At 41.2% G+C, this 70544-nt stretch overlaps 9 protein-coding genes and 2 pseudogenes across 10 annotated transcripts; 4 read left to right on the forward strand and 7 right to left on the reverse strand.

The window, feature by feature from the left end:
- Positions 1-1449: 1449 nt before the first annotated feature.
- Positions 1450-7864, reverse strand: LOC117259352 (uncharacterized). 2 transcript variants are annotated; one of them, XR_013491044.1, is made up of 6 exons: positions 3555-3770; positions 3382-3473; positions 3153-3257; positions 2766-3045; positions 2424-2590; positions 1450-2320 (listed from the first exon to the last, which is right to left on the reverse strand). XR_013491044.1 is itself a non-coding variant. In XM_078167531.1 (6 exons), exons 1-4 carry the CDS (start codon positions 7860-7862, stop codon positions 3042-3044), a joined length of 372 nt encoding a protein of 123 aa, XP_078023657.1. In that variant the 5' UTR covers positions 7863-7864; the 3' UTR covers positions 1450-2320; positions 2424-2590; positions 2766-3041. The 2 variants fall into 2 exon arrangements, 1 of the variants encoding a protein (XP_078023657.1); XM_078167531.1 differs by lacking the exons at positions 3153-3257; positions 3382-3473; positions 3555-3770 and adding exons at positions 6472-6546; positions 6635-6733; positions 7669-7864.
- A 1058-nt stretch (positions 7865-8922) lies between these two features.
- On the forward strand, positions 8923-9891 carry LOC144462691 (olfactory receptor 10J4-like). The gene has a single exon (XM_078166809.1). It carries the CDS (start codon positions 8923-8925, stop codon positions 9889-9891), a length of 969 nt encoding a protein of 322 aa, XP_078022935.1.
- Positions 9892-16304: 6413 nt separating this feature from the next.
- On the forward strand, positions 16305-17273 carry LOC117259254 (olfactory receptor 4B13-like). The gene has a single exon (XM_033630499.2). The coding sequence runs from the start codon at positions 16305-16307 to the stop codon at positions 17271-17273; it is 969 nt and encodes a 322-aa protein (XP_033486390.2).
- A 6344-nt stretch (positions 17274-23617) lies between these two features.
- LOC117259253 (olfactory receptor 10J4-like) lies at positions 23618-25590 on the forward strand (annotated as a pseudogene).
- An 8163-nt stretch (positions 25591-33753) lies between these two features.
- Positions 33754-34913, reverse strand: LOC144462692 (uncharacterized; annotated as a pseudogene).
- A 733-nt stretch (positions 34914-35646) lies between these two features.
- LOC117259355 (olfactory receptor 4B13-like) lies at positions 35647-37014 on the reverse strand. Its single transcript, XM_033630637.2, has 2 exons — positions 36114-37014; positions 35647-35702 (listed from the first exon to the last, which is right to left on the reverse strand). The coding sequence occupies exons 1-2, from the start codon at positions 37012-37014 to the stop codon at positions 35647-35649; spliced, it is 957 nt and encodes a 318-aa protein (XP_033486528.2).
- Positions 37015-41823: 4809 nt separating this feature from the next.
- LOC144462880 (olfactory receptor 6E1-like) lies at positions 41824-42750 on the reverse strand. The gene has a single exon (XM_078167532.1). It carries the CDS (start codon positions 42748-42750, stop codon positions 41824-41826), a length of 927 nt encoding a protein of 308 aa, XP_078023658.1.
- A 4800-nt stretch (positions 42751-47550) lies between these two features.
- LOC117259354 (olfactory receptor 52E4-like) lies at positions 47551-48483 on the reverse strand. The gene has a single exon (XM_033630636.2). The coding sequence runs from the start codon at positions 48469-48471 to the stop codon at positions 47551-47553; it is 921 nt and encodes a 306-aa protein (XP_033486527.2). The 5' UTR covers positions 48472-48483.
- Positions 48484-53319: 4836 nt separating this feature from the next.
- On the reverse strand, positions 53320-54543 carry LOC117259351 (olfactory receptor 6E1-like). The gene has a single exon (XM_033630632.2). It carries the CDS (start codon positions 54342-54344, stop codon positions 53418-53420), a length of 927 nt encoding a protein of 308 aa, XP_033486523.2. The 5' UTR covers positions 54345-54543; the 3' UTR covers positions 53320-53417.
- Positions 54544-59671: 5128 nt separating this feature from the next.
- LOC117259252 (olfactory receptor OR9H1-like) lies at positions 59672-60598 on the reverse strand. Its single transcript, XM_033630497.2, has one exon. It carries the CDS (start codon positions 60596-60598, stop codon positions 59672-59674), a length of 927 nt encoding a protein of 308 aa, XP_033486388.2.
- Positions 60599-69066: 8468 nt separating this feature from the next.
- On the forward strand, positions 69067-69993 carry LOC117259350 (olfactory receptor 11A1-like). Its single transcript, XM_033630631.1, has one exon. It carries the CDS (start codon positions 69067-69069, stop codon positions 69991-69993), a length of 927 nt encoding a protein of 308 aa, XP_033486522.1.
- The last annotated feature ends 551 nt before the right edge of the window (positions 69994-70544 follow it).

A 70544-nucleotide genomic window follows, 5' to 3' on the forward strand; every position in this document is an offset into this window, starting at 1 on the left:
TTAAAGCAGTACTTGAACTACATTTCTGTTTCCAGTGGCTGTGTGAAGGATGAATAGCGATGAGGTAATGAATCTAATTGTGACTAAACAATATCATATGACGATGTTGAAAATAAGAAACGTTTAACTTTGGTTTTGTACCGTATTCCCCCACCGCCCCCCCTCACCCAACTCGTTAGCGCGAGTTTAGAGCCTTGAAACAGATAAATAAAACGTTATGTTGGATAATTTCACAGTAAACACACATACAGATCCCGGCAGGAAGGTGCCGCATTGCCTCAATATCAACCCTGCACAATTTGCACGAATATACAGTTCAGTCTCTCAGGGAAAGTACTACTGTTCATTCTAAACAGTTTCTTCACACTGTATTGTTTCCTCGACTGTTATGATTCTATTATTAGGATTCTATATGGAGAATTATACATACATTTATTACTAAAATTACTCCATGCGAGTCTGTTATTGTCACTGTCATTTTTGAATTACTAAAAGCCAAGACGAATTCCTGTATGTCCTTGGCAATAAAGTTCAATATGATTCTGATGCTTATTGAACATCAAACATTTTTACATTTGTAACATAACATTTCTGTCTGTTGTTTTATCAGGAATTTGCTGTCCCGGACACTACCTCCACCTCTTCTGAGTTTGAGCCCCCACACACTAGTGCTGGCAGAGGCAGGGGCAGAGGGGGGAGGGGAGTAGGTGCAGACAGAGGGACAGGGAGAGGGAGGGGAAGAAGTAGGACACCAGAGGACTTGAACCCCGAGACCCAGCAGAGGGTTCAGGATCTGCACGAACGCAGAAACGCAGAGATGCAGGCCAGAATACAAACATTGGACCATAATCAAAGGGATGAGCTCCTACAAATGGTTCTTACAAGACTACCTGGCCTGATGTTTGACATTTTGGACCTGCTGGAGGACCCTGATCGTCAGAGAGTCCCAGGTGGAGGGGACCTACATGGTGCTCCTGCACAAACTGTAAGGAAATGAACACTGACCTGGAGAGACTCTGCTGTGGGCAAACCCCTGAGAACTGTGTCAGCAACATGGCCCACATGGAGCTATACATACTGGATGAAGGGGTGTTGTGAATGGCAAGGGCTGCCTGGAATGACATCTTTGCAATAGAAGATGAACAAGAGCCTGGAGTGGAGCAAAGACAAAACAGGCATACAGCCTATCACCAGTTTGTGCTCTGGCAGCATGGCCGCCTGGGCGTAGGAAATAGGGTAGTAATACCGAGTTATTGTGTCTGGAAAATAAGGGACACTTTTCCAGACCCAAGGGGACAGTACAGTGGTTTCCAGGTCCGCAGACTAATGTAGTATGTCATTGTTTGAGTGTACTGTAAATAGTTTTGACAGTTTGTTATTTTGTTCAGAATTTACCTATCACTTGTTCACTTGTTTGTGTGTGTTTGAAAATAAATACATTTGTGCAAAACAAGACAAACTTTTATTTATACACCCTCTTTCACAGTTTTCAAAATTCAAGTACTTTGTCACATTCAACACATTCAAATTGTTTTTTTGCCACTTGTCCCTTCACAGTAAAGGAAGTAACGAATAAAACATAGGACCTAGAGAAAAAAGAAAAACATTTCCAGGCACATGCAGTGTTACGCAAGAAATATCATGAAAGAAAAGAGTGGCATAAATGCAATGTGCATTTTTGCAACGACGGGATATGTGTATGATTTGAATAAATAAATAGCACAACAACACTGTATTACAGTAGTAGTAAATGAACGACAATGACAGTTGAAAAAAATTACTGTGAATAAAAAACAAAACAAAAGGGGAGTGTGATGCATGTACATGGATAAATAGAGCAGGATAAAAATAAACTATGACAGTTAAAATAAGAAACACTGAATAATCTGTGTGACAATGTTAGAAGTTACTGAGAATAATTACAATGAGTGCAGTAGCAGCAGACAGTGTGGGTGGGGGTCCAGGTAAAGCTGTGATTATGTGTCTGTAGTTAGCCAGTCAGAGTGATATGATGTATGCATGTGCATTTATGTAAACATACAAGGCAGGATCCTCAGCGTTCACTTTGGGGAACACCTTCACCACGTTTCACATGCGTCCTAACTAGCTCAGCTGTTGGGGGCGGCTGTACTGAAGCCAGAACCCCTAAATTCCGGGGGTCATCTGTCCTAAGGGTCTGTTTCTTGGGAAGGCCACCTCCACTTTGCAGGCTCTTCCTAAGAATGCCTCTCTGCAGGTCTGGAATGTAGGAGTAATCCTTCTTTTCCTTCACTGTGTAGACACTCCAGGATTTGGACTTCCATTGTAGTATCGCCTGTAACTGAAAGGAAGCACAAATACTAGAACACTCTTGTTTTACAACTATCAGGCAAACACTATGAGATTCCATTCAGGAGTTGTCCTTAGATATGCTAACAGCTTACATCTTGTGTCCATCTTGGTTTCGTGCTGGGGCGCGGCCATTGTGACAGTTGTAGTCTATCGCAGCAAGTACAGTCCGCGTGCGATACACTGCTGGAGTGTAGTAGAACCGCTTCCCTGCATACATGAATATGTGATTCTGGAAGTTTTCCAGATCCGATGTCGTCCTCTAGAGTATGAGAACAAACATATACAAATCATTGTATACAGACCAGAGTACAATTTATTAGATAGATATTGACATTTGATATAAAAGCAAAAGTTATACCAGCTTTAGCATTTTCATTATAATGTTTTTAGTCAAACACACTGACATTAGTGTTGATAAAAGGAAAAGTGCATACCTGAAGTTGATGAATTTCCTTACATTCTTCAACCATCGCTTGTCGAGGACGATGGCTACAAGAGCCTGGTGAGCTGCTGAACCTGTAATCACACATCTAATTGTGAGATGGATAAAATTCCATGCAAAGCAACATAAACACCCCCTGAAAATAGATTAGAATTATCTTGTTTTATCCATGGTTTTTCCTGGGTATCATCACCCAGTGGCTCATGCTCACAAGATCCAGTGGCCCATGTGTGCTGGTTCCGAACGTGATGTATTACAGCATGCCACTTCATCTACAGAATTAGGAATCATGTGTGAAGTTGTGTGATCTCACTTGCCTTCTCTTTACAATGAAAACATGTTTTGGTTTACATCATAAATTTTCTTCCTACAGACATACCTTGAACTGCTCTACAGAGGATGCTTGCTTAGCACAGTACCAGAAATGGTTAACACTGTCTCTGATCCAAGGCAAGATTTCAGACTGGTCTTTCACTGTACCAGCCTGAAACAAGGATGTGCTATTGTTAGAAAGTCACCATAAAAATGCTGCTGCTTTTCTGCAAGGTATGAAAATGTAGAAATCATGTCACTAAACAAATAATTCATAATGCAATAAAAATGCTTACCCGTCTGAGCTTCTTCCCCAGATTTTTAGCGTTGTGCCAAATATCAACAGAATGTTGTAGATGCCATGCCTTGTATTTCCCATGTTCCAGATCTGTGGAAAAATAAGCTTTTAGAGTAACAAATACATCCATCTGAACATCCAGAATATAAATATTACAGCCATTTTCCTTACCCAGTAAAGCTGTAATTTGTGGGTGGGCATCGGTGACCACTTCTGTTATATGCATCTCCAGCAGAAGTGCATCCATTGTTCGGATGAAACACTCCTTCTCCATGATCACAGAGTTCCTGTTTGTTTCACGTTTATCCACAGAGACAGTGTGCACGATGTCTCTAGATTCCTGTTCTATTGTTGTGTAGGTGCAATACTGTGCACAGTGGCCTGCAGAATGCAAATCATAGTGGTCAATATGTGAACTGTGCAAATCAAAATCTCCCACTCACACACATATACAGTACAGGCCAAAAGTTTGGACACACCTTCTCATTCAATGCGTTTTCTTTATTTTCATGACTATTTACATTGTAGATTCTCACTGAAGGCATCAAAACTATGAATGAACACATGTGGAGTTATGTACTTAACAAAAAAAGGTGAAATAACTGAAAACATGTTTTATATTCTAGTTTCTTCAAAATAGCCACCCTTTGCTCTGATTACTGCTTTGCACACTCTTGGCATTCTCTCCATGAGCTTCAAGAGGTAGTCACCTGAAATGGTTTTCCAACAGTCTTGAAGGAGTTCCCAGAGGTGTTTAGCACTTGTTGGCCCCTTTGCCTTCACTCTGCGGTCCAGCTCACCCCAAACCATCTCGATTGGGTTCAGGTCCGGTGACTGTGGAGGCCAGGTCATCTGCCGCAGCACTCCATCACTCTCCTTCTTGGTCAAATAGCCCTTACACAGCCTGGAGGTGTGTTTGGGGTCATTGTCCTGTTGAAAAATAAATGATCGTCCAACTAAACGCAAACCGGATGGGATGGCATGTCGCTGCAGGATGCTGTGGTAGCCATGCTGGTTCAGTGTGCCTTCAATTTTGAATAAATCCCCAACAGTGTCACCAGCAAAACACCCCCACACCATCACACCTCCTCCTCCATGCTTCACAGTGGGAACCAGGCATGTGGAATCCATCCGTTCACCTTTTCTGCGTCTCACAAAGACACGGCGGTTGGAACCAAAGATCTCAAATTTGGACTCATCAGACCAAAGCACAGATTTCCACTGGTCTAATGTCCATTCCTTGTGTTTCTTGGCCCAAACAAATCTCTTCTGCTTGTTGCCTCTCCTTAGCAGTGGTTTCCTAGCAGCTATTTGACCATGAAGGCCTGATTGGCGCAGTCTCCTCTTAACAGTTGTTCTAGAGATGGGTCTGCTGCTAGAACTCTGTGTGGCATTCATCTGGTCTCTGATCTGAGCTGCTGTTAACTTGCCATTTCTGAGGCTGGTGACTCGGATGAACTTATCCTCAGAAGCAGAGGTGACTCTTGGTCTTCCTTTCCTGGGTCGGTCCTCATGTGTGCCAGTTTGGTTGTAGCGCTTGATGGTTTTTGCGACTCCACTTGGGGACACATTTAAAGTTTTTGCAATTTTCCGGACTGACTGACCTTCATTTCTTAAAGTAATGATGGCCACTCGTTTTTCTTTAGTTAGCTGATTGGTTCTTGCCATAATATGAATTTTAACAGTTGTCCAATAGGGCTGTCGGCTGTGTATTAACCTGACTTCTGCACAACACAACTGATGGTCCCAACCCCATTGATAAAGCAAGAAATTCCACTAATTAACCCTGATAAGGCACACCTGTGAAGTGGAAACCATTTCAGGTGACTACCTCTTGAAGCTCATGGAGAGAATGCCAAGAGTGTGCAAAGCAGTAATCAGAGCAAAGGGTGGCTATTTTGAAGAAACTAGAATATAAAACATGTTTTCAGTTATTTCACCTTTTTTTGTTAAGTACATAACTCCACATGTGTTCATTCATAGTTTTGATGCCTTCAGTGAGAATCTACAATGTAAATAGTCATGAAAATAAAGAAAACGCATTGAATGAGAAGGTGTGTCCAAACTTTTGGCCTGTACTGTACATACACACATATCTGGAGAGTCCATTCTGCCATCACCTTGTGAGAAGACAAAGCAAAAACAAACATTACAAAGGTAACAATACATGATATTTATCAGTAATATCAAATGGCAGAAATTCCAATAGCATATAACTGGCATTTCGGTAATATTCACTGACATTTTATAGATAAAAATCACAGGTGACCAAGGTACCAAAACAAGGTCTCACCATGAACAACAACCTCGTCCTTCTCACGCAAACGGGTCAGAACACCATCTCGGATTTTCTGCCAGAACTCATCAACTGGTTCGATGCAGTAGTTATCCTGGATTTTGAAGAAGGTAGGCTCTGCCACCATCCCCATTTGCATGAAGTGGAAGAGAAATGCCACTTTCCTGTAATTGTTCCCCGATAACAGAATGTTTGTGGAGAGCATGAAGTCCCCCCCTTGCATCCCATACTTCAAAAGGGGCTGTGAATAGATAACAACAAAATGCAAAACACAGTATCGCCCCAACAGACAGAACTATTCTTTGCCTACCCATTCCAAAACAACGCCAGTTCCCCGGGTTTTCATTTCAACATAAAATGGTGGTCTTCCTGGGCATTTTACACCAGTTAGTCTGTCACAGTAGTTGCATGCTTTCATAGGAAACTGCAGATAAGAGATAAGCATCTTCAGGTTGTCTAGACAGGTGATGCAGGCCCTCTTCCCAATCAGGTCATCTTCATGTAAAACTTTGAAGTTGTCAGGCAAATCTGTCATTTCATCGTCTGTGGGGTTGGGGATAGCTGTTTGTGGCAGGAGTCACTCCCCTACTGTCCTGCACCACTCCGCATACTGTTCCATGTGAGTCCTGTGCAATGTGCCTATGCATGTGAGCAAACAGCATGGGACCTTTGGTGAATGGCGCAACACAGTATGTCAGTGTTGTGAAACACTAGGCAAGTGTTGCCGGACAGATGACCAGGAGCTTACACCATCAACCAAAAGTACTACAGCTTTCATTTACAGAAACTCACCTGGCCTCTAATACACCAACTTCTTCTGCCCCAGCGCCTTCTTCCAGCATTTGGACACCCTCTATCGGTTCTCCCCTGAGTCAAAACAGAAAATAGGACATGTTGAAAAATACTAAACGTTGCCCAAAACAAACAAATGCAGGCCCTGGGAAACACAAAGTACCTAACATGGTCCGACTCTTCTGTAAAGCTGGAAACTATAGGCTGTAGCGGTTGGAGGTGTTGCTTGTGGGGAGTAGAAGTTACTTGCTTCTTTTGATAACTGTAGAGAAATAACATGTAAGAAATTTATATGGATCAAGAGTAATGCAAGAGAAACACAAAGTATACACACTGGAAATAAAGGCACTATATAAACATCACACAATGTAATAAAATGCATCATCTATGTTATACTAGAGAATTATAAAATAAGAATAACAATAATTAGCAATACAACATCAAATATAAAAAGACAATAACATGAAAAAAATAAATATGGAACAACACCGTACACAACACAATGTCCAATAGACACACATAACAATAACAAAAATATCTTGTTATCAGACTGACTTGAAGATGTCAAGTTTACTGGCTAACTGAGATTGTAACCTTCAAAGTTAGGTGCTTGGTGCTACTGAAGTGAGCTACACACAGACCCTTCAGGACTGACTAAATAAACGTTACATGTAGAATTTTAAACATGCAACAATCCCTGTAATTTTAGCTACACTCAGCGCAAGGTGCTATTGATAAGCAGGACTATGAAAAGTCATAACTCAATGCACATTGCACACGGGTTTTGTTTTACTGATTATTTAGAGCAAGCAATGCAGTTTGACTTCTTTTGCAATCACTGTAGTCAACTCAACAAAAACACGACAAGAATCCTGTTTTTCTCTGAAACTATTACATAACAATCATCAGAAACTACTGTCACGTACATACAAACTGACACGATAATACCACATTGATTCAGTATGACTGATCTTTCCACAGTAGGAACCTACATATTTTACTCAAACTTTATATTTGCGGTTTGCAGTCATTGCATTGTTTTTTCTTTATACAGTACTTTTGAGTTTGTTGCGTGGCTGGTCGTGTCAGTGTGGAACTGCGAACTATCAAGCTGGTGGCTATTTATTGCTACAACGCAAATTTCCGATAGCTAACATTAGCATTATCATTTTGATCTGAGCATCGAAAGCTACTTACTAGTCCAGCAGGAACAGAGCCAAGGCAGCATCGGTCAGAAATCCCTCCTCGTCTTTGAGCTCACGCCAGCGAGTGAAAGCCGGGCCAATGTTGATCCTTGACTGTCCTTTTATCCGGGGAGCCTCCCTTTTTCTTTTTTTTGTCTCCTCAGACAAAACTTTTCGTTTCTTTGATTGTTTTGCAGCTTCTGCCATGATAGCAGTAATTGCGCGTAGGCGTTCGCATCGACTTCCGTCTTTGTAACGAATGGGGAAAGGGGGGAGTGACGTATGCCGTAAAGCAGTCAGCACATTTGTAGTTTTTTGTGTGGCAGGGTTACTGCCACCCTCCTCAAATTTGCTTAGTGCCAGTGAAAGCAATACAGACCCCCTCAGGCCATGACAGAGGTGTCATTCAACTAGTTGTAAGTCGATGTATCATCACAAAAGTTATGAAAATATTTTATGAAGGTTGAAAAGTTACTTAGTGCTGGTTTAAGACTTGAAGTAGATCTTAAAGCAACTTGAGTGAGAAAGCAGAAAGCAGAATTCACCAGAGCAGTACAGAGACGCTGTCACAGAAACACCGAAAATGACACAACTCGCTTACCGCAATACGTCAGCACGTGCTGCACGCTGTATCCGTCAATGTAAACCCGTGTGAGCACCAGCAGCAGCGGCAGCACCAGCCATTCTTTGTCCATCTTTGGCCCTTTCAATGTGAAACGGGCCGTATGACAAAAGTTTGGCTTAAAACAGTGTACTGCATCATTCTACGTCACATACGTGCAGTTATGACAGTCCAAAAGCAGACAGTGCAGTCAAACCGATTATATCACTGACGCAAACCCGTGTTGCATCCAGTTAGGAATTGGTGTGAGTCTAAAAACTAAAATATAGCTACTGTAGAACATATGGTCAAATGTTAGGTTGCCTAAATATATGTCTTTTATTTTCGTAATACTTTGACCAGTAGGTGGGCGTAAAAGTTTTTCATCAGATAGAAATCAGTGTCAGTCTTTGTGTCCCTGTAATGATGAGGTAAGTGCTGTGGGCGTCTGCTGACTTAAAAGTTTGAAAAAAGCAGACGCAGAGGCTCAGGTCAGTTAAGCAATTTTTGTGGTATAACTACAGCAGGAGAACAGATGAATGTAAGGATTGATACTGAAATGTGAAAACCATTCATGAGTGTTTGATGCCGTTTAGTTTAGATGAGTTAGACATTTGTGGAAATGTAATTTAGTCAGTATGGTTAGTTTTACCTGCAAACAGCATTATGAATGTTTCACAAGCCAAAAGAAAGATCATGGTAAACTCAACTCAGGTGACATACTTCACATTCACTGCCTACTTTGATACTCGTCATTTCAAATATTTATATTTCATCATTGTCATGTCTCTATATGTTTTAATTATTTGCATTAATCTCTGTCTGATTGTGGTTATCTGTGTGAACAGAAGCTTACATGAACCTATGTACATGTTTCTGTGCAGCCTGTTTGTAAATGAACTGTATGGTAGTACAGGGTTGTTTCCATTCCTGCTGCTTCAGATCCTCTCTGACATTCACACTGTTTCTGCTGTATTTTGTTTCCTGCAGATATTCTGTGGGTATTCATATGGATGTGTAGAGTTTTCCAACCTAGCCGTCATGTCTTATGACAGATATCTTGCCATCTGTTATCCTCTACAATATAACACACGTATGACATTTAACAAGGTCGTCGTTCTTATTTCTCTGAGTTGGTTACTCCCTCTGATTGCAATTGTTGTTTTGGTGTCATTAATTGGTTCTTTACAGCTGTGTGAGAACATTATCAATAAGGTGTACTGCGACTACCACTCCATCGTTAAACTGGCATGTTATGACACCACAGTCCAGAACATTTATGGACTAATTTACGGCTCTCTCATAATCTCATGTCCTGTATCTTTGGTCTTTTACAGTTATATAAAGATCCTTAAAATTTGTTTTTCTGGTTCTAAACAGACCAGACAGAAAGCTGTCAGCACCTGCACACCTCACCTCGCTTCCCTCTTGAACTTTTCTTTCGGGGTTTTCTTTGAAGTATTGCAGAGCAGGTTTAATATGAACAGTGTGCCCAACATGTTGCGAATCATTTTGTCATTACACTTTCTTACATGTCAGCCTCTTTTCAATCCTGTAATGTATGGACTGAATATGTCCAAAATTCGTAACATATTTAAAAGTCTGGCCCAGTGCGGAAGAAAAGTCTGTCTCTGATTATATTTGTGTCAACAGTAATGACAACTGTACGATTTTTACTTATCCTAAAATTCAAAACTTAATGCAAATTTTCCACAAATGTTTCTTTGTTGCAAAGTTCGAGGCATCTGCAATATGCATCTGCATTCATTTAAAGAGATCTAAAAACAATATGTAGGTTCAGTACAGATAAAATTGTATTTCTGCGAAGTTCTTTAATTTAACTCTGGTATTACGTGTTATTTGTAAAGTGTTAAATCTCCATTCAATCACTGACACAGACCAGCTGTGGAAAATAAAACTCATGACCTCTTACCCTCACCTCTTACACAAATGTAATATATGACCCATATGCCCCTAAATCAAGAGTGATGTTGCCACAAATGTTACCTATAAGGTGATATGGTATTAGCACATACATAATCCTTTGGATGTATGAAGATAGAAGTTTATAACATATGTGAAATACCCACTGTACGTTTTGTGTATTTGCATATTAAAAGCATGTATATGATGAATTTTTATATGATAATATATGCTGCTTTCTATTTTTATGATAAATATTGAATTTATATATTCAGGTTTATGAAAACAACATATATACAAAGTTCTGTGTGTGTATATGTTTTTTCTTATTAATTACATACACATCTGTCTTTCATGTGTACATTAATGATATCAACATACATTGATGAGCTAAGGGATGAATTTTAATGTACAAAACATATATGTGTACAATACTGCCACATATACATACAAGTTCATATAATAAAAACATTACTATGATGAACTTTTAAATGGTATTAAGTGTTGCTATCATATATTTTAACCAAAAATATTTAAAATTTACAAGTTTTTGGAATCAACATAATATACCTTTATACGTATATGTGTTTCTTATAAATTTTGAAATACATATCTTTAACTGATATGTAATATCAATTAAAGATATATGTATATATGCTTATTTCATAAACTTCTATATATTGATTAAATCTTTATTGTTAAATATATGATAGCAACCTATGACACCATCAAATAATTCATCACATAATATATTCATCCAAAAGCCCATCAATATGTTCTATTGTTGTTTTCATAATCTTGTATATTTAATAGATATTCATCGTTAAAATATATGACAGCAGCACGTAATACTGTCAAAAAATTCAGCGTATGAATATCCTTAATATATGTATAAATGCTTATTCCGTAGACATATATGTTTTGTACATATGAATTCATCCCAAAACTCATCAATAAATGTTTATATTTTACATTGAAAATAGATATAAATGTCGAAAATTAATAAGAGAAAGATATATACATACAGAATTGTTGTATATATATTATTTTCATGAATTTGCATATAAAAATTAACTATATGTCCTTAACGTAAATGGTTACACCATAAATTAATGCATAAAAACTCATGCTATACATATTTTTAACAAATATGTTACAGTATATGCTTATATTGTAGACATAAATGTTTTATACAACAATGTTCATCCTAAAGCCCATCAACATATATTGATATTGTGTGTATATATATATATATATATATATATATATATATGTATATATATATATATATATATATGAATATAAAAGATGGACATGTGGGTCAAAAGATAAATTAACAACATATACACATACATACAGGTTGTATAAACTTATGTATTTTTCATGAGCTTATCTAAATTCTATATGATTGTCGTAATAATCTTTTACATACACTGAACAAAAATATAAACACAACACTTTTGTTTTTGCTCCCATTTTTCATGAGCTGGACTCAAAGATCTAAAACTTTTTCTACATACACAAAAGACCATTTCCCTCAAATATTGTTCACAAATCTGTCTAAATCTGTGTTAGTGAGCACTTCTCCTTTGCCGAGATAATCCATCCCACCTCACAGGTGTGGCATATCAAGATGCTGATTAGACAGCATGAATATTGCACAGGTGTGCCTTAGGCTGGCCACAATAAAAGGCCACTCTGAAATGTTCAGTTTTATCACACAGCACAATGCCACAAATGTCGCAAGTTTTATGGGAGCGTGCAGTCGGCATGCTGACTGCAGGAATGTCCACCAGAGCTGTTGCCCGTGAATTGAATGTTCATTTCTCTACCATAAGCCGTCTCCAAAGGCGTTTCAGAAAATTTGGCAGTACATCCAACTGGCCTCACAACCACAGACCACGTGTAACCACACCAGCCCAGGACCTCCACATCCAGCATGTTCACCTCCAAGATCGCCTGAGACCAGCCACCCGGACAGCTGCTGCAACAATCGGTTTGCATAACCAAAGAATTTCTGCACAAAATGTCAGAAACCATCTCAGGGAAGCTCATCTGCATGCTCGTCGTCCTCATCTGGGTCTCGACCTGACTGCAGTTCGTCGTCGTAACCGACTTGAGTGGGCAAATGCTCACATTCGATGGCGTCTGGCACGTTGGAGAGGTGTTCTCTTCACGGATGAATCCCGGTTTTCACTGTTCAGGGCAGATGGCAGACAGCGTGTGTGGCGTCGTGTGGGTGAGCGGTTTGCTGATGTCAACGTTGTGGATCGAATGGCGGTGGGGTTATGGTATGGGCAGGCGTATGTTATGGACAACGAACACAGGTGCATTTTATTGATGGCATTTTGAATGCACAGAGATACTGTGACGAGATCCTGAGGCCCATTGTTGTGCCATTCATCCACGACCATGACCTCATGTTGCAGCATGATAATGCACGGCCCCATGTTGCAAGGATCTGTACACAATTCCTGGAAGCCGAAAACAGTTCTTGCATGGCCAGCATACTCACCGGACATGTCACCCATTGAGCATGTTTGGGATGCTCTGGATCGGCGTATACGACAGCGTGTTCCAGTTCCTGCCAATATCCAGCAACTTTGCACAGCCACTGAAGAGGAGTGGACCAACATTCCACAGGCCACAATCAACAACCTGATCAACTCTATGCGAAGGAGATGTGTTGCACTGCGTGAGGCAAATGGTGGTCACACCAGATACTGACTGGTTTTCTGACCCCCCCAGACCCCCCCAGTAAAACAAAACTGAACATTTCAGAGTGGCCTTTTATTGTGGCCAGCCTAAGGCACACCTGTGCAATATTCATGCTGTCTAATCAGCATCTTGATATGCCACACCTGTGAGGTGGGATGGATTATCTCAGCAAAGGAGAAGTGCTCACTAACACAGATTTAGACAGATTTGTGAACAATATTTGAGGGAAATGATCTTTTGTGTATGTAGAAAAAGTTTTAGATCCTTGAGTCCAGCTCACGAAAAATGGGAGCAAAAACAAAAGTGTTGCGTTTATATTTTTGTTCAGTGTACATACAGGTTGTATATTTATGTATGTGTTGTTAACAAATACAACTGTAGTCAATAAAGGTTCATTAATAATAGCTGTGATTCTACTCAAAACCCATAATAATTACTACAAAGACACTAATATTTTTAACATCATAGGTCACAATTAATCCAAAGAGGAAGGGACACTTTCTGACGCACACATTTTCAACTTTTTAATTATCAAGATGTGCACTTTGAATGTAAACAAGATGCCAGAGTCCATTACAAGCATCAAAATAGAGCTTGTTTAGTTTTTAGTTTATTTTTTTTAGTTTATTTATTTATTTTTCGGATGTTGGACAAAGAAAATAGAATACATTCATTTGAAAATATAAATGAAAAGAGAAAAGACTACAATTTTTTTTCTTTCCTTTTAATAATTTTTGAGTCCATATGTCCGAAAAAAAGGGGATAGGGAGAAGCACTAAGCTTGTCGTGCCCTACCCCTAGTTTATACCCCTGACCAGTTAATATTTAAAGTTAAATAAGCAGCATACTGACTTTAGATTTGAGCTTAGATGGCAAAGAACATTAGTAATGCATCTATATAGATGCTTTACCAAAAATGAACCACATCTTGATAATTAAAAAGTTGAAAATGTGTGCGTCAGAAAGTGTCACTTCCTCTTTGGATTAATTGTGAACTATGATGTTAAAAACATTAGTGTGTGTTAGAAATTATTATGGGTTTTGAGTAGAATCACAGCTATTATCAATGAACCTTTATTGACTACAGCTGTATTTGTGGTGGAACAGTGGTGGAATGTAGAAGTACATTTACCCAAGTACTGTAGTTAAGTACAATTTTGAGGTACTTGTGCTGGTGTATTTCCATTTTATGGTATTTTGTAGGCTACTTCTTCTCCTCTTCATCTCAGAGGTAAAAATTGTACTTTTTACTGCACTACATTTATGTGACAGCTTTAGTTACTTCACAGATTCAGATTATTAAAACAACATATTAACAAACAAATAGCTTTCTGTGTATTATTATAGATGAAACTACCCAGCAGTAAGCCCATGTTTAAAATGAGCTGCATCATTAAAGTGATAAACACATGAATGTATTAATTATTATAATACTTAAAATACTTTAAGTTTTGGAAGGCTATTTTAAGTATATTTTGTTGGGAATACTTTTGCACTTCAATGATATTTTGAATGCTGGACTTTGACTTGCAACAGAGCATTTCTACACTGTTGCTACTTTTGCTTCAGTAAAAAAAATTAGAGAATGTTAGTCTGTTGGAATATTTACTGGGTTTTCTGCATTTGAGGACTGGTAGCGTAACAACTGGGCATAGTATTATTACAGTTATACAGGCAAATCGAGACGTGTTCGTAGTTAGGTAATTGGTTACTTGGCTTCACCAAAGCTAAGTAATGTTAGTTTGCCAATGCATCTTGCCTGCAATTAAACAACCTCTTTACTAACCCAGACTCTTTGCAACATATATCACATACACATGTGCTCAAGACAAACTTTACTTTCAACATGACTACTCTTTGAGAGGAAACTTAAAGTTCCCGCGTCTTTTCTTTGTTCCATTGTCTGACTGACCACACGGTCAGGTAGACCCCTCCCTGAACTTCAAGTTCATTTTTGATTGCACCATCTTTGACCAGTCCAATCCATATATAGCTTCCTGTTGTCAGCCATGTTATTTGTAGGCCAGATGGCCTTTGCCTCACACACACACACACACACACACACATATCCATGCTTGTATATAGTGACTCGTTCGAGTTTGTGTGTTTGTTTGGCTTCTTTCTCTATGTGAGTAAATACTGGAATCATACCTGTTGTCTTTAAAATATTACACAAGAGTGAATGAGTAGTCATCCTCTGCTATGTCAAGAAATCCAAAACCCTTCAACCTTGTAAGGAAATTGCTTAACTTCAGCAAACACTGAAATGAAGAGACTCAGAGAAAAGTTACAGCCAGCGGGATTACTTTAATTGCAGAATACAATTCAACAACACAGGTTGTAGAAAACAAAAGATACGGGAGAAACAGCCCCGCTTATCCAACTTTCAAATGCCTTTATACTATTTGAGTGAGTGGACGTCTGTTTGTTTGTGTGCATGTGTGTGTGTGTGTGTGTGTGTGTGTATGTCCATGTGCAGACAGGTCTGGGCGTATGACCCAACTGTCCCGCCGGGTTTAATTACCTGGAAATGATTGTACAAAAATTACTCAGAATTACCAAAACAACTCCTTTAAAGGAGTCCCTCATAGTAGCTCCAAAGTTCACCAACTCAAAAACAACTTCTTATAAGGAGTGCTTCCTATTGCAAAATCTGACATTTGGTCAACTGTTTCTAAGACCTTTTGCAACTGACATTACTTTCACCTTTGATATAGAATAATACATTATCTGCCTCTACAACCTTTACTATTAATGTGGTCATTTTGGTTATAATTATTAATTTCATTATTAATCAGAATTCCAAATTGATGGTTTGTGTATTTTATGAGACTGATTTCTTTAACTGCCGATCATGTTTTGCCTTTTTGGGAATGGTCCCTATGCGGTGATTTAATGTCATTTAAGTAACAATATTTAACACAATTAATGATTATTACTGGTGATTAATAATTATTTCTGGTAGCCATTTTGATACTTAGAACCATGGATTCCCAACAATTGCTGACCCGTTGCGAGGTCAGGTCCCAGCACGGGTTTATGCCCAAAGCCATAGATTGACTGGAGAGGGTCCAAGTCCAAATACTAAAATATAGCTAGTTCACAGCTTTCTTTTTGTCATCTTCATATTTTTTCCAGTGAGTGGGCTAAAAAGTTTGTTTTCCCATCATTTAGAAATCAGTATCTGTCTGTGGGTCTCTTTAATGATGAGGTCAGTGCTGTGGGCGTCTTTAAAAGATTTAAAGAAGCAGAGTTTCAGTTCAGTTAGGGCACAGTTGTGGTATGACTACAGCAGGACAGCAGGTGAATGTGATACTTGGTGTTTGATGCTGTTTAGTTTAGATGAGTTAAAAATCTGCTGAAATGTAATTTGATTAGTAAAATTAGTTTTACCTGCAAACAGCATTATGAATGTTTCACAAGCCAAAAGAAGGATCATGGTAAACTCAACTCAGATGACATATTTCACATTCACTGCCTACTTTGACAGCAGCCATTTCCAGTATTTATATTTCTTGTTCGTCATGTCTCTATACGTTTTAATTATCTGTGCCAACCTTGTGCTGATTGTGGTTATCTGTGTGAACAGAAGCTTACATGAACCTATGTACATGTTTCTGTGCAGCCTGTTTGTAAATGAACTGTATGGTAGTACAGGGTTGTTTCCATTGCTGCTGCTTCAGATCCTCTCTGACATTCACACTGTTTCTACCTCCTTTTGTTTCCTGCAGATTTTCTGTGTGCATTCATATGGATGTGTAGAGTTTTCCAACCTAGCCGTCATGTCATATGACAGATATCTTGCCATCTGTTATCCTCTACAATATAACACACGTATGACATTTAACAAGGTCGTCGTTCTTATTTCTCTGAGTTGGTTACTCCCTCTGCTTGCACTTGGTGTTTTGGTGTCATTAATTGGTCCTTTACAGCTGTGTGGGAATGTTATCAATAAATTGTACTGTGACTACTACTCCATTGTTAAACTGGCATGTTATGACACCACAGTCCAGAACATTTCTGGACTAACTTGTGCTTCTGTCACAGTCTTATATGCTCTATCTTTAATCTTTTACAGTTATATAAAGATCCTTATAGTTTGTTTTTCTGGTTCTAAACAGACCAGACAGAAAGCTGTCAGCACCTGCACACCTCACCTCGCTTCCCTCTTGAACTTCTCCTTTGGTGGTCTTTTTGAAATAATACAGAATCGGTTTAATATGAACAGTGTGCCCAACATGTTGCGAATCATTTTGTCATTACACTTTCTTACATGTCAGCCTCTTTTAAACCCTGTAATGTATGGACTGAATATGTCCAAAATTCGTAACATATTTAAAAGTCTGGCCCAGTGCGGAAGAAAAGTCTGTCTTTGATTATTTTTGTGTCAACAGTAATGACATCTGTACGATCTTGACTTATCCTAAAATTCAAAACTTAATGCAAATTTTCCACAAATGTCTCTTTGTTGCAAAGTTCGAGGCATCTGCAATATGCATCTGCATTCATTTAAAGAGATCTAAAAACAATATGTAGGTTCAGTACAGATAAAATTGTATTTCTGCGAAGTTCATTAATTTAACTCTGGTATTACGTGTTATTTGTAAAGTGTTAATTTCCATTTAATCACTGACACAAACCAGCTGTGGAAAATAAAACTCATGACCTCTTACCCTCACCTCTTACACAAATGTAATATATGACCCATATGCCCCTAAATCAAGAGTGATGTTGCCACAAATGTTACCTATAAGGTGATATGGTATTAGCACATACATAATCCTTTGGATGTATGAAGATAGAAGTTTATAACATATGTGAAATACCCACTGTACGTTTTGTGTATTTGCATATTAAAAGCATGTATATGATGAATTTATATATGATAATATATGCTGCTTTCTATTTTTATGATAAATATTGAATTTATATATTCAGGTTTATGAAAACAACATATATACAAAGTTCTGTGTGTGTATATGTTTTTTCTTATTAATTACATACACATCTGTCTTTCATGTGTACATTAATGATATCAACATACATTGATGAGCTAAGGGATGAATTTTAATGTGCAAAACATATATGTGTACAATACTGCCACATATACATACAAGTTCATATAATAAAAACATTACTATGATGAACTTTTAAATGGTATTACATGTTGCTATCATATATTTTAACCAAAAATATTTAAAATTTACAAGTTTTTGAAATCAACATAAAATACCTTTATACATATACATATCTTTAATTGATATGTAATATCAACTTATGTTGTATATATGCTTATTTCATAAACTTCTATATATTGATTAAATCTTTATTGTTAAATATACGATAGCAACCTATAACACCATCAAATAATTCATCACATAAATGTTTTTTTTTTAATATTTGCACAAATATATTCATCCAACGCCCATCAATATGTTCTTATTTATGTTAACATAAATGATATACATGTATGGGAAAATTAATGACATATATAAACATACTGAATTTCTGTGTACATGTTGTTTTCATAATCTTGTGTATATATAATAAACATTCATCATTAAAATATATGACAGCAGCACGTAATACTGTCAAAAAATTCAGCGTATAAATGTCCTTAATATATGTATAAATGCTTATTCCGTAGACATATATGTTTTGTACATATGAATTCATTCCAAAACTCATCAATAAATGTTTATATTTTACACTGAAGATAGATGTAATTGTCGAAAATTAATAATAGAAAGATATACACATACAGAATTGTTGTGTATATATATATATATATATTATTTTCATGAATTTGCATATAAAAATTAACTATATGTCCTTAACATAAATGGTTACACCATAGATTAATGCATAAAAACTCATGCTATACATATTTTTAACAAATATGTTACAGTATATGTTTATATTGTAGACATAAATGTTTTATACAACAATGTTCATCCTAAAGCCCATCAACATATATTGATATCATATAAAAGATGATGTGCGGGTCAAAAGATAAATAAAACAACACATGCATACAGGTTGTATAGGCTTTATGTATTTTTCATGAGCTTATCTAAATTTTATATGATTTTTGGAATAATCATTTACATACATACAGGTTGTATATTTATGTATGTGTTGTTAACAAATACAAATGTAGTCAATAAAGGTTCATTGATAATAGCTGTGATTCTACTCAAAACCCACAATAATTACTACAAAGACATGTTAATTATCACTGCTCACTGGTCTGTATAGTTAAGCCTTGCCATAATAAGTTATCATAGGGCTTAGGAGGTTCTTCACTGAGTGCTGATCCTTTCTCTAGAGCACAAACTTCTTGTGTTTATTTGAATTCAGAACTAGCCCAGCTAGTGACTGCTGTGAATAGGGCAGCTGACAACAAGGGAAAGATCAAGAAAGACAGCTGATAGGAGGGAAAAGACTCCAAAGTTGCTACCATGGGTTGCTAGCAACCCATGGTAGCAGTGGTGAGGCCTAGCAGCCTTACTACAACCAAAATTAGCTACAGCCAACATAGGGAAAATATCCCAAGAGTCAGCGAGAGCAGGGGTGGAAGATGACTCACAGGTGGATTCCACGGAAACAGACATTGGAACGGACATGACTATGACTTGGATCTGTGACTCAGTGAAGGATAGGGGCACGGACCTATCCACCAGGGCTAGAATTAGCAGCACTCAGGGCAAGGCGAGCGCATCTGTAGAGGATAAAAGTAGCACAGTTGAGAACAAGATGCTTCAGGTTTGTCCTTGTGGCTGGCAGAAAGTAACATCTCTAAAAGGCCTCAGAACTCATCAGGGAAGGAAGAAGTGTGTGGCAAAGAAAGGGCAGAGTAGCCGCATTGATCAGTACTTCCTAAGAAGTCAGTTGAGTCAGTCGGATGAAGTCCAGCAGCAGGTAGAAAACCACAGTTTGTAGGATATCAGTAACACTGCCACTGAGCAGGAGGAGGAGGAGGAGGAGGGGGAGGAGGAGGAGGAGGGGGTAGTAAGAGAGGATGCAGGTGACACTGAGGTCAGTGTGCCAGCCAGAGAGAGAACCATGGAGCAAAAGGTTAGAGTTAGATGGCCTAGGGCAGATGACAGTAAAGAATGGGAGATAGTTAATAGAGATTTGTCAGTAATCTTGAGTAGGCTTAGAGGAAATGCAATAGAAAGGTTAGAAAAGATGGGAGATATAATTTACTCATATGGTGTAGAGAGGTTTGGGGTGCATGAGAGAAAGAGGAGTGAGAGGGTACAGTCAGGCAAGTCTAGGTGGCAAAGAGAAATAGAGAAGTTAGTTAAGGAAAGGAGACATTTAAGAAAGGTGTGGAGAAAGGCTACAGAAGAAGAAAGGGAGGGAATTAAGGTGTTGCAAGAGGAGTTGAGAAGCAGGCTAGCAGTTCTTAGAAGGGCAGAGCATCTCAGGAAAAAGGGGAGAAAGAAGGAATATGCTAGGACAGGTTTTTTCAGAGACCCTTTTAAGTTTGTTAAAGGATTGTTCAGCCAGGAAAAGGGAGGGCAGCTTAAAGCAGAAAGGCTAGAGGTTGAAGAATATTTGAAAAGTATATATTCAGATTTAGAGAAGAATAGGATAGTAGGTTTCTCACCCGATATCCCTCCATTAAAAGGGATAGAGCATGAGATGGATGTCAGGCCACCTAGGTGGAAGGAAGTTCACGAGGTGGTCAGGCGTGCAAAGGCTTCTTCGGCCCCAGGGCCTAATGGAGTCCCCTACCGGGTTTATAAAAGTGCGCCTGATATCCTTAAATTTTTGTGGAAACAGCTAAGAATAGTTTGGGAGAAGCAAATTATACCAAGAGCATGGCGTAGGGCAGGGGGTGTCCTCATTCCTAAGGAGAAGGAGTCTGTGGACCTTAGCCAATTCCGGATGATTTCTCTCTTGAATGTAGAGGGGAAGATTTTCTTTAGTGTAGTTGCGCAGAGATTAGCTAGCTACTTAGAAAGGAATAGCTTAATAGATACCATGGTGCAGAAGGCAGGAATACCAGGTTTTTCAGGGTGTTTAGAGCATACTAGCATGATCTGGCACCAGATTCAGGCAGCGAAGAATAACAAAAGGGACCTGCATGTAGTATTTTTAGATCTTGCAAATGCGTTTGGTTCAGTACCGCACAGCCTCATTTGGAGTGCGTTTGACTACTTCAGAGTGCCACAGGTAGTTGTCAACTTAGTGAAAGCATATTTTCAGGATATTAGGCTGTGTCTAAGTACAGCAGGTTTCACAACAGGTTGGCATAGGCTAGAAATAGGCATCATGGCAGGGTGTACAATTTCTCCATTAGCATTTACTATGGTGATGGAAGTAATCATCAGGGCTTCTAAGTGGGTGGTAGGTGGAGAGAGATGACAGAACGGGTTGCATTTTCCACCAGTTAGGGCTTACATGGATGACATGACACTGGTGACCACAACAATGCCATGTACAAAGAGGCTACTAGAGAAGGTAAATAAGAACCTCAAGTGGGCCAGCATGAAGATCAAGCCTAGTAAATCTAGAAGCATCTCGTTATGTAGAGGGAAGTTAAGTGATAGGAAGTTTGTCATAGATGATGAGGAAATCCCAACAATTAGGGAAAAGTCAGTAAAGAGCTTAGGTAGGTGGTACAATGTAGAGTTGAATGATAAGGAACAGGTGGTGAAATTTAGGAAAGATGTGGCAGAAGGATTGGATAGAATAGATAAATCAGAACTTCCAGGAATGTTGAAGTTGTGGTGTTTGCAATTTGGGCTATAACCTAGGTTAATGTGGCCATTGTCAGTTTATGAAATTCCAATATCTGTTGTGGAGAGAATTGAAAGGTCGGTTAGCTCCTATATTAGGAAGTGGTTGGGTGCTCCTAGGTGCCTAAGTAGTGTTGCATTGTATGGAAAAGGGATACTTCAGCTGCCAGTATCTAGTTTAACAGAGGAATTTAAATGTACCAAGGTCAGGACAGAGCTGTTGTTATCTGGGAGTAAGGACGTGGTAGTTAGGAGTGTGGTTCCAAATCCAACCAAGGGGAGGAAGTGGAACCCAAGATCGGCAGTTCAGGAGGCAGAGGCAGCTCTTAGACATGCAGAGATTGTAGGTAATGTTCAGTTTGGCCGGGGAGGCCTGGGGCTTGGCTCAGGCCAACCGATATGGAATACAGCAGGTCTCAAAGATAAAAGAAAGCTGGCTGTGGAACAGATACGTAGACAGGAAGAGATGCTAAAGGGTGCAAAGGTAGTGGCCCAGGCTAAACAGGGACAGTGGTTGAATTGGGAAAGTGTAGAGAAGAGGAAGCTTAGTTGGAGGGACCTGTGGAGTATGGAGGAGAATCGTATTAGATTCCTGGTAGGGGCTACATACGATGTGTTACCAACCCCCCAGAACCTAAAACTGTGGGTAAATGAGGACCCATCATGCCCATTGTGTTCACGTACCGCAACCTTAAAGCATATTTTGTCAGGCTGTAAAGTTAGCTTGTCACAAGGCCGATATACTGTATATCACATGCACATGTACTCAAGACAGACTTTATTTTCAACATGACTACTCTTTGAGAGGAAACTCAAAGTTCGCACGTCTTTTCTTTGTTCCATTGTCTGACTGACCACACAGTCAGGTAGACCCCTCCCTGAACTCCAAAGTCATTTTTGATTGCGCCATCTTTGACCAGTCCAATCCATATATAGCTTCCTGTTGTCAGCCATGTTATTGGTAGGCCAGGTGGCCTTTGTCTCACACACACACACACACACACACACACACACACACACACACACGCGCACACACACACACATATCCATGCTTGTGAGTATGTGTGTTTGTTTGGCTTTTTTTCTATGTGAGTAAATACTGGAATTATACCTGCTGTCTTTTAAATATTACACAAAAATGAATGAGTAGTCATCCTCTGCTATGTCAAGAAATCCAGAATCCTTCAACCTTTACTATTAATGTGGTCATTTTGGTTATAATTATTAATTTCATTATTAATCAGAATTCCAAATTGATGGATTGTGTATTTTATGAGACTGATTTCTTTAACTGCCGATCATGTTTTGCCTTTTTGGGAATGGTCCCTATGCGGTGATTTAATGTCATTTAAGTAACAATATTTAACATAATTAATGATTATTACTGGTGATTAATAATTATTTCTGGTAGCCATTTTGATACTTAGAACCATGGATTCCCAACAATTGCTGACCCGTTGCGAGGTCAGGTCCCAGCACGGCTTTATGCCCAAAGCCATAGATTGACTGGAAAGGGTCAAAGTCCAAATACTAAAATATAGCTAGTTCACAGCTTTCTTTTTGTTATCTTCATATTTTTTCCAGTGAGTGGGCTAAAAAGTTTGTTTTCCCATCATTTAGAAATCAGTATCTGTCTGTGGGTCTCTTTAATGATGAGGTCAGTGCTGTGGGCGTCTTTAAAAGATTTAAAGAAGCAGAGTTTCAGTTCAGTTAGGGCACAGTTGTGGTATGACTACAGCAGGACAGCAGGTGAATGTGATACTTGGTGTTTGATGCTGTTTAGTTTAGATGAGTTAAAAATCTGCTGAAATGTAATTTGATTAGTAAAATTAGTTTTACCTGCAAACAGCATTATGAATGTTTCACAAGCCAAAAGAAGGATCATGGTAAACTCAACTCAGATGACATATTTCACATTCACTGCCTACTTTGACAGCAGCCATTTCCAGTATTTATATTTCTTGTTCGTCATGTCTCTATACGTTTTAATTATCTGTGCCAACCTTGTGCTGATTGTGGTTATCTGTGTGAACAGAAGCTTACATGAACCTATGTACATGTTTCTGTGCAGCCTGTTTGTAAATGAACTGTATGGTAGTACAGGGTTGTTTCCATTGCTGCTGCTTCAGATCCTCTCTGACATTCACACTGTTTCTACCTCCTTTTGTTTCCTGCAGATTTTCTGTTTGTATTCATGTGGATGTGTAGAATTTTCCAACCTAGCCGTCATGTCTTATGACAGATATCTTGCCATCTGTTATCCTCTACAATATAACACACGTATGACATTTAACAAGGTCGTTGTTCTTATTTCTCTGAGTTGGTTATTCCCTGTTCTTACAGTTGCTGTTTTGGTGTCATTAATTTGTTCTTTACAGCTGTGTGGGAACGTTATCAATAAAGTGTACTGTGACTACTACTCCATCGTTAAACTTGCATGTTATGACACCACAGTCCAGAACATTTATGGACTAACTTGTGCTTCTTATATGCTCCATCTTTAATCTTTTATAGTTATATAAAGATCCTTAAAGTTTGTTTTTCTGGTTCTAAACAGACCAGACAGAAAGCTGTCAGCACCTGCACACCTCACCTCGCTTCCCTCTTGAACTTCTCCTTTGGAGGTCTTTTTGAAATAATACAGAATCGGTTTAATATGAACAGTGTGCCCAACATGTTGCGAATCGTTTTGTTATTACACTTTCTTACATGTCAGCCTCTTTTAAACCCTGTAATGTATGGACTGAATATGTCCAAAATTCGTAACATATTTAAAAGTCTGGCCCAGTGCGGAAGAAAAGTCTGTCTTTGATTATTTTTGTGTCAACAGTAATGACATCTGTATGATCTTTACTTATCCTAAAATTCAAAACTTAATGTAAATTTTCTACAAATGTCTCTTTGTTGCAAAGTTCGAGGCATCTGCAATATGCATCTGCATTCATCTGTGAAATACCCACTGTATGTTTTGTTTATGTGTATATTAAAAGCATTTATATGATGGATTTTTATATGGTAATATATGCAGCTACTGTGTATTTAGACCAGTGGTTCCCAAAGGGTGTGCCGTGGCACACTGGTGTGCCATGAGGCAAGTGCGGGTGTGCTGTGGGATTTTGTGACAACCATACATTATTATTGCAATATACAATTACAGAAAAGTAATTATTTTTTAATTTACTATATCACTACTTTGTATGCACTCATTTCATAATACAGAGGCAAACTCTACCTAAAAACAATTCTTTAAAAAAAAAAAAAAAAAAACCCTCAAAAAGAACTCCATATTTCGCTGATCACGCAGTTGCGCAGGTGGGAATTATAATGGTGCGTTCCAGGCAGGCTTCTGAACTCGTACGTCATGACTTCAAGTCACGAGTTACGACTTTGTAGCGTTCCAGGAAAGTTACGGCAAACTGCCAGCTACTTCCTGTTTAACGTTTAACATATTATGTTAACATATTATTATTGCAACATGCGAATTTAATTTACATTGTCCTAAAGTCTATTTCTCACCGTGTATCAGACGCAGCATCACCGCATTCACAGGGGCTGCCACATTTGTTTGTGGGTTATGTGACGTCAGAGGTTGGAACTGGGAGAGTTCACGGGTGGGAAGTTACGGGTTTGACTGCCGTTCCAGTGCACTTTCACGGGTTACAGGTTGTGAAAACACGAGTTACGGGTTGCCTGGAACGCACCATTAGACTGTGACACATTCAATATTAAAACAGAGAAACATAACGAGAGGGAAAATGGAGCGCTTTCTTGTGCGGAGCAAACCACCAACCACCAGTGCAGAGACTGCCGACAACCCACCGAAAGAAAAGAGAAAAAAACTGTCAGCAGACAGTATCATGACAGTTATCTGTCTTATGGCTTCAGTTGGACTGGGGATGTCAACACTCCTCAGCCCGAGTGCATCCTCTGTCGGGAGAAGTAAGCTAATGCTAACATGGTTCCCAGCAAGCTGAAGAGGCACTTGGAAACCAAACATCCCTCCCATGTTGGGAGAAACTTGGCCTACTTCAAAAGAGCTCGAGATCTGAACCAGAGGCAGCAAGACCGTTTGTTGGATTCTGTGAAAGTGTCTGAAAAGGCAATGGAGGCTAGTTACATGCTAGCGGAGCTTATTGCAAAGCAAAAGAAACCTCACACAATAGCGGAGACACTCATCCTCCCCGCTTGCAAAAAAATTGCAGGTGTCATGCTGGGTCCAGATGCCGCAAATGAGCTATCCAAAGTGCCGTCGTCTGATAATACAATCAAAAGAAGAATGGACGACATGTCAGAAGACATTGAGCAACATTTGACAGAGAAACTGCAGGCGAGCGGCAGATTTTCCCTCCAAATAGACGAGTCAACTGACATTAGTGGGACTGCCCAACTCCTGGCAAACGTCAGATATGTTGATGGTGACTCTATCAAAGAGACCTTTTTCTTCTGCAAAGAAATGGAAAGCCGCACTACGGGAGAAGAAATATTCAGGGTAACTAATGACTATTTAAAAGAGAACAATCTGACCTGGAATATGTGCGTCAGTCTTTGCACAGATGGTGCGGCATGCATGACGGGGAGAGTGAAAGGATTTATTGCTAAGGTGAAAGCACAAAACCCACATATTGTGACAAACCACTGTATTTTGCATCGAGAGGCATTAGTTGCCAAAACCATGCCCCCGGAGTTGACTGAGGTGCTGGATCAGGCTGTGCAGATGGTGAATTACATCAAATCAAGGCCCCTGAAATCTCGCCTCTTCTCCCAGCTGTGCGCCGAGATGGGAGCCGACCACCAAAGCCTGATTCTCCACACAGAGGTACGTTGGCTGTCACGGGGAAAGTCCTTTCCCGTCTTTATGAGCTTCGGGAAGAGCTTTTGGAATTTTCACGTGAACACGTTGTCCCACATAAGGACAAGCTCGCGGATGAGAGGTGGTGCGCCAGGCTGGCTTACCTTGCAGACATATTTGGGCATCTCAACGAGTTAAACGCCAAGCTTCAGGGCAGGAATGAAAACATTTTATCATCCACAGACAAGATTCGGGGGTTTATGGGCAAACTTATCCTGTGGCTGCGCCACAGGCAGCTAGGGAGTGCGCTGTATATGCCGAACACCTTCAGACCTTAAAAGAGAGGTTTGAGCGCTATTTTCCACGTGTGGCTGACATCGAGGACTATGACTGAATCCGAGACCCATTCAACCAGGAATCCTCAACAGAAAAGCTCACTATGAAAGAGAGAGAAGAGTGCGCAGAGCTCCATGTGGACCGCACACTGAAACTCAAATTTAGTGAGCTCCCACTGGATCAGTTTTGGTTGGCTTCTGCATCAGAGTACCCAAACATCTCCCACCACGCAATTGAGCAACTTCTTCTTTTCCCCACTACTTACCTGTGTGAGTTGGCGTTCTCTACTCTGGTTTACATGAAGAACAACAGGAGGTCACGGCTCTCTGTTGAACAGGACTTACGAGTGGCCCTCTCCTCAGTGCCACCAAGGATTAAAAAAATCTGTGCGCCCCGACAGGCACACGTGTCTCACTAATTTGTAAGTAGGCAAAATATTTACAATAGCACACGTTTCAATGCTGATACAAAATGTTACATTTATAATTTGTAGTTCAGGACAATGGACGGTGCAGCTTCCTTGCTTTGTGCTTAATTTCTGCTGAGTTTTCTTTGCCTCGTTTTTAATTTTGTGACCTGTCTGGTTTAAATGGGTGTGTTGCTGCTTTGATGAAGCCTAATTTGATGAAGTTTCAAATTAATTTTTGAAATATTTCGTTTATAAATATTTCATGAGTAATATAGTTGTCTTTGTCACATTTTATTTGGCATTAGTAAATAATTATGCACATTTACAGATATTTTACATGATATGAGTGATAACACGTGTTATAAAGGCTATTTGGCACAAAAGGTGTGCCTTGAGATTTTTACTTGTCCTTTGGTGTGCCTTGGGCACAAAAAGTTTGGGAACCACTGATTTAGACAATGAATATTTCATATAAAGAAATGTATGAAAACATTTTTAATATGCATAATGTATGTCTACAATATGAGCATATAAACATATATTAAAAACAATTATATGATGAATTTTTGTGCCTTTACATGTTGTTAAAATATATGTTAATGGTGAATATTTAATATGCACAAGTTTATGAAAACAACATATATACAACAATTCTTTATGTTTTTGAGTTTTTTTTGACATCACTTTTGTTAACATAAATAATAACATATTGACTGGGATGAATATATATGTGCTTAGAAGAAGCTAGGCTTCTTACTGGTTTTAACAGACGGCATCACATCACCCCAATTCTGGCTTCCCTCCATTGGCTCCCTGTGCGTTTTAGAATTGATTTTAAGATTTTACTGATCACTTTTAAAGCCCGTCTGGGACTGGCCCCAAGTTACATAGCAGAAATGTTGACCCCATATGAGCCAGTACGCAGCCTTAGATCCTCAGGCAGGGCCCTCCTGGCCGTTCCAAAGTCGAGACTTAAATCTAGAGACGACCGCGCTTTTTCCACCAGGGCCCCTCGACTTTGGAATGACCTGCCTGAGGAGATAAGGCTTGCAGAATCAGTAACATCTTTTAAATCTCTTCTTAAAACCCATTTTTATAGACTTGCCTTTATGTGATGTCGTCTTTATATCTTTTTAGTTATTCTTTTTGTTTACTGTTTTTATTTATTTTATTCTATTCCTTTTAATTGTTTATTCTTTGTTATGCTATTGTCATTATGCAGTGTTGTCTTTTTATCCTTCTATTCGTTTCTTTCTAGTATTTAGAATAGTTTTATTGCCTTTATTGTTCTTATCTCTTTTAACATTCTGTCATATCATTCTGTCTGTGTTTTGCTTAAGTTTACCTCAATTTGAGCTTAATTTTGTCATGCTTGTGCTTGCCCTCACTGTTTTGACTCTCTTGCTATAGATATTCCTGCTTTTGCTTTGTTTGTCAAAGCACTTTGTAAACTTTTGTTTTTAAAGGTGCTATATAAATAAAGTTATTATTATTATTATTATATTAAAAAAAAATGTAAGATACATTTTAATATGGTATGATTTGTTGCTACCATATTTTAATGAAAAGATTTATTTAATACATAGAAGCTTATGAAATCAACAAATATACAACAATTTTGTATGTGTACAGTACAGGCCAAAAGTTTGGACACACCTTCTCATTCAATGCGTTTTCTTTATTTTCATGACTATTTACATTGTAGATTCTCACTGAAGGCATCAAAACTATGAATGAACACATGTGGAGTTATGTACTTAACAAAAAAAGGTGAAATAACTGAAAACATGTTTTATATTCTAGTTTCTTCAAAATAGCCACCCTTTGCTCTGATTACTGCTTTGCACACTCTTGGCATTCTCTCCATGAGCTTCAAGAGGTAGTCACCTGAAATGGTTTCCACTTCACAGGTGTGCCTTATCAGGGTTAATTAGTGGAATTTCTTGCTTTATCAATGGGGTTGGGACCATCAGTTGTGTTGTGCAGAAGTCAGGTTAATACACAGCCGACAGCCCTATTGGACAACTGTTAAAATTCATATTATGGCAAGAACCAATCAGCTAACTAAAGAAAAACGAGTGGCCATCATTACTTTAAGAAATGAAGGTCAGTCAGTCCGGAAAATTGCAAAAACTTTAAATGTGTCCCCAAGTGGAGTCGCAAAAACCATCAAGCGCTACAACCAAACTGGCACACATGAGGACCGACCCAGGAAAGGAAGACCAAGAGTCACCTCTGCTTCTGAGGATAAGTTCATCCGAGTCACCAGCCTCAGAAATGGCAAGTTAACAGCAGCTTAGATCAGAGACCAGATGAATGCCACACAGAGTTCTAGCAGCAGACCCATCTCTAGAACAACTGTTAAGAGGAGACTGCGCCAATCAGGCCTTCATGGTCAAATAGCTGCTAGGAAACCACTGCTAAGGAGAGGCAACAAGCAGAAGAGATTTGTTTGGGCCAAGAAACACAAGGAATGGACATTAGACCAGTGGAAATCTGTGCTTTGGTCTGATGAGTCCAAATTTGAGATCTTTGGTTCCAACTGCCGTGTCTTTGTGAGACGCAGAAAAGGTGAACGGATGGATTCCACATGCCTGGTTCCCACTGTGAAGCATGGAGGAGGAGGTGTGATGGTGTGGGGGTGTTTTGCTGGTGACACTGTTGGGGATTTATTCAAAATTGAAGGCACACTGAACCAGCATGGCTACCACAGCATCCTGCAGCGACATGCCATCCCATCCGGTTTGCGTTTAGTTGGACGATCATTTATTTTTCAACAGGACAATGACCCCAAACACACCTCCAGGCTGTGTAAGGGCTATTTGACCAAGAAGGAGAGTGATGGAGTGCTGCGGCAGATGACCTGGCCTCCACAGTCACCGGACCTGAACCCAATCCAGATGGTTTGGGGTGAGCTGGACCGCAGAGTGAAGGCAAAGGGGCCAACAAGTGCTAAACACCTCTGGGAACTCCTTCAAGACTGTTGGAAAACCATTTCAGGTGACTACCTCTTGAAGCTCATGGAGAGAATGCCAAGAGTGTGCAAAGCAGTAATCAGAGCAAAGGGTGGCTATTTTGAAGAAACTAGAATATAAAACATGTTTTCAGTTATTTCACCTTTTTTTGTTAAGTACATAACTCCACATGTGTTCATTCATAGTTTTGATGCCTTCAGTGAGAATCTACAATGTAAATAGTCATGAAAATAAAGAAAACGCATTGAATGAGAAGGTGTGTCCAAACTTTTGGCCTGTACTGTATATATTTCTTATGTTAACATATATAATATCAACATATATTTATGGGCTTTTGGATTAATATATAGGAACATTATATATGTGTTAGCATATTTTATATAAGTACATATATTTTAAACATTTTTATGATTAGTTTGTATATGGTATTACACGTTGCTACCACATTTTTAAATAATAAATCTTTAATTAATATTTAGCAGTTCATGAAAAACAACAGGTCAGATAATCAAATCCTTCCACAAAAAGGAACTTTATGTAGTTGAAGTGACAAATTACACATAAACCAGAATAAATCTTACAGTTTTTTGGCACAGTTTTTCAGAATATGTCCTGAAATGACATCAGGGCCAGGACTTCTTTTACACTCCTGAAGAGTTTGAGGACTTTGCCCTTATCTACATGAACACAGTTCCTCTCAGGAGCAGGAGCAGCATTGGGAAAGACTGACAGCTCTTCATTAAAATGATGGACATTAAAACGGTTATAAAAACTTTTCAGCTCATTTGAAACTTCAAAGGCAGAATTGCCATTCAGGGAAATAGATTAATTAAATCAGATAAAATTTATCACAATTTATTGTTGAGTATTTGAAACATTGTCCCAAAACATATTGTGAGCATTCAGAGCCCTTTGAAGCCTTTAATCACAATCTTCAACAACCATTAGGGCTGGGAGATAAATTGATTTTATCCATTAATTTGAATTTGTAGTTTAGGCCGATTTTTTTTTTTTTTAATGAAAATCGAGTTTCTATTTAAAATCAGCCACCACCGCTCCCCGCTGGGCTCCCGTAGTTCAGAGTGGGCTCACCCCTCCCCTCTGCGCGCTTAATACACAAACAACATGGCGCTGAAGAACTCGTTCTCAAGAAAGGGAACGAGTTCTTCAGGGCTTTTGTGTGCTCACCTGTGTCTGTGTGTGTGTGTCTGTGAGTGTGTGTGCGCATCAGGGCCGAACTCTGCCATGTGTGACACAGAGAGCAGAGGAGGATTTTAGACGCGCACCGTGTAGGGACAGAAATGACATGACATTTGTGTAAATAAGATAAACAAGTGTTACCAGCGCCAAGCTGGCAGACCCCCGTACCGTAGTAAAGGGAACTCCGAAGACCATTAGCTCCTTTAGCTTGTGTTAGCTCGTTGTGGCAACAACACATAAACAACAGGACAGCACCACCATCTGCGTTAAAGAACGGCACTTTATTTTCAGCACTGCAGGGATGATGCACAGCCTCTCTCGTCAGTGTCTGACTTTTACATAGAGGGAAATAAGTCAAAAACAGCATGCAGAACAGCCCTAACTATAAGCTTTATCAAAGAGGAAAGTCTTAAGTCTAGTCTTAAATGTGGAGACGGTGTCTGCCTCCCGGACCGTAACAGGAAGATGATTCCACAGGAGAGGAGCCTGATAGCTGAAGGCTCTGGCTCCTGATCTGCTTTTGGAGACTTTAGGGACCACGAGTAACCCTGCGTTCTCAGAGCGCAGTGTTCTGGTGGGATAATATGGCACTATGAGCTCTCTAAGATATGACGGAGCTTGACCATTTAGAGCTTTATAAGTTAACAGTAGGATTATAAATTCAATTCTGGATTTTACAGGGAGCCAGTGCAGAGAAGCTTAAACAGGAGAAATATGATCTCGTTTCTTAGTTCCTGTTAGTACACGTGCTGCTGCATTCTGAATTAGCTGGAGAGTTTTTAAGGACTTACTAGAGCTACCTGATAATAGAGAGTTACAGTAATCCAGCCTTGAGGTAACAAAAGCGTGGACCAATTTTTCTGCATCTTTTCGGGTCAGGATAGGCCTAATTTTCACAATGTTACGCAGATGAAAAAAATGCAGTCCGTGAGGTTTGTTTTAAATGAGAATTAAAAGACAAATCTTGATCAAATATTACTCCGAGGTTTCTTACGGTAGTGCTAGAGGCCAGAGCAATGCCATCTAGAGAAACTATGTCATCAGATAAAGAGTCTCTGAGTTGTTTGGGGCCAAGAACAATAACTTCAGTTTTGTCTGAATTTAACATCAGGAAATTGGTGCTCATCCAGGTTTTTATGTCTTTAAGGCAATTATGGAGTTTAGTTAATCGATTACTTTCTTCTGGCTTCATAGATAAATACAACTGAGTATCATCTGCATAACAATGGAAATTTACAGAGTGATTTCTAATGATGTTACCTAAAGGAAGCATATATAGAGTAAATAGGATTGGTCCGAGCACAGAACCTTGCGGAACTCCAAAACAAACTTTGGTACGTAAGGATGATTCATCATGAACGTGAACAAATTGAAAACGATCAGATAAATAAGATTTAAACCAGCTTAGTGCTGAACCTTTTAGGCCAATTAAGTGATCCAGTCTCTGCAGTAGAATTTGATGGTCAATTGTGTCAAACGCCGCACTAAGATCTAATAAAACAAGTACAGAGACGAGTCCTTTGTCTGAAGCAATCAGAAGGTCATTTGTAATTTTAACTAGTGCTGTCTCAGTGCTATGATGCACTCTAAATCCTGACTGAAATTCCTCAGATAAATTATTATCATGGAGAAAATCACACAGCTGGTCTGCGACTACTTTCTCAAGGATCTTTGACATAAAGGGAAGATTAGATATTGGTCTATAGTTGGCTAACACCTCTGGATCCAGGGTGGGCTATATAGGCTACCGTGGAAAAAGCCAGGGTTTATTCACATGCTGAAAGTTTTGAACCCCAGGTATGTGCTACCAGGCCACATTTCTTTTTTTTTTAATTTAACTAGGAGAGGAAAAAAAGGATTTAAATCGTGAATCGGATTTTTTGTGAAAAAATCGGAGATTTTTTTTTTTTTTTTAGGCCATATCGCCCACCCCTAACAACCATGTTGGATTTTAAATGCTGCTGAAGTACGAGACACTTTGTGCCGTTGCGGTATGAATGTGAACATGACGGCAGCTCAGTCAAAACTTAACCGCTAAAATAACATCTGAAATAAATGAACTGCCTCTGAAATGTGGGGCACATTGAACCTTGCAGATTATCTGACAGAAGTGAGAGCACTTCACTTCAAAGTTAATAAAACACCATGTAAATTCTAATTAAATTTCAGCTGAAATGAGAGGCATGTTGCTCCATGCAGTATGAATGTAAACCTGCATATTATCTGACAAGATGTTGTAGTTGATCCAGGCGGTGCACAGGTTGGTCTGCCTGGTCTTTCAGTCTTGGGTAACTGCTCTGCCGACCAGTAGCTGGTGCTTGGCCACCCTGGTATTACCACCAATTCCTTTCTGGGCCTTGCTTATGTATTAGGCCATGTGCCTATTCATCTTAGCTGCTATGATGCCTGACAGGGGCTTCCATGTTGGGACCGTGGGACCGTGCCCTTCTGGGGATCCTTCATGATCAGGACTGTCCGTCTTTGGGTCATCCACTCTGGATGGGTCCCATCCATCAGCAGCTGGTTCATTTATGCTGCCAGGTGTTCATGGAGTGCAGTTAGTGTCTTTAGCCAGTAGGTGTGGATCATGTCAGAGCCCGGTGCTGTCCAGGTCTTTGTACCTGACACTCTTTCTTGGATGTCTGCCGTTGTCATGGTAACTGGCCCTTGTTCTGGGAGATTGCTGTGGTCTGCTCTTAGTTCCACTAGCCACTTAGCACCAGTGTTATGTGATGCCTCCTTCCCCCATATGCTTTTTCAGTGTTGTTCCGTTTCAGCCCTGGGTGTGGATCTAATCTTGTGTTGTTACCTTGCCACTGAGAGTACACTTTGGATGGTTCGGTGGAGAACATCCTGTTTATTCTTCGGACTTCCTCTTCTCTTGTGTATCTCTTTAGGCAGTTAGCCAGAGCTGTGAACCTTTGCTTGGCATTCTCCAGTGCCTCAGGTATAGACAATTTGTTGTACTTCCAAGGGATCCCTTTCTTCCTCTTCACGGAAAGAGTTGACTAACCTCTTTCTGTGTTGCCTCAATCTTGGCCTCCAGCCTCCTTCTCCATGGAGGGTAACACTCTTTGCAGCTCATGGTGTTCATCTTGTAGCCAAGCATCTCTAGGATCACTGTCGCTGTGGTGTATATCAGCTGATTGGTCTCAGTTATGGTTTTAGTGGGGATAGTTTGTAGTACTGCATTGACATCATCTAGCAGACTTTCAGACTGTACTTTGTCACTTAGCCTTGGTAGTTGGCTTCAGGGGTGCCGGGTTTCCATCTTATTGATGATTTTCAATCTCAGGTCATTTGCCCTTGTTGTAAGTGAATCTGTGTCAGAAGAGCTTGGGGGCTGGTACCCAATCTCAGAGTGTGGGGGTTATGATGACATCCCCACTTTGACATGTCGTCCTGTCTCTTCCTTGCCGTAGCATGTTTGTTGTACCTCATCAATCTCTAGTTGCAATAGCAGTTGCTGTCTGTGGATGTTGGAACACTGGGCTAGGAATTCTTTCTACGTCAGCCTAGATGTTTTGGAGCATCCATGTCTCCAACATCCTCTGCATGTAGCCCCTCTCACAGGGGTTATTTGTACAGCAGCATTCCAACAGTTCCATATTCTTTGTTCAAGACCATCTATGTCTTGTTCCAGTAGCCCAATTCTCATCAGGTTATGGACCTTGCCTAAGGGTCCAAACTGGATATGTGTTACCTGCTCTGACTAGGAATCAAGCATAGACAGACAGACAGACAGACAGACAGATAGTTTAAAAAAGTGTCTGGAATAGTTTCAGAAACTCTAAGAAATATCTTACCTGATATCTCAAGAATGCCTTGAGGGGATGTCTTGAAATTTGGCACAAATGTTAACTTTGACTCAGCAATGAACTCATTGAAATTTTTTGGTTGCATTTTAAAGGTCAGTGTGACCTCACAAAATGTTTTTTGTCATAACTGAGAATTCCTACAAGAACAAGAATTCCTACGTACCCAGACTTGACTTGACTTGACTTGTCTTGTCTTGTCTTGTCTTGTCTTGTCTTGTCTTGTCTTGTCAGCCTCAGATTGGCTTTGAACAAATTGTTTTCTAAATGAACGTCAGCTAAATTCTTGGCACAAGGTTTTGTTTTAGGAAAAATAACACATCCAGGGAAGCCACTGGATACGCTTTTATTTTTACTCTATAGATCTGACTGAAATAGTTTTTGTTGCAGTATCCTCTCACAGATGTTGTTTTCTGATATTTGGGGATCAAATGTACTTTTTAGTGTGTGCAGTCTATTTTTGTCTTTTTTTTTTCTATCGATAGTCTGACTTTGTGATAAGGACAGAGGGATGTTGTATGCTGTAAAGCCCTGTGAGGCAAATTATGATTTGTGATATAGGGCTTTATAAATAAAATTGATTGATTTATTGATTGAATAATGAGGATAGCATTTTGTTTTTAAAATAAATTTACAGGTTTCATCATTTTGATGGTCTTTCAAACATAGAAACAGTCACCATATGAGGAATCGATTTTCAATAACTCAAAAGATTCAAACCAGTGTTTTTTTTTTTTTTAATTTATTTATTGTCAGAACTTATAATATTCACATTTAATAAATGCATATGCAGCACATGGTTGCCGACACTTGTGGTGAAAAGTGCCCATAAACACAAAGCATTTGATGGGTTTAATTTAAAAAATATATCACCTGTTTTCATTCTGTTCTTTTCATTGAGATTTATGATGTCAAGAGTTTAAATTTTCTTAAAGACAAAACTTTTACATGTTATTCGGATTTTGGTTAAATTCAGTCCATACAGTACAGGATTGAAGAGCGGCTGGCATGTGAGCCAGTATAATGATAAAAACATGCGCAACATATCAGGTAAATGTTTCATATCAAATCTGCTTGACACTATTTCAAAGAGAGCCCCGAAAGAGAAGTTGAGTAGAGAGGCGAGGTGAGGTGTGCAGGTGCTGACGGCTTTCTGTCTCGTCTGTTTTGAATCAAACAAACAGAATTTAAGGATCGTTATATACGAGTAAAAAATTAAAGATATAAAAAAAACAGTTGCAATTAGGAAAGCCATCCCATAGACGTTATTGACTGTTGTGTCAGAGCAGGCCAGTTTGACAACAGAGTAGTTGTCACAGTACACTTTGTTAATGATGTTCCCACACAGCTGCAGAGAGGCACTCAATGATATCAAGACAATGACTGCAAGAAAAGGGTATAACCATGTTAGAGCGATGAGTATGACGGTCCTGTTGTGGGTCATATGCATGTTATATTGTAGAGGACAACAGATAGCAAGATATCTGTCATAAGACATGACGGCTAAATTACAGATCTCCACATTTCCGTATGTATTCAAAATGAAAACCTGTACAAAACAAGCTGAAGCAGAGACAGTGTGAATGTCAGAGAGGATCTGAAGCAGCAGGAATGGAAACAACCCTGTACTACCATACAGTTCATTTACAAACAGGCTGCACAGAAACATGTACATAGGTTCATGTAAGCTTCTGTTCACACAGATAACCACAATCAGCAGGAGGTTGGAGCAAAGAATCAAAATATATAGAGACATTATGATCACGAAAACAAAGTATTTCAGAAGCCCGAGTTCAAAGTAGGCACCAAAAGTGAAATATGAAACCTGTGACGAGTTGATCATGACCGTCCAACAAGTCAAGTTTGCATTGGATTTACGATTCACAGTCTTATGTCGTGTGGAGGAGATCTGCAGACATCAAGCTGGTTTAAAATTCTTAAAACATACAGAGACATGACAGTCATGAATGATACGTACTCTAGAAGCCCGGAGTCAAAGTAGGGTGAGAGTGTGAAATATGAAAACTTTGTAGAGTTCATCACAATCACTTTCTGTTGGTTCACAGAATAATTACAGTTTGCAAACCATTTGTATCAACTGTTTGACTTCCTGTTATAGAATTTTATACAAGGTTAAATTTGTAATTTAACTGTGAACAGCATTAACAGAAAAACAGTGTTCACTCTATCAGTACAGAAATTAGTTGTCATAAACACAAGTATTGTGAAGCTGCCATTGTCTCATTGAAAATCAACATAAAGCTCAGGTAAGAAATGACAGAGGTGACGTGTGAACTCATCTGCTGCTCTGCTGTGGTGAGACCGAGTCCCTCCTAACTGAGCTGAAAGTTCTGCTGCTGTTTCTTTTCAAACTGTTGACGACAGGAGACGCCCACAGCAGCAGGCTGACATCATCTTTACAGAGCACCCTGATTAAAAAATCTCATAGACAAACATCTCACAAATTAAACCTTATTTTAAAGTTTAGAAGCTGCTAAAGGTGACAAAGAGTTGGTTCTGCTGAAAAAGAATCTGAGAGCTTTTCTGAGTTGGTCAGTTTTGATGAAACAGACGTTCCCCGGAGCTCTGACGTTTACGTAGAAAAGATAAAGTAGCTAAGCAGAGCCGAGATAATCTGTTTCAGGACACCAGGCAAAAATGGGCTGCTGAGCATCCCCACAGCATGGAGCAAAGGTGCTCTGACATGTTCTCCCTGTGTCAGCGTGGGTTTCCTCCAGGTGCTCCCACATGTTCTCCCTGTGTCAGCGTGGGTTTCCTCCAGGTGCTCTGACATGTTCTCCCCCCTGTGTCAGTGTGGGTTTCCTCCAGGTGCTCTGACATGTTCTCCCCCCTGTGTCAGTGTGGGTTTCCTCCAGGTGCTCTGACATGTTCTCCCTGTGTCAGCGTGGGTTTCCTCCAGGTGCTCTGACATGTTCTCCCCCCTGTGTCAGTGTGGGTTTCCTCCAGGTGCTCCGACATGTTCTCCCCGTGTCAGCGTGGGTTTCCTCCAGGTGCTCCGACATGTTCTCCCCGTGTCAGCGTGGGTTTCCTCTAGGTGCTCCGACATGTTCTCCCCGTGTCAGCGTGGGTTTCCTCCAGGTGCTCCGATATCTTCTCCCTGTGTCAGCGTGGGTTTCCTCCAGGTGTTCCGATATGTTCTCCCCGTGTCAGTGTGGGTTTCCTCCAGGTGCTCTGACATGTTCTCCCTGTGTCAGCGTGGGTTTCCTCCAGGTGCTCCGATATCTTCTCCCCGTGTCAGTGTGGGTTTTCTCCAGGTGCTCAGACATGTTCTCCCCGTGTCAGCGTGGGTTTCCTCCAGGTGTTCCGATATGTTCTCCCCGTGTCAGCGTGGGTTTCCTCCAGGTGCTCTGACATGTTCTCCCCGTGTCAGCGTGGGTTTCCTCCAGGTGCTCTGACATGTTCTCCCCGTGTCAGAGTGGGTTTCCTCCAGGTGCTCTGACATGTTCTCCCTGTGTCAGTGTGGGTTTCCTCCAGGTGCTCTGACATGTTCTCCCCGTGTCAGTGTGGGTTTCCTCCAGGTGCTCCGACATGTTCTCCCTGTGTCAGCGTGGGTTTCCTCCAGGTGCTCCGACATGTTCTCCCTGTGTCAGCGTGGGTTTCCTCCAGGTGCTCTGACATGTTCTCCCCGTGTCAGCGTGGGTTTCCTCCAGGTGCTCCGACATGTTCTCCCTGTGTCAGTGTGGGTTTCCTCCAGGTGCTCTGACATGTTCTCCCCGTGTCAGTGTGGGTTTCCTCCAGGTGCTCTGACATGTTCTCCCCGTTTCAGCGTGGGTTTCCTCCAGGTGCTCTGACATGTTCTCCCCCCTGTGTCAGTGTGGGTTTCCTCCAGGTGCTCTGACATGTTCTCCCTGTGTCAGCGTGGGTTTCCTCCAGGTGCTCCGACATGTTCTCCCCGTGTCAGCGTGGGTTTCCTCTAGGTGCTCCGACATGTTCTCCCCGTGTCAGCGTGGGTTTCCTCCAGGTGCTCCGATATCTTCTCCCTGTGTCAGCGTGGGTTTCCTCCAGGTGTTCCGATATGTTCTCCCCGTGTCAGTGTGGGTTTCCTCCAGGTGCTCTGACATGTTCTCCCTGTGTCAGCGTGGGTTTCCTCCAGGTGCTCCGATATCTTCTCCCCGTGTCAGTGTGGGTTTTCTCCAGGTGCTCAGACATGTTCTCCCCGTGTCAGCGTGGGTTTCCTCCAGGTGTTCCGATATGTTCTCCCCGTGTCAGCGTGGGTTTCCTCCAGGTGCTCTGACATGTTCTCCCCGTGTCAGCGTGGGTTTCCTCCAGGTGCTCTGACATGTTCTCCCCGTGTCAGAGTGGGTTTCCTCCAGGTGCTCTGACATGTTCTCCCTGTGTCAGTGTGGGTTTCCTCCAGGTGCTCTGACATGTTCTCCCCGTGTCAGTGTGGGTTTCCTCCAGGTGCTCCGACATGTTCTCCCTGTGTCAGCGTGGGTTTCCTCCAGGTGCTCCGACATGTTCTCCCTGTGTCAGCGTGGGTTTCCTCCAGGTGCTCTGACATGTTCTCCCCGTGTCAGCGTGGGTTTCCTCCAGGTGCTCCGACATGTTCTCCCTGTGTCAGTGTGGGTTTCCTCCAGGTGCTCTGACATGTTCTCCCCGTGTCAGTGTGGGTTTCCTCCAGGTGCTCTGACATGTTCTCCCCGTTTCAGCGTGGGTTTCCTCCAGGTGCTCTGACATGTTCTCCCCCCTGTGTCAGTGTGGGTTTCCTCCAGGTGCTCTGACATGTTCTCCCTGTGTCAGCGTGGGTTTCCTCCAGGTGCTCTGACATGTTCTCCCTGTGTCAGCGTGGGTTTCCTCCAGGTGCTCCGACATGTTCTCCCCCCCGTGTCAGCGTGGGTTTCCTCCAGGTGCTCTGACATGTTCTCCCTGTGTCAGCGTGGGTTTCCTCCAGGTGCTCCGATATCTTCTCCCTGTGTCATCGTGGGTTTTCTCCAGGTGCTCCGACATGTTCTCCCCGTGTCAGCGTGGGTTTTCTCCAGGTGCTCCAACATGTTCTCCCCGTGTCAGAGTGGGTTTACTCCAGGTGCTCCAGCTTCCTCCCACAGAACCCTGCCTCTCACCCAGTGTCAGTTGGGACAGGCTTCAGCCCCCCCACAACCCCCAACGGGGTTAGCGGTTATGGAAAATGAATGAATGAACTATAATAATATATTCACTCACGGTGCAAAATGTTAGTCACCACAACATTAACTGCAGCCCACTAGAACTAGTGTGAAATACAGAAACATCAATCAGTGTGTAATGGGTAACGTCCGTGATTTACAACACATTTAAACACAGTTTGTTCAGCTTATGGCCTTGAACACAAGGCATGCTGGGAAACTCCGCCCAATTAGCTCCAACATGCCACAATCTGATAAGTGCACAATAATAGTGGTGTTTATTTATGCATTTTAGTCACAAGAATTGTTGACTTAACATGTTGACAAACGTGTTTGAAGTGAAGGTAATTTTGATAATGCGGGACATTTGTGAAGACTTTACATTAAACTGTAACATGGATGGATCGGGGTTTATGGTGTAGAAGTGGGCTGATGGGATTTATAATTCATCATGAATACCTTTACTCACCTATAATCAACTGTAGTGAGGACTCGTAGAACATTATAATAGTTCATGCAGTATTATAAGATATCATTCTGTGTGTTCAGTAAAGACAAGTAAATACTGAGGCATTTGTAGTAACGCATGCTTCATCATAATGTTTCATTGTTGGCGTGAAGTAAAGTGTAATGCATTTTCATGTATTTAAAACAATCTATGCTGCATCAGAAATGACTAACACTTACCATACACAAGAATACTGACTGAAGTCTGACACCTAGAGACAGTGTGTCATAACCAGCTCCATACTGAATCTGCAGCCACAGATTTTCTGCAGAATTTAGGAATCTAGATGCTGCTTGTAAAACTCAGAAAGTTGTCACTGTCTCCTGCACCTCCTTGTGCACATGTGTGACGATTGTGCGTTGTATGCAGTGAGCATTAAAATCAGAGTTAGTGGTGTAGAGAGAAGAAATGTCACAAATCAGATTTACTGTTAATAAATTGTTAATGTTTGTTCTCTGCTCCAGTTTTAACGGCAATGTGTTCCACACTTTGTTGACTGACTTGTCCAACAAATGTTTGCATTTTTTCTTGAAGTATTCAGGATTAAATGAAATTTCTGACTCAAAGTTTCTCCTAAAATCTGCTCAGTAGTTTGTTTATCCTGCTTGAGGTCATCAGCAGATTCTCTTTGGGCCTGGTCATAAACATCTTGAAAGCAGTAAAATTTACTGTGAATGGTCTCGTGTTGATTTCATAGAAAGTGTTACCAGATTTTTGCTGATTTTAATTTCCTGCCTTGTGTGGAAAAAAGCTGCTCTTTTAATAAATGTGAAACACTATTTCATCTTTTGTGAAGATGCACCTTTTATACACACTCAACAAATTACAAACTTAAACATTTATCACTCAAAAATTCAAACCTTCATAGCGTTTGTTCACATATTTATTTTAAATCTTATATTTATTACATTTACTACCCACATTACAAACACAGGCTTTTGTCAGAGCATCAGTCTTTCCACATTGTTTTCATGTCATCGTAGCTGAGGGAATAAACTACATGGCTTTCAACATGAGTATTTTACATTTTACCAAAGACAAGACTTTTACATACGATGCGGATTTTGGTCAGATTCAGTCCATACATTAAAGGGTTGAAGAGCGGCTGGCAAGTGAGAAAATACAAAGATAAAAAAATACGTACTATAATTGGTGTATGGCTCATATCAAACCTGCTCTGCACCACTTCAAAAATACAACCAAAGGAGAAGTTGAGCAGAGACAACAGGTGAGGTGTGCAGGTGCTGGCGGCTTTCTGTCTCGTCTGTTTAGAACCAGAAAAACAAACTTTAAGAATCTTTATGTACGTGTAAAATATCACTGTTGGAAGAACAGCTATTATAGTGAAAGTGTAAATGAGTCCATAGATGTTATTGACGGTCGTGTCAGAGCAGGTCAGTTTCACAACAGAGTAGTTGTCACAGAACAGTCTGTCAATTAAGTTGCCACACAGCTGTAAGGAGGAGTTTAGGGAAATCATGACAACAATTGCAAGAAGAGGGAATAACCACGTTACAGCAATAAGAAAGGTGATCTTATTAGCCGTCATCCGTGTGTTATACTGCAGAGGACAGCAGATAGCAAGATATCTGTCATAAGACATGACGGCTAAGTTATAAAATTGTACATTTGCATATGTGTACAGACAGAAAATCTGCAGGTAACAGAATGAAGCAGAGACAGTGTGAATGTCAGAGAGGATCTGAAGCAGCAGCAATGGAAACAACCCTGTACTACCATACAGTTCATTTACAAACAGGCTGCACAGAAACATGTACATAGGTTCATGTAAGCTTCTGTTCACACAGATAACAACAATCAGCAGGAGGTTGGAGCAAAGAATCAAAATATATAGAGACATTATGATCACGAAAACAAAGTATTTCAGAAGCCCGAGTTCAAAGTAGGCACCAAAAGTGAAATATGAAACCTGTGACGAGTTGATCATGACCGTCCAACAAGTCAAGTTTGCATTGGATTTACGATTCACAGTCTTATGTCGTGTGGAGGAGATCTGCAGACATCAAGCTGGTTTAAAATTCTTAAAACATACAGAGACATGACAGTCATGAATGATACGTACTCTAGAAGCCCGGAGTCAAAGTAGGGTGAGAGTGTGAAATATGAAAACTTTGTAGAGTTCATCACAATCACTTTCTGCTGGTTCACAGAATAATTACAGTTTGCACAGTATGCAAACCATTTGTATCAACTGTTTGACTTCCTGTTATAGAATTTTATACAAGGTTAAATGTGTAATTTAACTGTGAACAGCATTAACAGAAAAACAGTGTTCACTCTATCAGTACAGAAATTAGTTGTCATAAACACAAGTATTGTGAAGCTGCCATTGTCTCATTGAAAATCAACATAAAGCTCAGGTAAGAAATGACAGAGGTGACGTGTGAATTCATCTGCTGCTCTGCTGTGGTGAGACCGAGTCCCTCCTAACTGAGCTGAAAGTTCTGCTGCTGTTTCTTTTCAAACTGTTGACGACAGGAGACGCCCACAGCAGCAGGCTGACATCATCTTTACAGAGCACCCTGATTAAAAAATCTCATAGACAAACATCTCACAAATTAAACCTTATTTTAAAGTTTAGAAGCTGCTAAAGGTGACAAAGAGTTGGTTCTGCTGAAAAAGAATCTGAGAACTTTTCTGAGTTGGTCAGTTGTGATGAAACAGACGTTCCCCGGAGCTCTGACGTTTACGTAGAAAAGATAAAGTAGCTAAGCAGAGCCGAGATAATCTGTTTCAGGACACCAGGCAAAAATGGGCTGCTGAGCATCCCCACAGCATTTCAAACCCATTCTCAATCCAAAGTGGTCACATATTACTGCTTTGCAGTCGCCTTTCACTGCCTTTGCTGTTTACGCTCCGGGACTCTGCAACCAACACCGAGATGTCAACAAAACCAAATGGTTAGGTTTAGAAAAAAAAACATCATGGTTTGGCTCGACATTGAAAGCGAACATCAGCCTCCTGAGTGAAAGCCTGGGGTTTGTTGGGCCCATACACCTCCCCTCCCAGCCTCCCTTTCAAGCTCCATATATTTTGCTGTTACCAGCAACATTTCTTACGTAAATTGCTGTATCATACCACCACGACAGGTGCTGTCCCAAGCCAGTCTCACTCTGCAGTCATCGAAAACCGGCATCAGACACCAACGATGAAAGCTGTCCTTTCACCTCGGCATGGTTGACGGCCAGTCGCTGTCATTGTTTAATGGCGGCCAGCGGCGTCAGGAGGAAACACAGCGGGACAACAACGAAAGTTAAGGTGGGGGAAGTCTGATTAGTTTGGGTTGGGACGGGTGGTGGATGGGTCCAACAACCACCGACTTTCACCCAGGAGGCCTGTGTTCACTTCCTGTAAGATTGTAAAGCCAAACCCTGTTCTTTTTTACTAAACCCAACCACACGTGTGTGTGTTGGCTAAACGTAACCACGTGTGTGTGTGTTGGCTAAACGTAACCACGTGTGTGTGTGTTGGCTAAACGTAACCACGTGTGTGTGTTGGCTAAACGTAACCACGTGTGTGTGTTGGCTAAACGTAACCACGTGTATGTGTCTCAAAACGTAACCACGTGTATGTGTCGGTAAATGTAACCACGTGTGTGTTTTGGCTAAACGTAACCACGTGTGTGTGTCAGTAAATGTAACCACGTGTGTGTCGGTAAATGTAACCACGTGTGTGCCTGTTGGCTAAACGTAACCACGTGTATGTGTCGGTAAATGTGACCACGTGTGTGTGTTGGCTAAACGTAACCACGTGTATGTGTCGGTAAATGTAACCACGTGTGTGTGTTGGCTAAACGTAACCACGTGTATGTGTTGAAGGAAAAAAACATCAGTCGGTGGTGTTGTGCCAACATAGTGCTTTTATTTTGAAAGAGACTGTATGCAAACTGTACATTTCCTGTGAAAACAGAAGTGTATTTTGAAAACAGACAATGCATGTAACAGGCTGAAGTTGACACGGCGTCCCAGAACGTCAACAACCAACACACCCAGGGTACCTTGGACGTCATATGTGGACGTGGAAAGTCCATGACCAAACGTGGACAGGTGACGGGTTTAGGAAAACAGAACAGGGTTTGGCTTTACAGTCTTACAGGAAGTGATCACTGTGCTGCCCTCCTCGGACTTCTGCCACCTTAACTTTTGTTGTCCCGCCACATTCTCCCCTGACGCCATTATAGTTCAATGGCTATGTATCATGCCGCCATGTAAGGATGGCTTTTTCATTGGTGTCTGACATTGGAAGTCACTGACCAAGCGCTGGTATTCAACAATGTCACAATGGAGTGTAGAAAGTTTTTTTTTTTTTTCAGACAATGAGTTTTTAAGGAGATGTACTTTACCTTTTGACATGTTTCGATTGTCACTGCAGTCTTCTTCAGAAGCGTCATCTGACGTGCGTCATGACGTGTCTTTATTAGCTGGTAGTATCCCGGAGGTGTGACCAGTTTGCAAACTTTGTGTCTGCCTGGCACGAACTTGTCTGGTGTCTTCTACCATTTAGAGGACTTTATGTGTCTTCCTGGATCAGGCCACATGTAGAGAGCTGGGCTGTAGCTCCTGCGGGGAGCTGAGTTGAGAAAAAGCAGGGAAAGGTCTCAGCAGGTCCTCCAGCACCTACGACTCTCCTCTGAGGAGGTTCCAGGAGAAAAAGAGCAGAAAGATTCTTCTTATTGTCAGCTTGATGACATCACAGAGTCCCATCCCTCAGTGACCAATGGTGAGAGACAGGCCAAGTTGTGATATTCAATCATTCATTTTCCATAACCACTTAGGCATTGGAGGAGAGCTGAAGTCTATCCCAGGCGGGGTTCACCCTGGACAGGTCACCAGACTATCACAGGACTGACACATAGAGACAGACAACCATTCACACTCACATTCACACCTACGGACAATTTAGAGTCACCAATTAACCTGCATGTATTTGGACTGTGGGAGGAAGCTGGAGCACCTGGAGGAAACCCACGCTGACACAGGGAGAACATGTCAGAGCACCTGGAGGAAACCCACGCTGACACAGGGAGAACATGTCAGAGCACCTGGAGGAAACCCACGCTGACACAGGGAGAACATGCAAACTCCCCCACCCTAAGGTTCAAACCATTAACCCTCTTGCTGTGAGGCGACAATGCTAACCACTGCACTGCTGTGTTGCCAAGTTTTCACATATAGTGAGTGAAAAAACCGAGGACTCTTGGAAAATGAGTTCATTTGGCTGTCCTTTTTTGAGGATCAAAGGAGGCTACAGTTGCCCTTTGGAGTGGGCTGAACTTACAGGACATGTCTTACATGTCCAGTTTAGACATGCACAAATAACCAAATCATCTGTGAAGTCTGGTGGTTTTTGTGGATGGAAACAATGTGGCTGTTCTTCTTCTGTTAGACTTTAGTGCATCATTTGTTACTGTTGTCCAAACTATTTCAATAGACAGACTTAAAAAATGGGTCCGTCTCTCTGACAGTGTGTTAGCTTGGTTTAAGTTGTATTTAACTGACAGCCTGGGTGCTCATGTATCAGAGACTTATAGTATTAAATGTGGTGTTCCTCAAGGAAGCATTTTTGACCCAATTTTGTTTTCATTGTATCTGCTTCCCCTTGCTCTCTCTATATTTTTAAAAGTAAATTAAAGATCTATCTTTTTAATCTTTCTTTTTTAATGTGGAGTAACATTACAGTCTTGACTTTTAAGTTTAACCATTGTTTTTTTGTTTTGTGTTTTTACCTTATTTTATCTCTCCTGTTTATTTTTATTCTGTTTCATTTATTTACCTTCTCTTTATTCTATGGACTTTTAATAATCTTTTTTGTTACTTAGTTCTTTTCTGTTTAGTTTGCGTTTGTTTTTTAAATAATTTTATTGTGTTATTGTTGTAATTTTCTAGTCTTTCAAAACTTTATGTTCAGTTTTTTGTGGTATCCTTTAAATTGTGTCTGTGTCATTCCAGTTTTGCCATGTGAAGCCCTTTGGGCTGCATGTTAGTATGAAAGGTGCTGTGTAAAGAGAGTTTAGTTGAGTGGTCCCAACAAATGCCAACATGTTCTTCTGCAGCTGGGCTGGAAACAATCACCATTTGAATAATTGTAGTGATTCTCAGTGAATCAAAAGATTCAAACCAATGTTTTAGGTTTTTTTTTTATTTAGAACTTGTATTAATTACAATTAATAATGCATAGACAGAACATGCTTGTTGAGAGCTGTCGGTGAAATTGCACTCAGGGAATATACACACAAAGCATCTGATGGATTTGAAACAGACAGATGTTTAGATTATATTTTGGAGAATTATACCTGAGTACAGAGATCAAAGAAGTGGCCTCCTTTTTCTCTGAGTGAGAAAAAAGTCTGTGGTTATTTGTGCTTACAGGAGATCACAGAGGTCTAACAGGATTGGTTACTGCTGACATTATGTCACTGACCTTTCCCAAAACAGCACAAACAACAAGCTTCAACTCATTTCATGTGAAATACAGTGGTTTCAGCATTATGCCTCCATCATGTAACATGGCTCACTGTGGAATAATATTTGCATAAGGCCCAGACACTGGTCCTGATTCATAGTTTAAAACATGAGGTTGAGGTTTGAGCTCTTGCTGACAGAGCAACGCTATCAGTAATGCTACCATTAATGATTTATGCTGATTTAGTTCCACAATTGTTTTAATATATCAATTTCCATTCTGTTCTTTTCATAGTACAGAATTTGAGATTTATGATGTCAGGAGCCTAAATTTTCCCAAACATGAGATTTTTAAATATGATGCGAATTTTGGTTAAATTCAGTCCGTACAGTACAGGGTTGAAGAGCGGCTGGCATGTGAGCCAGTATAATGATAAAAACATGCGCAACATATCAGGTAAATGTTTCATATCAAATCTGCTTGACACTATTTCAAAGAAAGCCCCGAAAGAGAAGTTGAGCAGAGAGGCGAGGTGAGGTGTGCAGGTGCTGACGGCTTTCTGTCTCGTCTGTTTAGAACCAGAGAAACAAACTTTAAGGATCCTGATATAAGAATAAAATATTAAAATTACAACACAAATTGTTGCAGTTGTGTAAATCATCCCATAGACGTTATTGACTGTTGTGTCAGAGCAGGCCAGTTTGACAACAGAGTAGTTGTCACAGTACACTTTGTTAATGATGTTCCCACACAGCTGCAGAGAGGCACTCAATGATATCAAGACAATGACTGCAAGAAAAGGGTATAACCATGTTAGAGCGATGAGTATGACGGTCCTGTTGTGGGTCATATGCATGTTATATTGTAGAGGACAACAGATAGCAAGATATCTGTCATAAGACATGACGGCTAAATTACAGATCTCCACATTTGCATATGTGTACACACAGAAAATCTGCAGGAAACAAGCTGAAGCAGAGACAGTGTGAATGTCAGAGAGGATCTGAAGCAGCAGCAATGGAAACAACCCTGTACTACCATACAGTTCATTTACAAACAGGCTGCACAGAAACATGTACATAGGTTCATGTAAGCTTCTGTTCACACAGATAACCACAATCAGCAGGAGGTTGGAGCAAAGAATCAAAACATACAGAGACATGACAGTCATGAATGATACGTACTCTAGAAGCCCGGAGTCAAAGTAGGGTGAGAGTGTGAAATATGAAAACTTTGTAGAGTTCATCACAATCACTTTCTGTTGGTTCACAGAATAATTACAGTTTGCAAACCATTTGTATCAACTGTTTGACTTCCTGTTATAGAATTTTATACAAGGTTAAATTTGTAATTTAACTGTGAACAGCATTAACAGAAAAACAGTGTTCACTCTATCAGTACAGAAATTAGTTGTCATAAACACAAGTATTGTGAAGCTGCCATTGTCTCATTGAAAATCAACATAAAGCTCAGGTAAGAAATGACAGAGGTGACGTGTGAATTCATCTGCTGCTCTGCTGTGGTGAGACCGAGTCCCTCCTAACTGAGCTGAAAGTTCTGCTGCTGTTTCTTTTCAAACTGTTGACGACAGGAGACGCCCACAGCAGCAGGCTGACATCATCTTTACAGAGCACCCTGATTAAAAAATCTCATAGACAAACATCTCACAAATTAAACCTTATTTTAAAGTTTAGAAGCTGCTAAAGGTGACAAAGAGTTGGTTCTGCTGAAAAAGAATCTGAGAGCTTTTCTGAGTTGGTCAGTTTTGATGAAACAGACGTTCCCCGGAGCTCTGACGTTTACGTAGAAAAGATAAAGTAGCTAAGCAGAGCCGAGATAATCTGTTTCAGGACACCAGGCAAAAATGGGCTGCTGAGCATCCCCACAGCATGGAGCAAAGGTGCTCTGACATGTTCTCCCTGTGTCAGCGTGGGTTTCCTCCAGGTGCTCTGACATGTTCTCCCTGTGTCAGCGTGGGTTTCCTCCAGGTGCTCCGACATGTTCTCCCTGTGTCAGCGTGGGTTTTCTCCAGGTGCTCAGACATGTTGTCCCCGTGTCAGCGTGGGTTTCCTCCAGGTGCTCTGACATGTTCTCCCCGTGTCAGCGTGGGTTTTCTCCAGGTGCTCAGACATGTTCTCCCCGTGTCAGCGTGGGTTTCCTCCAGGTGCTCCGACATGTTCTCCCCGTGTCAGCGTGGGTTTTCTCCAGGTGCTCCGACATGTTCTCCCTGTGTCAGCGTGGGTTTTCTCCAGGTGCTCAGACATGTTGTCCCCATGTCAGCGTGGGTTTCCTCCAGGTGCTCTGACATGTTCTCCCCGTGTCAGCGTGGGTTTTCTCCAGGTGCTCAGACATGTTCTCCCTGTGTCAGCGTGGGTTTCCTCCAGGTGCTCCGACATGTTCTCCCCGTGTCAGCGTGGGTTTTCTCCAGGTGCTCCGACATGTTCTCCCTGTGTCAGCGTGGGTTTCCTCCAGGTGCTCAGACATGTTGTCCCCGTGTCAGCGTGGGTTTCCTCCAGGTGCTCCGACATGTTCTCCCCGTGTCAGCGTGGGTTTTCTCCAGGTGCTCAGACATGTTCTCCCTGTGTCAGTGTGGGTTTCCTCCAGGTGCTCCGACATGTTCTCCCCGTGTCAGCGTGGGTTTTCTCCAGGTGCTCCGATATGTTCTCCCCGTGTCAGCGTGGGTTTCCTCCAGGTGCTCTGACATGTTCTCCCTGTGTCAGCGTGGGTTTCCTCCAGGTGCTCCGACATGTTCTCCCCGTGTCAGCGTGGGTTTTCTCCAGGTGCTCCGACATGTTCTCCCCGTGTCAGCGTGGGTTTCCTCCAGGTGCTCCGACATGTTCTCCCCGTGTCAGCGTGGGTTTCCTCCAGGTGCTCTGACATGTTCTCCCCGTGTCAGCGTGGGTTTCCTCCAGGTGCTCTGACATGTTCTCCCTGTGTCAGCGTGGGTTTCCTCCAGGTGCTCCGACATGTTCTCCCCGTGTCAGCGTGGGTTTTCTCCAGGTGCTCCGACATGTTCTCCCCGTGTCAGCGTGGGTTTCCTCCAGGTGCTCCGACATGTTCTCCCCGTGTCAGCGTGGGTTTCCTCCAGGTGCTCTGACATGTTCTCCCCGTGTCAGCGTGGGTTTCCTCCAGGTGCTCTGACATGTTCTCCCCGTGTCAGGGTGGGTTTCCTCCAGGTGCTCTGACATGTTCTCCCCGTGTCAGCGTGGGTTTCCTCCAGGTGCTCTGACATGTTCTCCCCGTGTCAGGGTGGGTTTCTACCAGGTGCTCTGACATGTTCTCCCTGTGTCAGCGTGGGTTTCCTCCAGGTGCTCCGACATGTTCTCCCTGTGTCAGCGTGGGTTTCCTCCAGGTGCTCTGATATGTTCTCCCCGTGTCAGCGTGGGTTTCCTCCAGGTGCTCTGACATGTTCTCCCCGTGTCAGCGTGGGTTTCCTCCAGGTGCTCTGATATGTTCTCCCCGTTTCAGCATGGGTTTCCTCCAGGTGCTCTGACATGTTCTCCCCGTGTCAGCGTGGGTTTCCTCCAGGTGCTCTGACATGTTCTCCCCGTTTCAGCGTGGGTTTCCTCCAGGTGCTCCGACATGTTCTCCCCGTGTCAGCGTGGGTTTTCTCCAGGTGCTCAGACATGTTCTCCCTCTGTCAGCGTGGGTTTTCTCCAGGTGCTCCCACATGTTCTCCCCGTGTCAGAGTGGGTTTCCTCCAGGTGCTCTGACATGTTCTCCCTGTGTCAGCGTGGGTTTCCTCCAGGTGCTCTGACATGTTCTCCCTGTGTCAGCGTGGGTTTCCTCCAGGTGCTCTGACATGTTCTCCCTGTGTCAGCGTGGGTTTCCTCCAGGTGCTCAGACATGTTCTCCCCGTGTCAGCGTGGGTTTCCTCCAGGTGCTCCGACATGTTCTCCCCGTGTCAGCGTGGGTTTCCTCCAGGTGCTCCGACATGTTCTCCCCGTGTCAGCGTGGGTTTTCTCCAGGTGCTCCGACATGTTCTCCCCGTGTCAGCGTGGGTTTCCTCCAGGTGCTCCGACATGTTCTCCCCATGTCAGCGTGGGTTTCCTCCAGGTGCTCGGACATGTTCTCCCCGTGTCAGCGTGGGTTTCCTCCAGGTGCTCTGACATGTTCTCCCCGTGTCAGAGTGGGTTTCCTCCAGGTGCTCTGACATGTTCTCCCCATGTCAGAGTGGGTTTCCTCCAGGTGCTCCGACATGTTCTCCCCGTGTCAGTGTGGGTTTCCTCCAGGTGCTCCGACATGTTCTCCCCGTGTCAGCGTGGGTTTCCTCCAGGTGCTCCGACATGTTCTCCCCGTGTCAGCGTGGGTTTCCTCCAGGTGCTCTGACATGTTCTCCCTGTGTCAGCGTGGGTTTCCTCCAGGTGCTCCGACATGTTCTCCCCGTGTCAGCGTGGGTTTCCTCCAGGTGCTCTGACATGTTCTCCCTGTGTCAGTGTGGGTTTCCTCCAGGTGCTCTGACATGTTCTCCCCGTGTCAGCGTGGGTTTCTACCAGGTGCTCTGACATGTTCTCCCTGTGTCAGCGTGGGTTTCCTCCAGGTGCTCTGACATGTTCTCCCCGTTTCAGCGTGGGTTTCCTCCAGGTGCTCCAGCTTCCTCCCACAGAACCCTGCCTCTCACCCAGTGTCAGTTGGGACAGGCTCCAGCCCCCCCACATCCCCCAACGGGGTTAGCGGTTATGGAAAATGAATGAATGAACTATAATAATATATTCACTCACAGTGCAAAATGTTAGTCACCACAACATTAACTGCAGCCCACTAGAACTAGTGTGAAATACAGAAACATCAATCAGTGTGTAATGGGTAACGTCCGTGATTTACAACACATTTAAACACAGTTTGTTCAGCTTATGGCCTTGAACACAAGGCATGCTGGGAAACTCCGCCCAATTAGCTCCAACATGCCACAATCTGATAAGTGCACAATAATAGTGGTGTTTATTTATGCATTTTAGTCACAAGAATTGTTGACTTAACATGTTGACAAACGTGTTTGAAGTGAAGGTAATTTTGATAATGCGGGACATTTGTGAAGACTTTACATTAAACTGTAACATGGATGGATCGGGGTTTATGGTGTAGAAGTGGGCTGATGGGATTTATAATTCATCATGAATACCTTTACTCACCTATAATCAACTGTAGTGAGGACTCGTAGAACATTATAATAGTTCATGCAGTATTATAAGATATCATTCTGTGTGTTCAGTAAAGACAAGTAAATACTGAGGCATTTGTAGTAACGCATGCTTCATCATAATGTTTCATTGTTGGCGTGAAGTAAAGTGTAATGCATTTTCATGTATTTAAAACAATCTATGCTGCATCAGAAATGACTAACACTTACCATACACAAGAATACTGACTGAAGTCTGACACCTAGAGACAGTGTGTCATAACCAGCTCCATACTGAATCTGCAGCCACAGATTTTCTGCAGAATTTAGGAATCTAGATGCTGCTTGTAAAACTCAGAAAGTTGTCACTGTCTCCTGCACCTCCTTGTGCACATGTGTGACGATTGTGCGTTGTATGCAGTGAGCATTAAAATCAGAGTTAGTGGTGTAGAGAGAAGAAATGTCACAAATCAGATTTACTGTTAATAAATTGTTAATGTTTGTTCTCTGCTCCAGTTTTAACGGCAATGTGTTCCACACTTTGTTGACTGACTTGTCCAACAAATGTTTGCATTTTTTCTTGAAGTATTCAGGATTAAATGAAATTTCTGACTCAAAGTTTCTCCTAAAATCTGCTCAGTAGTTTGTTTATCCTGCTTGAGGTCATCAGCAGATTCTCTTTGGGCCTGGTCATAAACATCTTGAAAGCAGTAAAATTTACTGTGAATGGTCTCGTGTTGATTTCATAGAAAGTGTTACCAGATTTTTGCTGATTTTAATTTCCTGCCTTGTGTGGAAAAAAGCTGCTCTTTTAATAAATGTGAAACACTATTGCATCTTTTGTGAAGATGCACCTTTTATACACACTCAACAAATTACAAACTTAAACATTTATCACTCAAAAATTCAAACCTTCATAGCGTTTGTTCACATATTTATTTTAAATCTTATATTTATTACATTTACTACCCACATTACAAACACAGGCTTTTGTCAGAGCATCAGTCTTTCCACATTGTTTTCATGTCATCGTAGCTGAGGGAATAAACTACACGGCTTTCAACATGAGTATTTTACATTTTACCAAAGACAAGACTTTTACATACGATGCGGATTTTGGTCAGATTCAGTCCATACATTAAAGGGTTGAAGAGCGGCTGGCAAGTGAGAAAATACAAAGATAAAAAAATACGTACTATAATTGGTGTATGGCTCATATCAAACCTGCTCTGCACCACTTCAAAAAAACAACCAAAGGAGAAGTTGAGCAGAGACAACAGGTGAGGTGTGCAGGTGCTGGCGGCTTTCTGTCTCGTCTGTTTAGAACCAGAAAAACAAACTTTAAGAATCTTTATGTACGTGTAAAATATCACTGTTGCAAGACCAGCTAATATCGTGAAAGTGTAAATGAGTCCATAGATGTTATTGACGGTCGTGTCAGAGCAGGTCAGTTTCACAACAGAGTAGTTGTCACAGAACAGTCTGTCAATTAAGTTGCCACACAGCTGTAAGGAGGCGTTTAGGGAAATCATGACAACAATGGCAAGAAGAGGGAATAACCACGTTACAGCAATAAGAAAGGTGATCTTATTAGCCGTCATCCGTGTGTTATACTGCAGAGGACAACAGATGGCCAGATATCTGTCATAAGACATGACGGCTAAGTTATAAAATTGTACATTTGCATATGTGTACAGACAGAAAATCTGCAGGTAACAGAATGAAGCAGAGACAGTGTGAATGTCAGAGAGGATCTGAAGCAGCAGCAATGGAAACAACCCTGTACTACCATACAGTTCATTTACAAACAGGCTGCACAGAAACATGTACATAGGTTCATGTAAGCTTCTGTTCACACAGATAACAACAATCAGCAGGAGGTTGGAGCAAAGAATCAACATGTATAGAGACATTATGATCACGAAAACAAAGTATTTCAGAAGCCCGAGTTCAATGTAGGCACCAAAAGTGAAATATGAAACCTGTGACGAGTTGATCATGACCGTCCAACAATGCAAGTTTGCACAGGATGAAGGATTCACAGTCTTATGTCTTGTAGAGGAGATCTGCAGACATCAAGCTGGTTTAAAATTCTGGACTCACTGCATCAACACACACACACACACACACACACACACACACACCATTTCCCTTATTCAAAGTCAGTAAAAATTCCGGGTTACAAATTGCAGAGGAGTTCCTGACACAACGTGAGTCAGTCCTGCTGTGACTGAGACCAAACTCTGCCTCTCCTTCTTTTAACATCTTCAAGTCAGATTACATCAGCAGTCGGACCTCATCCCCAGTGGACTCACCGAACTGACGACACAGCAGCGACTCTACAGAAAGATTCAACATTATTTCATTTGTCCCTGCAGGGACATTTGTCTTGGACAAAAATCATCGGCTGTTTATTTAAACAGAAAAGCTGCAATATGATTCAGTTCACAAAAAGTGATAACCACAGACACCGTCATCCAAAATATGACCCAGCAACCTGTTTTTACAAGCAGTTCGCAGCCCTACTTACTTATTTCTTGTTTTTGTTAAGTGGAGAGATCTACAGTAGGTTTAAATCTGAAAACTCTGAGGAGTTCATCACACACTGACCTCCTCATCACAGAACCAACTGCCACGCAATGGACCTGGAGCCTCGGGCCCCTGAAGGACAGTCTTGTACTAAAAGAAATCAGAAATATATTTTAATGCTAAAATATCTGGTTGTGTTGAGGTTCATCACATTTTAGCAAAGAATGGAATTTCAACTCTCTCAGCTACATCTGCTTTTTAACTGAAGACATTGTTAGAGTGATGATTCGTGATCCAGTGGGAAAACAACTCAACCATCAGTGACCTGAATGTTAGATTGGAAAAAAACATACAGGAAGAATACACAGTGATAAAAGAGAAAGCTTATGTTGCTGCCTAAAGGCCAGAGTGTTCTAAAAGCTATTTCTTGAAACGGTTTCGTACAAAGTGTTGTCCAACCATGTCTACAGAAAGTGTCTATAGCCGGTCAGTCTGACCACACTCAAGGCTGAGGTGCAGTTATACCAAAATAGCGGTGTGCATGGATGAAGCAGCCATTTTGAGTTAAGGTGTTAAATGTTACTTTAAATGTTACAGTCTTTGAACACTCACTCACACACACTTGTCATCTGAAATTGTCGTACACATAAAAATAAACACACCCTCACACTGCGTCAGTCGTGTTTAGACACTGACTTAGAAACCTTCACCCATCATTTAAGCTTTTTGAACAGGTTTGATTTTCAGTGTTTTGTAGCATTTAGAGAGTCGATTGACCAAGAAGCGGTGAAGAAAATGTGGCGGTGGGACACATCCACAACGAGAAAGGAACAAGTTGCATGCCACCCTTTCATACCTCTGATAGCAGGTCAGTTAGCAATATTCTAGGGGATGATGATGGCGAGGAAGAGGACGGCACACTGGGAACACTTTCCCCTCCATCCATGACAGTTATTAAATCACTGCTCTTTACAGATGATGTGGTTCTGTTGGCTTCATCACACTGTGACCTCCAGCATGACCTGGGGCAGTTTGCAGCCGAGTGTGACGCAGTCCAGATGAGATTCAGCACCTCTAAATCTGAGGTCATGTTTCTCTGCCAGAACACTGTGGATCGTTCCCTCTGGGTTGGGAGAGAGTTACTGCCCCGGGGGAAGGAGTTCAAGTATCTATCTTGTTCATGAGTGAGGTTAAAATGGAGTAATGCAATGGACTGGTGGTTTGGTGTGCTGTCAGCAGTGTTGCAGGTGTTGTACAAGACTGTTGTGGTAAAAAGGGAGCTGAGGCAGAAGGCAAAGCTCTCAATTTACCCGTCCATCTACGTCCCAACCCTCACCTATGGTCATGATGTCTGGGTAGTGACTGAGTAGTGACTGAAAGAATGAGATCACGGATACAATCATCTGAAATGAGTTTCCGGAGCAGACCCAGAACACAGTGGAGGAATTATATATCTCATCTGGTCTGGGAACGCCTGGGAATCCTCCAGGAGAGGTGGATGGATGCACAAACAGTGCCTCCAGGATCATAGATCCTCCATGGTTACTGAGTAGCAGGTGGTAGCCTCAGCCACCAGTGTGTGCATGCGTGTGTGAATGGGTGAATGTGACTTGTAGTGTAAATATGCTTTGAGTGATCAGAAGACTAGAAAAGAGCTATACAAGAGTAGAGGGGTTAACCCTAACCCTAACCCCCCTATCCTGTCAGTGAGCCCCGAACTGCTGCTACTGCGCTGCTTACAACCCTGATTCCAAATCATTTGGGACGCCATATCAAATATGAATAAAGACATAATGCAATGATCTGTAAATCCTTTTGACTCATATTCAGTTGACTACAGTTCAAAAACGAGATATTTAATGTTCAAACTAATGAACTTTATTGTTCTTTGTAAATCACTCATTCTGCAGCAGGTTGTGATAAAGTTGTGACATCATCACCTTTGCTTTGACCAACGCTCAGTCAGTGTTTGGGAACTGAGGACACTAACTGTTGAAGTTTATCCGACTTCAGTGTCTCAACAGTCCCATGATGCACCTGTCCGGGGTCGATGCTCCATCATGTTCCACACATGTTCAGTGAGAGACAGGTGTGGACTGCAGGCAGGTCAGTCAGGTACCAGCACTCTGTCACTACGGAGACTGTTGGAACACGTCACAATGTGTCTCAGTGTCTCGCTGGAATAAGATTGGACGTCCCTGAAAGAGACGGCGTCTGGATGGCAGCATATGTTGCTCCAAAATCTGTGTGTACCTTTCAGCATTCATGGAGCCATCACAGATGTGAAGTTACCCATGATGCACCTCTCCATCCCATCACAGCTGCTACCTTTGAACCTTGAGCTGGTAACAATCTGGATGGTCCCGGAGGACAGGACGTCCATTATGGACTGGTCAGACTGCTTTGCGTAAGTCCATCTCAGATGAGCCCAGAGAAGTGGGTGGAGCTGTTTCTGGATGTTGTTGATTTCCAACATCATCCTCACTGTGACGTCGTCACATGTCCACGTTTGGTCATGGACTTTCCACGTCCACATATGACGTCCAAGGTACCCTGGGTGTGTTGGTTGTTGACGTTCTGGGACGCCGTGTCAACTTCAGCCTGTTACATGCATTGTCTGTTTTCAAAATACACTTCTGTTTTCACAGGAAATTTCTGTCGGTACAACACCACGAACTGACGTCTTTTTCTGTCAACAACAAACACACGTGGTTAGATTTAGGAAAAAAAGAACAGGGTTTGGCTTTAGAATCTTACAGGATGCAAACACCACTCTCTCAAGTGAAAGTCAGTGTTTGTTTGACCCATCCACCACCCCTCCTGCCTACTCCACTTGGACTTTCCCAGCCTTAACTTTCCTCCTTGTCCTGCTGCGTTCCCTCCTGAGGGCGCCAGACACTGTTAAACTATAACGGCAACTGGCTGCGTATCATGCCAGTGTTAAAGGATGCCTTTTTTGTTGGTTTATGACGCCACAAGTCACTGCCCAAACACTGCTTGACTTCAGAGTGAGACCTGGCTCTGATATCTGTCTTTTCAAGGTAGAGTCTGAACTGTCATAGGTAGATGCAGCCATGTGTCCACTGACAGTGGTTTCCAAAGCGTTCCTGAGCCCATGTGATAATATCCTTTATACAGTTAAGTTGGTTTTTACTGCAGTGCAGTCTGAGGGGTCAAAGGTCACCGACATTCAACCTTGTCCCTTACATGCAAAGATTTGTGCAGATTCTCTGAAACCTTTGATGATATTATGGATTGTAGATGTGAAATCACTAAATTCTTTGCAGTTGCACGTTGAGGCTCATTCTTAAACTGTTGGACTGTTTGTCCTCACAGTTTTTTACTAAGTGTTCGTCCCGGCCTGTGAACAGCTGAGCCTTTGGAGGATGCTCCTTTCATACCCAGTCATAATAATCTGTTACCAGTTAACTTGTTCACCTGTGGAAGGTTTCAGACAGGTGGTTTTTTTTCTCAGTCTTTTGTTGCTGCTGTCTCAACTTTATTATAACGTGTTGCAGACTGAGTGTATACTTACGAAAAGAAAAACAAAGTTTATCAGTTTGAACTTTGAATATCTTGACATTGTGCTGTGTTCAGTTGAGTATTGGTCAAACAGGAGCTGTAAATAACTGCAATCTGTCGTTATCTACATTTTATACAGCATCTCAAGTTTTTAGAATCGGGGTTGTACACTTCAGTTATTAAATACTTTCATTTAACACTTTGATGATACTTTCATTTATATCAGTACTTTTATATTCTCTTATTACAGTCTTGTAAAGATGTTCTGTGTTTTGCACTTCATGTTTGTTCCTGTTGTCATAACTTGTTTGCACCTTCGCCTGAATGTTTGCCTTTCCCTCTCAGACTGTTGCGTCAGTCTTTGTTTTGAATCACATCTCGTGTCCCCCTCTGTACCATACTGTGCTGGATACAAATAGATGACAAGGAAGCTCTCTTATCTCTCAGGTGATCATTAAAATGAAAAATGAGAGCAGAAACTTTTCTTTTCTCCGAGGCGTTCCTGGTGATGCTTTGACTGGTTTATATGTGTATTTTGGACCAGCTGAAGAAGTGTTGCACAAACTGTGAGCTCACATAAAAACATTCTCCAGACTCACCAAACTATTATTAACTTATCTTTAATCACATTTTTGGAATCACAGTACAAGCATTTTTTATAAGTTAATATAGAACTTTATATTAATTTCTGATTAACATGTACAAGAGACACACAGCAGTCGTACATATGACACACAGATCTGTCACCAAAGAACAACCATAATGTCTTTTCTTGTTTTGTCTCTGCAGAAAGTGATGATTCAAATTAATAATGATCATAATCATCGTGATAACACAGATGAGAACATATTAATATGTAAAAAAACCCAAAACAATTAAAACCATATACAAAGCAAATTGCTTTTAATATAATGTTTTAGTGTATTCTATTTTATGACCACTTTAACTAATGTAAAGTTTCTCTAAGTACTGTGAAAAGTGCTCTATAAATAAAATGTATTATTATTGATATATATATGCACATGTATACAGAAAAAATATATAAATAATCTAATTATAAAAATCAACATAATCACTTCTAAATAAATACATGAATAAAGAAATAATAGGAGAGAAGAATAGGAGTGATCCCCGTAGCACTGAGAGAAGAGAAATGGTAAATAAATGGTTCACACTTTATGAACTGTCACTGCTGTTATTTATTAAAGCAACACTTTCCTCCAGAATGTGAAGGTTATTTGATTTGATGAAATATTTGACTTTTAACATTAACAGTTTAGCTTTTACCAAAAACAAGACTTTTACATATGATGCGAATTTTGGTCAGATTCAGTCCGTACATCACAGGGTTAAAGAGCGGCTGACATGTGAGCCAGTATAAAGACAAAAAGATGCGCAGAATATTTGGCGCACTGCTCATATCAAACCTGTTTTGCATTATTTCAAAGAAAGCCCCGAAGGAGAAGTTGAGCAGAGAGGCGAGGTGAGGTGTGCAGGTGCTGACGGCTTTCTGTCTCGTCTGTTTAGAGCCAGAGAAACAGACTCTGAGGATCTTCATGTACGTGTAACAGATTAAAGTTACAAGAGCAAGTTTTGAGATATAAATGTAAATCAATCCAAAGATGTTATTGACTGTTGTGTCAGAGCAGGCCAGTTTCACAATAGAGTAGTTGTCACAGTACACTTTGTTAATGATGTTCCCACACAGCTGTAAAGAGGCACTCAATGATATCGCCACAAGGACCACAAGAAAAGGGGGTAACCATATCACAGCAATGAGAATGGCTATTTTGTCAGAAGTCATCCGTGTGTTATACTGAAGAGGGAAACAGATAGCGAGGCACCTGTCGTAGGACATGACAGCTAAATTAAAAAACTGTACATTGGCATATGTGTACACACAGAAAATCTGCAGGAAACAAGCTGAAGCAGAGACAGTGTGAATGTCAGAGAGGATCTGAAGCAGCAGCAATGGAAACAACCCTGTACTACCATACAGTTCATTTACAAACAGGCTGCACAGAAACATGTACATAGGTTCATGTAAGCTTCTGTTCACACAGATAACCACAATCAGCAGGAGGTTGGCACAGATAATCAACATGTATAAAATCATCACAATTAGAAAGAAGACGTATTTAAAAATCCCGACTTCAAAGTAGGCAGCAAGTGTGAAATATGAAACATGTGTAGCGTTGATCATGATCCTCTTCTGGGTTATTTCAGACAAACTAGTTGCAGGATGGTGTGGTGCAGTGTGTGGATTTATAACAGTTTAAATGTCAAAGCTGTGCTTGTTTAACAACACAAAACCAGTATTCGGGATTTATTCCTATAAAATCAAATGTGACAGATTCAACAGTCTCACCAGTCGAGTAATGCTGAGGTTAGAAATGACACACAGTTAAAGCCACTGTGTAATCATCTGTCCCGCTGCAGTCAGACTGTCAGCCCCTCCTACCTGGAATGAAAGACTCATTCTGCCTCTTTTAAAGTTTATAAGTCAATGGACGCCCACTGCAGTAATCTGATCTCATTATCAAAGGACATATCTCACTGAGAGGGGAAAAAAGTAAAAACATTTCAGACCAAATATTGATTCCAGTTTTGTGAAACATGTCAATACAGAATACGATTGCAGAGCTCCTCACCACCATCACAACAACTAAACACCAATATCTGTTGGCTGATCATCCCACCAGTAACATTTAATATCATCCAATTATCTGTGACGAGCAGCCATAAAGCTGTTGAACTCATGGTTACACTAAGACACTTGATGTTGAATCTTCCTTTCGTTTGTCACACTTCTTTTTAGATGCAGTATTTAAATGCTGTTAAATGTAGTCCATTGTTCAAGTTGTTGAAATCAGGCAGTTGGTCAGTGACTTCCAGCATCAGCCACCAGCAAAAAAGCAGTCCTTACACATTGGTATGATACACAGCTGGTTGCCGTTATTGTTTAACAGTGCCTGGTGGCGTCAGGAGGTAACATGGCGGAGGGTACAGTCTCAGTCCGAACTTGTCGAAATCAGGTGCTAAGGCAGTGACTTTCAGAAACCAGCGGAAAAAGGCGTCCTTTAATGTTAGCATGATAAGCAGCCAGTTGCCGTCATAGTTTAACGGCAACTTGCCGCATCAGGGGGTAACGCGGTATGACAAGGACAAAAGTTAAGGTGGCGAAAGTCTGAGTGGGGGAGGGTGAGAGGGGTGGTGGATAGTTCCAACAAACACTGACTTTCATCTGGAAGGTCGGTGTCCACTTCCTGTAAGACTGAAAAGCCAAACCCTGTTCTTGTTTCCTAAACCCAGGAGGAAAAAACTGTCAATTACAGTGTAATAGCGATGTAGTCCTTTTATTTTGAAAGAGACTGTATGCAAACTGTACATTTCCTGTGAAAACAGAAGTGTATTTTGAAAACAGACAATGCATGTAACAGGCTGAAGTTGACACGGCGTCCCAGAACGTCAACAACCAACACACCCAGGGTACCTTGGACGCCATATGTGGACGTGGAAAGCACAAGTGGTTCTGTTTATCCCTCATAAACTCCTCTAACTCTACACACACCGGGCCTGGGCCCAGGAGACGCAGAAGAAGGGCAGGTGCTCTTCTCGTGATGGGAGTCTTCAACCACGTTGACCTGAGGAAGTCCCAGGTACAAACAGCAAATACACGCTGCCACCAGGGGTGAAAGAACACTTGACCAGTGTTACTGTACAATCTCCCAGGCGTTTCACACTCCTCTAGGCCAATCTGACCACTGCACGGTCTTTCTTATCTCCCAGCTTCGTCAGCAGCTAAAGACTGTTAAATGGACTGTCAGGCCTGTGAGGCGTTTTTTTACCAGAGGCTGCTGACGAGCTAAGACACCACTGAAATCACTGATTTTTCTACTCTTAAAGAAGCATGTGATGGGGTAGACGAATACACTGATACACTATCCTCCTATATGAACTTTTCTCAGGAGATGTGTATTCCATCAGAAATGGTGTCTGTGTTTGGCAACAGAAAACCTTGGTTTAACATTGTGCCGATCAACTTGCCCCTGTTTTTACTGACCTGCATAACTTGTTTCTGAGCACACTTAAAATCCCGGCACTGTATAAATCTGCTACAGTCATTCCTGTGCCCAAAAAGTCCAACCCTTCTTGCCCGAATGATTACAGGCCTGTTGCTCTAACCTCTGTTATAATGAAGGCGTTTGATCGACTTGTATGTGACCACTTGTCTAGCATTATAAACCTAGATATGTATCAATTCAATTCAATTCAATTCAATTTTATTTATAAAGCCCAATATCACAAATCACAATTTGCCTCACAGGGCTTTACAGCATACGACATCCCTCTGTCCTTATGACCCTCACAGCTGATCAGGAAAAACTCCCCAAAAAAACCCTTTAACGGGGAAAAAAAATGGTAGAAACCTCAGGAAGAGCAACTGAGGAGGGATCCCTCTTCCAGGACGGACAGACGTGCAATAGATGTCGTACAGAACAGATCAGCATAATAAATTAACAGTAATCCGTATGACACAATGACACAGAGAGAGAGAGAGAGAGAGAGAGAGATGCAGGTAATGACAGTAGCTTACAACAACATTAATGAAAGTAATAATATTATAGTTATAGTTCTGGCTACTGTGGTACAATATGTTGAAAGTATGTATTAATATCTGACAGTATACTTGTGTGACAATAGTCATATGTGTATAATAACAGTAGAAGTATGACTAATGACTAATGATGGCAGCAGCAGCAGGAGGCATCTGGCAGGACCACGGCAGCAGCACAACCACACACGTCACGCTGTCCAGGCACCGCTGTGATATGAGTTAACCTGAGAGACAGTGGAGCACAAAGGCTCCGGAGAAGAAGCCGAGTTAGTGACATCCAGAATGGCCGAGTTAGCAAGATGCAGTAATAGAATACGAGAGAGAGAGAGAGAGAGAGAGAGAGAGGGAGAGAGAGGGAGCCCGGTGTATTATAGGGGGGTCCTCCGGCAGACTAGGCCTAAGTCAGCCTAACTAGGGGCTGGTACAGGGCAAGCCTGAGCCAGCCCTAACTATAAGCTTTATCAAAGAGGAAAGTCTTAAGTCTAGTCTTAAATGTGGAGACGGTGTCTGCCTCCCGGACCGTAACAGGAAGATGATTCCACAGGAGAGGAGCCTGATAGCTGAAGGCTCTGGCTCCTGATCTGCTTTTGGAGACTTTAGGGACCACGAGTAACCCTGCGTTCTCAGAGCGCAGTGTTCTGGTGGGATAATATGGCACTATGAGCTCTCTAAGATATGACGGAGCTTGACCATTTAGAGCTTTATAAGTTAACAGTAGGATTTTAAATTCAATTCTGGATTTTACAGGGAGCCAGTGCAGAGAAGCTAAAACAGGAGAAATATGATCTCGTTTCTTAGTTCCTGTTAGTACACGTGCTGCTGCATTCTGAATTAGCTGGAGAGTTTTTAAGGACTTACTAGAGCTACCTGATAATAGAGAGTTACAGTAATCCAGCCTTGAGGTAACAAAAGCGTGGACCAATTTTTCTGCATCTTTTCGGGTCAGGATAGGCCTAATTTTCACAATATTACGCAGATGAAAAAATGCAGTCCGTGAGGTTTGCTTTAAATGAGAATTAAAAGACAAATCTTGATCAAATATTACTCCGAGGTTTCTTACGGTAGTGCTAGAGGCCAGAGCAATGCCATCTGGAGAAACTATGTCATCAGATAAAGAGTCTCTGAGTTGTTTGGGGCCAAGAACAATAACTTCAGTTTTGTCTGAATTTAACATCAGGAAATTGGTGCTCATCCAAGTTTTTATGTCTTTAAGGCAGTTATGGAGTTTAGTTAATTGATTACTTTCTTCAGGCTTCATCGATAAATACAACTGTGTATCATCCGCATAACAATGGAAATTTATAGAGTGATTTCTAATGATGTTACCTAAAGGAAGCATATATAGAGTAAATAGGATTGGTCCGAGCACAGAACCTTGCGGAACTCCAAAACAAACTTTGGTACGTAAGGATGATTCATTACGAACGTCAACAAATTGAAAACGATCAGATAAATAAGATTTAAACCAGCTTAGTGCTGAACCTTTTAGGCCAATTAAGTGATCCAGTCTCTGCAGTAGAATTTGATGGTCAATTGTGTCAAACGCCGCACTAAGATCTAATAAAACAAGTACAGAGACGAGTCCTTTGTCTGAAGCAATCAGAAGGTCATTTGTAATTTTAACTAGTGCTGTCTCAGTGCTATGATGCACTCTAAATCCTGACTGAAATTCCTCAAATAAATTATTATCCTGGAGAAAATCACACAGCTGGTCTGCGACTACTTTCTCAAGGATCTTTGACATAAAGGGAAGATTAGATATTGGTCTATAGTTGGCTAACACCTCTGGATCCAGGGCGGGCTTTTTTAGGAGAGGTTTAATTACAGCTACCTTAAAAGACTGTGGTACATAGCCTGTTAATAAGGATATATTGATCATATCTAATATATGAGTGTTAACTAAAGGAAAGACCTCCTTAAGTAGCCTAGTTGGGATGGGGTCTAAGAGACACGTTGATGATTTAGATGAAGAAATCACTGCGGTCAATTCTTGAAGAGAAATTGGGGAGAAGCAATCTAAATATATATTAGATTCTACAGCTGTGTTTGAGGTTAGATAGGTAGGCCTACCATCTGAGGGCAGGAGGTCATGAATTTTGTCTCTAATAGTTAGAATTTTGTCATTAAAAAAGCTCATAAAATCATTACTGCTAAGGGCTAAAGGAATACAAGGCTCAATAGAGCTTTGACTCTCAGTCAGCCTGGCTACAGTGCTGAAAAGAAACCTGGGGTTGTTCTTGTTTTCTTCTATTAATGCTGAGTAATAGTTTGCTCTGGCATTGCGGAGGCCCCTCTTATAAGTTTTGAGACTGTCTGTCCAGATTAAACGAGATTCTTCCAGTTTGGTTAATCACCAATTCCTTTCAAATTTTCGCGATATTTGTTTTAACCTACGGGTTTGAGAGTTATACCAAGGAGCAAACTTTCTTTGCTTTGTTAACTTCTTTTTAAGAGGAGCTACAGAGTCAAGTGTTGTTCGCAGCGAGCCTACGGCGCTATCAACAAAATGATCAATTTGGGAGAGGTTAAAGTCGGCACGGGAAACCTCTGTTACTGAAGGTATTGGTATTGAATTTAACGACGAAATAATCTTTTCCTTAAATTTTGTGACAGCACTATCTGATAAACATCTAGTATAGTAACTGTTCCTGAGTGGCGTGTAATCGAGTAAAAAGAAATCAAAAGTAATCAGATAATGATCTGATAGCAAGGGATTCTGTGGAAAGACTTTTAGGTTATCAATTTCAATTCCATACGTCAGAACTAGATCGAGGGTATGGTTAAAACAATGAGTGGGTTCATGTACACCCTGACTGAAGCCAATGGAGTCTATTAATGAGATAAACACGGTAGCCAGGGAGTCATTATCAACGTCGACATGAATGTTAAAATCGCCTACAATAATAACTTTATCTGATTTAAGAACTAAACTGGATAAAAACTCTGAGAATTCAGATACAAATTCAGAATACGGGCCAGGAGCACGGTACACTATAACAAATAAAAGTGGCTGCGAGGTTTTCCAGGTCGGATGTAAAACACTAAGAACGAGGCTTTCAAATGAATTATAATCTAGTTTAGGTTTAGGGCTGATTAACAGACTAGAGTTAAAAATGGCTGCAACTCCCCCTCCTCGGCCACTGCCTCGAGGAATGTGGGTATTATTATGACTGGGAGGAGTGGACTCATTTAGACTAACATATTCATCTTGACACAGCCAGGTTTCAGTGAGACTGAGTAAATCAATATGATTATCTGATATTAATTCGTTTACTAACACTGCTTTAGACGATAGAGACCTGATATTTAACAGTCCGCATTTAATTCTCCTGTTTTGTCTTTCTGTCACAGAAGAGGTTTTAATTTTTATGAGGTTGTTATGCACAACTCCTCTTTGTTTAATTTTAGATTTAAATAATTTAGGTGGTCGGGGGACAGACACCGTTTGTATAAAACTATGAAAACTATGGCTGGGTAACTGAACTAGAAGCTCAGAGAGGCGTTTAGGACTGCAACTCTCTGTCCTGGTCTCAACTCTGGGTTGTCAGGGATTTAAATTACTAATAAAATTTGCCAGGTTCGTAGAAATGAGAGCAGCTCCATCCAAAGTGGGATGAATGCCGTCTCTCCTAATAAGACCAGGTTTTCCCCAGAAAGTTTGCCAATTATTAACGAAACCCACATCATTTGCTGGACACCACCTGGACAGCCAGCGATTAAATGATGACATGCGGCTAAACATGTCATCACTGGTCAGATTTGGGAGGGGTCCAGAGAAAACTACGGAGTCCGACATCGTTTTTGCATATTCACACACCGAGGCAATATTAATTTTAGTGACCTCCGATTGGCGTAACCGGGTGTCATTGCCGCCGACGTGAATAACAATCTTACTGAATCTACGTTTAGCTTTAGCCAGCAGTTTTAAATTTGATTCAGTGTCGCCCGCTCTGGCCCCAGGGATACATTTGACTATGGCCGCTGGTGTTGCTAACTTCACGTTCCTCAGAATAGAGCTGCCAATAACCAGAGTTTTATCCTCAGCGGGTGTGTCGCTGAGTGGGGAAAAGCGGTTGGAAACGTGAACAGGCTGGTGGTGAGCCGTGGGCTTCTGCTTGGAGCTGTGCTTCTGGCGAACCGTAACCCAACCTCCCGGCTGAACGGGAGTTACCGGAGGACAGTTAGCTGAGGCTAAGGCTATGCTATGTGGCTCCGCACCGGCTACAGGGGGCTGGCTAACTACCGCAGCTACTGAATGGTTTTCCATGGTGCGGAGCCGCGCTTCTAATTCACTAAGCCTCGCCTCCAACGCAGAAAATAAGCTACACTTATTACAATTACCACTGTCGCTAAAGGAGGCAGAGGCATAACTGAACATTTGGCACACCGGGCAAGAAAGAGCAGGAGAAGGAGAAGCCATGGCTAAGCTAAAGTAGCTAACAAGGCTAAGAGCGTGCAAACAACAGCTAAGAGATTAGCGAGAAAGTCGTAGAAAGAAGGAGAGCTATAAGTGCTTAAACAGAACCAGTGTGGGTTATGACTTGAAGTAGACGTTAAAGCAGCGTTAAAGCAACTGAGGTGAGAAAGCAGGCTAGCAGAATTCACCAGAGCAGTACAGAGACACTGTCACAGAAACACCGGAAATGACACAACTCGCTTACCGCAATACGTCAGCACGTCAATCTGTTCGCTTACCAACCCAACAGGTCTGTAGATGATGCTGTATCCATGTGTCTCCACACCATCCCGCAGCACCTAGAGGCCTCTGTTATATAGTTTTAGCCATTTGTGTGGTTTTATGTTTTTATCTTGTCACTCCTTGCCTGTATGAGCAATCTACACCAAGGCAATTTCCAGTCAACCATGTGTGTTGAAATGGCAAATACAGATCTATCTATCTATGTCTCTGTACTGTAGGTGGTCGTGTTCACACAGGCCTCACCAACTTTTATGAGACTGAGAGCTAACTGAACTCTCGAGAGCATGTTTGTACCAACACGTTCTCACTCTGATCTCATCACATCGTCCAAGGTACCCTGGGTGTGTTGGTTGTTGATGTTCTAGGACGTCAACTTCAGCCTGTTACATGCATTGTCTGTTTTCAAAATACACTTCCTAATCCCTGAGAGGAATGGTGAATTTTAGGCAAGGTTGGCCTCAGTTCATCTCCTTTAGGCTGTTGTGCATATGAAATAGAATGTAGAGCCAAACCATGATGTCTTTTCTTAACCTAACCACATGCTGTTGTTGCTTAAAACTAACCACCTGCATTTGTTTCCTGGACCTACTCACGTGCTTTTGTCACCTAAACCTAACAATTTCATTTTGATCCCTAACCCTAACTAGGTGATTTTGTTACCTGAACCTATCAACATGCTTCTGTTACCTAAACTAAACCATGCGCTTTTGTTATCTTAACCTGACAACGTGCTTCTGTGGCCTACACGTATCCACATTATTTTGTTACCTAAACCTAACCACTTGCTCTTTGTCTTGCCTTAATCTAGCCATGTGCTTTGTTGCTTATTCTATTCGTGGGTATAACATAATGCAGTCTTGATTTTCTGTTATCACCCTGGAGACTTAAGTTTCTCGATCATTCATAAGTAAAGAGAGAACTGTTTGTCCTTTAATATCACCCATTTAGTGGTGTGTTTTTGGTGTGAGTCTCTGACTGACAAGCCAAGAATTAAGAAGTAACATGTTACATTAAGGTACAGAAGATTTTGTTTTCTTCTCTGAGCTCTGTTTTAAAAATTGCAAACAGCAGTCCGTTCCCCATGTTAGAAACTAAAGTCCCTGTGGTGATGAAGTGAGTGTGCTACTGTGGGCATTCACTGACGTTAAGAGCAGTATAAGTTCCAGTTCAGTTTGGATGGACTCACAGTCTCACCACATGAGACTGAATGTAGGAATTCTCACAATGTCATAAACTGACTGTGGTTTTGTTATTTTTTAATCTCAACACAATATTTTGTTTGATTTTAATGAAGGGAATGCATGATAACCTGTTTTGTGTCTTTACAGTGAATTCTGTTTGCGTGAGGAGGATCATGATGAACTCTACACAGGCTTCATATTTTACACTTGGTGCCTACTTTAACACCGGGGTACTGAAATACTTATACTTCATCCTTGTGATGATTTTATACATGTTGATTATCTGTGCCAACCTTGTGCTGATTGTGGTTATCTGTGTGAACAGAAGCTTACATGAACCTATGTACATGTTTCTGTGCAGCCTGTTTGTAAATGAACTGTATGGTAGTACAGGGTTGTTTCCATTGCTGCTGCTTCAGATCCTCTCTGACATTCACACTGTCTCTGCTTCAGCTTGTTTCCTGCAGATTTTCTGTCTGTACACGTATGCTTCTGTGGAATTTTTTAACTTAGCCATCATGTCTTATGACAGATATCTGGCTATCTGTTATCCTCTACAATATAAGACACATATGACACATAACAAAATTGCAGTACTTATTGCCCTGATATGGTTTTATTGTTCTGTTGTATGTTTTCTTCCAATGTGCTTAAGTGTCCCTTTACAGCTGTGTGGGAACATCATTAACAAAGTGTACTGTGACAACTACTCCATCGTCAAACTGGCGTGCTCTGACACAACAGTCAATAACATTTATGGACTTATTGCCACTTTTGTCACAATCTCTTGTCCTGTATCTTTGATTCTTTACACTTACACAAAGATCTTTAAAGTCTGTTTTTCTGGTTCTAAACACACGAGACAGAAAGCCATCAGTACGTGCACACCTCACCTCGCCTCTCTGCTCAACTTCTCCTTTGGGGCTTTCTTTGAAGTGTATCAGACCAGGTTTAATATGAACAGTGTACCAAATATGGTGCGAATATTTTTATCCTTATACTGGCTCACATGCCAACCTCTCTTTAACCCTGTCGTATACGGCCTGAATGTGTCCAGTATTCGTATCATATGTAAAAATCTGATTCATTTTAAAATGTAGACCACTAACATTCATCCCAGAGATTTGCTGATTTGAATCATGTAAAATTACCTGTTGTGTACAAGTGAAAAAGTTTTTTTTCCCCTCCAAATACAAGCAACATTTAGAATTATGAAACGTGACTTGCAGTATTTGATAGAAGAATGGAAAACAAAAGCCTTTGTTAATCAGCAGGACTTGTGTGTCAAGTACAGTTTGTGTCATACATTGATTTGTTACCTTTGAAAGTAAAAAGTTCTACAAAATAAATACTTCAAATGCCTTAAGTTTTCCTTTCTTTCTTCCGGGCCTTTTGGGAGCCAATAATGATAATAAATGATAGTAACTTTATTTGTATGAACAAGGTTACAAAGTGGTTCACAAAGTGCATGAAGATAAAATTGCAATAATTAAAATAATGTTAAGAGCAAAGAAAAATAGTGTGCACAGAGACAAAAATAGAACAAAACAAAACAAAACAAAAAAAGTTACAAATCACAAAAGTACAAATCAGGTATAAAAGGAAAAGCTGTCCTACAGAAATATGTTTCAAACAATGATTTAAAAAAAGG

The sequence above is a fragment of the Epinephelus lanceolatus genome, chromosome 4 (genome assembly GCF_041903045.1).
Source record: "Epinephelus lanceolatus isolate andai-2023 chromosome 4, ASM4190304v1, whole genome shotgun sequence".
NCBI lineage: Eukaryota > Metazoa > Chordata > Actinopteri > Perciformes > Serranidae > Epinephelus > Epinephelus lanceolatus.

What these genes read in the sequence shown, in the direction of transcription:
- LOC117259351 (XM_033630632.2), bottom strand. Translation starts at nt 54,344, where the DNA reads ATGATCAACTCGTCACAGGTTTCATATTTCACTTTTGGTGCCTACATT.
- LOC117259254 (XM_033630499.2), top strand. Translation starts at nt 16,305, where the DNA reads ATGAATGTTTCACAAGCCAAAAGAAGGATCATGGTAAACTCAACTCAG.
- LOC117259354 (XM_033630636.2), bottom strand. Translation starts at nt 48,471, where the DNA reads ATGAACTCTACAAAGTTTTCATATTTCACACTCTCACCCTACTTTGAC.
- LOC117259350 (XM_033630631.1), top strand. Translation starts at nt 69,067, where the DNA reads ATGATGAACTCTACACAGGCTTCATATTTTACACTTGGTGCCTACTTT.
- LOC144462880 (XM_078167532.1), bottom strand. Translation starts at nt 42,750, where the DNA reads ATGATCAACTCGTCACAGGTTTCATATTTCACTTTTGGTGCCTACTTT.
- LOC117259252 (XM_033630497.2), bottom strand. Translation starts at nt 60,598, where the DNA reads ATGATCAACGCTACACATGTTTCATATTTCACACTTGCTGCCTACTTT.
- LOC144462691 (XM_078166809.1), top strand. Translation starts at nt 8,923, where the DNA reads ATGAATGTTTCACAAGCCAAAAGAAAGATCATGGTAAACTCAACTCAG.
- LOC117259355 (XM_033630637.2), bottom strand. Translation starts at nt 37,014, where the DNA reads ATGATCAACTCGTCACAGGTTTCATATTTCACTTTTGGTGCCTACTTT. An exon ending in AATCCGAATAACATGTAAAA is followed by an intron (nt 35,703 to 36,113) that starts GTTTTGTCTTTA and finishes TTTGCCTCACAG; the next exon opens with GGCTTTACAGCATACAACAT.
- LOC117259352 (XM_078167531.1), bottom strand. Translation starts at nt 7,862, where the DNA reads ATGGCAGAAGCTGCAAAACAATCAAAGAAACGAAAAGTTTTGTCTGAG. An exon ending in GCTCTGTTCCTGCTGGACTA is followed by an intron (nt 6,734 to 7,668) that starts GTAAGTAGCTTT and finishes ATTTCTCTACAG; the next exon opens with TTATCAAAAGAAGCAAGTAA. An exon ending in GAAGAGTCGGACCATGTTAG is followed by an intron (nt 6,547 to 6,634) that starts GTACTTTGTGTT and finishes GTTTTGACTCAG; the next exon opens with GGGAGAACCGATAGAGGGTG.